Source organism: Balaenoptera ricei, chromosome 1 (genome assembly GCF_028023285.1).
Source record: "Balaenoptera ricei isolate mBalRic1 chromosome 1, mBalRic1.hap2, whole genome shotgun sequence".
Taxonomy (NCBI): Eukaryota; Metazoa; Chordata; class Mammalia; order Artiodactyla; family Balaenopteridae; genus Balaenoptera; species Balaenoptera ricei.
In genome coordinates, this window is record NC_082639.1 from 116,112,477 (window position 1) to 116,183,866 (window position 71,390).

The window sequence follows — 71,390 nt, forward strand, 5'->3', positions numbered from 1 at the left end:
TGCCCTTTTTATTCTATTATAGTGTCACCAATTCACTCCTGAATCTTCAATATCGTCCCTATGCAGTGCGTGTGGGAAAGGGGAGGGAAGACCAACATGCTTAGTATTCCGTCTTAACTGATAAATTAAAAAAATCAAAAGTATTGAATAAACTCTTCCTAGAATCACTGAAGGCTCAAAATAGAAAAAGAGTTTAAAATAATTAAGTCTCAATTTTTAACCTTATGCATCAGTTGAATTTTTACCACATGCTCTTATGACACTAATAAATTTTAAAAAACTGATTTGAAGATTAAATTAATAATGCTAAGTGTGTGCATGCTTGCTCTTTATTTTCTATATTTCTGTAGTCTGTAATTTTTGTCAACCCTCTCCATCTGTAATTACATAGATTAGTAAACTCATGACCATAGAAATTAAATTACTTATCCAAAATTACAAAAATAGACTAACCATAATGGTCCAATTGGAAAACTACAGATTTTAAAGTCAGGATTGACCAAGGTTTGAATCTCAGTTCTGCAACTTACTATGTGATGATGGGCACTGAAGGGCACCTAAATGTACCTCTCTGAGGTTTGAATTACTCATTTGATTTTTTAAATGCACACAAGAAATAATGCCATGTAAGGTCGTTATAAGGAATAAATGAGATAAAGGATGAGAAAATCCTTAGTAGACTAGTGCCAGGTAGTCTCCATTTTTACAGAGAAGAGCTTACCCAGGCTTTTTCCCTCACCCTCGACCCATGCCACGATTGACTTCAACCTAGCTAATGTGAAAATGTTCTCACTAGAGTCACTAATGGCTTCCTAATCGCCAAATTCAATAATCTCACTTCACCTTTCTGCAGCATTTCACACTAGTGACCACACCTCTGTTCTCGAAAATGTTCACTCCTCTGGTTTCTGTGACACACGCTACTCTCTTCTAATTTGCCTCCTACTTCTTGCCCCCACCCCTTTTCAGTCTCCTTCACTAGCCCCTCCTCTTCCTTCTTAAATATCAGTGTTCCACAGAGCAGCGTTTATCAGACTGCCAGTCAGAATGTTAGCAGCGTTTTTATATTATTAAATAGAAGAGAAAAGAAATGATAGGATAGGATGAGACAGGACAAAATAAAAAAGAAAATATCAGAGGGCATCACCTTCTAATAAGACCATGTACTGGTTCATAAAATTTTGTTTTAGTTACATGTACATGGATTTGTGTGGACTTGTATGTTCTGGGGCACAATAAAAATTAACTTTTTCTGTGAGTTGTGGTCAAAAGTACTGTGCCAAAGTGTGCCTTGCTCTCTTCTTATATTTTCACCCTGAATGATCTTAAATAGCACCAAACCACATACTACCAACTACGAGCTAAAAATTCCCATACCCATATCTTAAAGCCAGACATCTCACCTGAAAGCCAGATTGGTGCATTTGGCTGCCTTGAAATAGCCATCCCTATGTAACTCACAGGCATCTCAACTGTAAAATGTACAAATCTGAATTTATAGTTCCCCGTAAATCTCCTGCTCTTCATAATCCACCAATCTAGCTAATGTTAGTGCCATCCACCTACTCATTTATTCATTTATTGATTTTGCAAACCCACAAACATGTACTATATACCAAGAAAGTGCTAAGCATTTGAGACACAGAGATCATGAAGGTACCATATCTGCCCTGGATAGAGTTACAGTCAGAAAGAAAATAAACAGAATCATAAAACAAAAAAGTTGTCCAACTGTAGACATAGGTCCAGCATCCTGCAATATCAAAGAATATGGGCAAACTAATCCAGGCTGGAGAACCTGAGAAAGTTTTCTAGAGCTGCAGAACTAACCTGAGGTTTAAAGTAAGAACAGTTGTGAATCTGAGCAAAAGAGGTTAGAGCGGGGAGAGTGCATGCGTATATGCGTGCGTGCGTGTGAGTGTGTGTGTGTGTGCGTATGTGTGTGTTGGGGAAACAGAGAAAGAAAGGCATTCTAAGGAGAGGGGACAGCACAAGCAATGATATAGCTTTGTGTAAGATACTACAAGAAATGAGGGGTTGCTTAAGTCCAAAGTCTCAGGTAGGGAGTTACAAAGAACGCGGCTAGAAAGACCACATCCTGGAGACATTCATACGTCATGTTAAAGGCCTTCGATTTTCATCCTGCAGCAGATGCAGGGGCAGTGACAGATGAGTTTTAAGTGAGGGAGAACTATGATTTGATTTGCATTTAAGATAGATCATTCGGGATGCGGCATGGTGGATAATTTCAAGAGGTCACAGTGAGGAGGCTTTGGCAGTCATCAAAGTAAGTTATGATGGAGATCTGGACCCCAGTAATAGAAGAGATTCCACAACAGTAAATTGACAGGAGAAGACTGATTTGACATAAAGAGTACTGAGGAGAAAGAGCTGGTCATCCATTCACTTAAGCTGGAAACATGGAGACTGTCAAGGCTCCTTCCCTCACCTTTATCCTCCAAATTTAATCAGCTACTGAGTTCTATCAATTCTGCCTCTTCTCTAGCTCTCAAATCTATCCCTCACTTTCCATTCTCATTGCTTTTAGTTCATCCTTTGTAACCAGGGCAATTTAAAAATTTTAATAACCCATCTCCTGTCTACCTGCAACCATCCCTGTGCCCCTTCTACCCATCTGCCATACCACCAACAAGAGCAATTGTGATTTTTCTGGAAGGCGAAACCCCTCAATGTTTCTCCATGGCCTAGAGAAGAGCCTAAAGGCCATTTATGATCTGATCTCTGCCCCCCTTTTCAATGCATTTACTAATATTCCCCACCCCTACCCCCCATGTTGTGCCATGCCAAAGTACTTACAGTTCCCTAAAATAGAAACAAAATAAACCAGAATGAAAAACCTGTTCCAATCCCATGCTAACATGCTTTAGGATGCAGTGCTTCCTCTTTCTGGAAGGCCCTTCCCTTCTCCCCACCCTCACATCTGCCTGGAGAACTGCTCCTCCTGCTTAAAGATTCAACTCCGTCACCTCATTTTCTATCATATCTTCCCTGACCTCCCCCATAGCCCTAAGCAGACTGGATCATACCCATCTTCACACAACCCTGTGCAGATGGCTATTGGAGCACCAAGCACACTGTACTGCAATCAAATTTGTGCAGGTCTCTCTCTGACCAGATGGTGAGCAACTGAGTTCCTTCTACTTCATCAGTCCAGCAGTGTCTGGCACATGGGAGTTGCTCAACATATGTTTGCTGGGTTAAAAAAAAAAAAATGAATAGACAAACAAACTAACTAGAACTGGTCTCTGTCCCACCCCCCAGCCGCCCAGAAATTGTTCCATAATACTACAATAATTGTTTTTATAATGGAAATATTAGATGGAAACCCTTAAAATGAGTCCTAAGAACTGGAGACTTTTTCTGCTGTTCTACCTCAAAGCGGTAGTTGGAACTTTCTCCAGAGCTCCAGTTTTTATATCCAGTCTACTGAATATTTATTAGATGGGTTTCCAGAAGCTTAAACAACATAGTTTAAACAAAACTAACCTCCCTCCATCCCAAAATACTACACCCCACAGAAAGATTCTCCCGCCTCCACTATTTCTTTCCAGGGTTCAGCATTTTCCAAGTCAATCACTCAAACCCGCAAACTGAGAGCGGCCCCTGCCTTCTCCCTCTCTCGGCCTTTCCATCACCAACACCAAACACAGAGCCTCCTTTCCGTTCCCAGCGCCATCACCCTAGCTCAGGACTGTTTGACTTTGTTCTTGGATTTCTATAATCATCTTTGGACAACCTCTTTAAAATAAGCTTTTAAAATTATCTTAAATCTGAAAATCTCACTCCCACCCCAAAAATAATAATTTTCTAAGTTTAATATGTGTCTGAATAATAGGAGCACTCATCAAGTATGGCCTATGTGCCAGGCACTATTCAAAGCACTTTAAATCGATTAATTTATTTAAGCCTCACATCACACAACCCTAGGACACATGTACTCTTATTATCTCTATTTTCCATTCAAGGAGAATAAAATACTGAGAGGTTAAGCATCTTGCCCAAGGTCACACAGCCAGCAAGTAGCTATTCATTTACTTAAACACATTTTCACATATGTTATATGTGAAATATAACATATGCAAGAATATCGTTTTAGTCCTTTCTCTTATTTTACACAAAAGGGATAACAGTATGTGTATTTTCTTTGTATTTGCTCTTAACAATACATCTTGGTTATCTTCCCATGTTGGTACATATAAATTCACCTCATTCTTTGTTATATGTTATTACAAAGTATGGCTATAGCATAATTTATTTGACCAATTCACTGTTGATGGATATTCAGGTTGTTTTCCATTTTTCACTGCTGTAAACAATGACGTGATTCCTATGTACATAAATCACGGCACTCATGTGAATAGATTTATAGCACAGATTGGTGGAAATAGCACTGCTGGTATTTCCATTTTTAATTTTGATACATTCTGCCAAAATATCTCCAAAAAAACTGCACCGATTTACATTCTCACTAACAATAAATAAATGTGCCCGTTCTTCCAAATGCTTGGCAGCCTGGATATTATCCATCATTTTAATTTTTAACAATCTAGGGTCTCTTTGTTACTTTAACTTGCATTTCTCAAAATTCACAGGCAGTAAATCACCTTTTCAGATGTTTATTTGACAACTATACTTTTTCTGAAAATTCCTACTCATGCCCTTTGTCCAATTTTCTTTTTTTTTTTTTTTTTAATTTTTATTTATTTATTTATTTATGGCTGTGTTGGGTCTTCATTTCTGTGCGAGGGCTTTCTCCAGTTGTGGCAAGTGGGGGCCACTCTTCATCGCAGTGCGCGGGCCTCTCACTATCGCGGCCTCTCTTGTTGCAGAGCACAGGCTCCAGACGCGCAGGCTCAGTACTTGTGGCTCACGGGCCCAGCCGCTCCGCGGCATGTGGGATCCTCCGGGACCAGGGCTCGAACCCGTGTCCCCCGCATCGGCAGGCGGACCCCCAACCACTGCGCCACCAGGGAAGCCCCTGTCCAATTTTCTATTGAATTGTTTGTCTTTTACGTGTATTTATTAAATATTCTACATATTATCAATTTAATACTTTGTTATATATGTTGTAAATAAAATTATCCCAATCTGTAACTTACTTTTAAATTTTGCCTACAGTGTCTACAATTATATCAATCTTTAAAAATCCTGCAGTAACCTACTGTATAGCACAAGGAACTCTCCTCAATATTCTGTAATAACCTAAATGGGAAAAGAATTTGAAAAAGAATATATATATATATATATATATATATATATATATATATATATATATATATACAAAATTTTTCCCACTGACATTGGGCTAAAGATAAAACTTTTCAGTGTCTGGTTTTCACGTCCTACCTTCTCAAATTTGGTTTAAAGCCACCTCACCAAATTTATTTCCCTTTATTCTTATCCACAAAGTTTTTCAAACAAACTAGTGTACTTGACTGTATCCTAAATAATCCTTCATTACCTTTGCTAGACATGCTTTGCAATTAGGAGAGAAAGAAAGCAGATACATTCTTTGTCTACACATCTTTAGTCTGAGGCACTGGCATTGTGGGTCTATCCAAGGTCCACCACTACCCTTTGGCAAGGCAAGAATGGGTGTATTTTCTCTTATTAAAAAGCTCTGACGTTGAGGGCAAAAAGGAGGGGATTTCTATGATTAAATAACCTATGGCAGCATACCGCTCTTTCAGCATTCCTAGGCCAGAGAACTTGGTGTTAAACAAAGCAACAGATAATGGGATCTGAAACTTGAAGAAGCCTTACTGGCATCCAAACTCGCAACATTCAGGATCCATTTCTTACAGAATCTCTGACTGATGAGATGAATATTAGAAAGGAATAAGGAGAGGTTAGAAGAACTGAGATAATACTACCTGAAGAGAGAAGACTGAAGTTAACCTGAAAAATGCTGTATGTATGTGTTCAAAACTCAGAGGAGTTGGGAGCCAGTTCAGCTGAGAAGCTGGGAAGAGGCTGCATTACAGCAAAGCAACCACAGCGAGGGAGCAGAGGACCAGGAATGGTGAGGGGTCAGGGTGGCCACACGAGGGTAGCAGAGAGCAGGCTAAACAGAAACGCTCTGGGTAAGAGTGAACAAGTTATTGGAACCGAACATCTAGACCCAAGAAGTACTTTCTATTCAGACAATGGGCACAGAGCAAAATTGCATGGTACACACAGGCAGAACAGAGAAACATCCCTCACACATCTGCTGTAAGGTGAAGGGGCACAGAGAAAGGTAACTAACATGGATTGAGTTCTTAGCTAGGAGTTTTTCAGAAATGTCTTCAATTAATCTTCACAACAAGATGGAAAATAATAATGTGGAATATTCAACAAGTGAAAAGACTGATCTCAAATAAAAGAAGTGGCACGGTTGGTATTTAAGCCCAGGAAAGTCCAGCTTCAAAAGCCATCCTTTGTCTTGCACTGTTTCTACAAGGAGTCAAGAATAGCTCCTTGCAGCTGGACCCCAGAGCCTGTTTAACTTCCTTAGAGCAGGACACACAGCCTTTCCTGGCCTCCTTCGTCCACACCAGCACTAGCCAGGGCGCCACGTGACTGTAGAAAGAACACCCTAATGTACCTGCCTCGGCGTCTGGCTTCATTCGCGACAAGAAGAGCAGCAGCAATGGTCAGCCTGACAGGTGGTGAGAGGTAGTGGGGACAGTAGTCCACAAGGAAGCCCTGGGACTGGAATCTCTGATGGCGAATCTCATCAAGTGTCACCTGGCAAGGGAATACTACTCTAGTAGTAGCAAGCTCTGGAATTTTAGGGCTTAAAAAGGTCTTAGGACCAACATGGACCACAAGTGATCATGAGTTAGCCAAGAAGACAGATTTAAAATCAAGGATAGCAGAAAAATATACAAGAGAGTCTGGAATAGTATCTCATGTTCAACTCATAACCATCAGCCATGGCCTTACTCATCTACTGGGACCTGTTCTGAACTCAACTATCTAAGAGAAATCAGAGGAAAGTTTCTGAAATGAGAAAGGATATGGCAGAAGGTTAAGAATTAGAACACTTCACCTGATATATAGGAGGTTGAGGGGCAATTTAATAACAGTCTTGAAGCCTCTAGAGGGACATTACACAGATGCTAGGAAAGAGAAAGAGATGTCTTCTTTCACGAACCAGAGGGAAAAGCCTTAAATGACAGTGGGAGGTTCTTGATTGTAAAATCAACGTGTAGAATCAAAGAATGTGGACACTCTTCTCCAAATGTGATGGATAGAGTTCTCTTTCACGCATTCATTCAAACAACATTTAATAAGCACCGATTATGTGCCAAGCATTCTAATGTGCAATATCCTTTCTGTTTCTGACAACACAACTTGACAGAAAAATTGACAGGGCTTCTTTCCTCATGAAGTTTACATCTACTGGGAGAAGGAGTACAGACAACAAATAAACCAAAGATAAATTATTAAGAAAATAGCAGAAAATGCTAACTGATTACAAGGCAATGAGAAGGCTTCTCTGAGGAGGCGACATTTTAAGCTGATATGTGCAAGCAAGGCCAGCTTTGCATAGAGCAGAGAGGGAAGATTCCAGATCAGGAAGGCCAGCCAGTGCAAAGGATCAGGGTGGGCATGAGCTTGGTGCGTTAGAGATACAAAAGGAAGAACAGTGTGGGAGGATTAGTGTGGCCAAAAAGTAACATGAGGTCAGAGGCATAGGCAAGGGCCAGATTGCATAGGGTTTTATAAACAAGGTCAGCAATCGCTGGAGAGGAAGAGTCAAGGAAATTATGTGTTGAAAGACTCAGTTATATTTTTTGGTTTTAAAGCTTAACACAAAAGACTATTTACAGACACAGTTCTCTCAGGAGTCAGTGAGCCCCTTATGAGGAGACACAAGCTGTGGTGTGTTGCTTCTCAGGAATGTCAGAACCTAGGCATCATTTGGAAGCACTTATTAACAGTGAGGTCAGGAATCTTTATTATTACCCTATGGAACAAGAATCTCCTGGGTACCTGTATTACTTTTAACCAGTGCCCCCATGTAATTCCTATGATCGGGCACAGATGGATACACTGGGTTTCTGGATGACCAAGGACTCCACCAGTTAATGTGTGACTTGTAGGAAGTTACCACATTTCCTGAGCCTCATTTTCTTCATCTGTAAACTGGGAATAATAATACCGACAAGACACAGGGCCGTGTGTGAAGACTGAATGATATAGCATGAGCAAAGTGCCAGGCACATAGTAAGCACTCCATGAATGCTGAAGGAATAAATATATGTGTGAATATTTGTCACCCTTCAGTAACCACAAGGAATGGGTTCCAGGCCCCCACCCCTACCCCCAGGATACCAAATCTGCAGATGCTCGAGTCCCTTACAATTGGCGCTCTGTATCGTCAGGTCCCACATCCTCCAACGGAGAGGGCTGACTACATGTATTGAAAAATATCCACGTGTAAGTGGACCAGTGCAGTTCAAATTCGTGTTGTTCAAGGGTCAACTGTATATGAACCCCATGCATGAATGAAAAGCTAAATATATACATTCAATTCATTCTTTGCAACCCTTTCTGTTTCAAGTCTGCAGTGCTCCTTACCACCAGCAGAGAGCCCAGGATCTCAGAGAGAATGGAGGTGAGATCCTGGACCAGAAACCAACTTCCACCCTCTGCCTCCTACTTAGCCTTTCCTCTTCCCTCTTGTTCAACCGGCCTAGCTATTCTGACTCATCGCCACCTCTACCCTTTCCCACTGCTACCCTCTCCTAAAACAGAAAAGAGAACGCTCAGCTTTCCTCCCACTCCAGCCTGCCCTGGCGATGACCCCAGCTTGCCAGGGAGATGGTCTAAGTAACAGGTGCCCCTGAATGCAGGCTGTTTCTGCCAGGAACTGCCTAAGGAGACCAACCTCATCTGAGTTTGTCTGGAACTTTGCCAATTTTAGCACTGAAAGTCCTGGCAAGTGCCTCTGGCAAGCAGGGACAGTTGGTCATGGTACCTAACCCCTTTCTCTATACAACTTTACATTGCTGTGCACCACTGTTTGGGTCTGTACACTCCACAGCATTGTCTACACTATATATTGATGTCTGGGTCCTACAACAGTATCCTGGGGTTATCTTCACCCTACCCATAGGATCAGACAAGACCACACTCAGTGGGTCCTATTCAATGTCATGGAACTGGATTTGTGGTCCCCAGAAGGGTCAGCCTTCTGAATCAAATGATGTGCCTCCTCCAGTACATCCATCCACCACTGCCAGAGTTATCGCTCTAAAATGCAAATGTGGCACTGACATTTCCCTGCTTAAAACCCTTCAATGACTGCTTGTCTGCAGAATAAAGAGCAATCTCTAGCATAAATTCCCTTCACAATCTAGCCACAACAGACTATACTGTTGCCTGCTTTCCTGCTTTTGTATATGCTGTTCCCTTTTGCAATACCTTTCATCCTTTTTATACGTGACCAACTCCTAGTCATTTCTTAAGGTTTTCCATAAATTTAATCCCTGCCCCTTCCCTGATTCTATGATGCCGTATATATAATTGTACTGTAGCATTTATTACATGGGGTAGTAATTATATGTTTGCCTATCTTTCCTACTGGACTATGAGTTCCTTGAAGGTAAATTTCATGACTTATCTTTGTATTCTCTAGAGGCCAACACTAGACATAACATTTTTTAACATTCACTCCTACTTTATGATTCTAAAAAGTAAGCCATTACTGTCAGCTTGGTCTTCATCATCATGAACTTTGCATCCCTGAATATTATCCTGACCCTTGCATTATTCCTTGCAGATAAAGTGAGGCTCAAAAAACAGGGTGGGAATTGGGGATGGGGTAAGAGCATCCACTGATCATTTTGTTTTGTCATTATAAAAATAAAACCTGGGTCTATAGATTTTTTTTATAGATTGCAACAAAACAGCGGTGTCAAAACACCCACTTTCAACTAGCATTGTGCACTGCACATAAAAACTCAATAAACTATAAATGAATGAATGAAAGAATGATCAGGGATCTATTCTGGACAAATGATTTTTTGTGTTCTTATACTCGAGTGTGACTATAAAATGACAAAACTCCTGTTTGACTTTGTTTGTATTAACAAACTGATCAGAATGTCACTGCTCAGAAATTTTCTAGAACTCCTCTTCAGAAACTGCCTTAAGAACCAACATATTAGTCAACCTATAAGCCATTTACTATTACTTTACAGCCAAATCTTGTTTTTGTATTACCCAACATGAACCACCACTTATCTATAAGGCTTGTATCCCAAAGACTTTGGCTATTTTCAAAATTAAAAGCTAACCTCCAAGGATAAAAATTTTCCACAATTGAAGATATGCAAAAGGAAGTGGCAGGCTCTAAGTCAACTCCCAGAATTACAAAATGTATCTTGAATAAGTGGATGAAAATATGTGTACATGTGTATTAGACTCATTCACCTAATTTGGGACACATTGTATCTATATGAACACATACAAACGTACAGGAAGTATACCAATGAAATCAGTGTGCCCATGCTTCTGAAAAAAAAAAAAATCGGTTGATTAAGCCTATGTGTTTGTAAACATATCATTTCAGTTTAATTCAGCAGAATTAACTGAGAATCTACTATTTTTCTGTTTCTATACTAAGCACTGGGAATAACAAGATTCATAAAATATTATTCCTGCCCTCAAGGAGCTCACAGTTAGAAGAGAAAAACATGTAGACAAACTATCATAACACAGTGAAAAAAGTGTAACAGTGGAAGGATATATGCAATATCGTGGTAGCACCTAGCAAGGAGTGATTAACTCTGTGCAGACGGCTTCACAGAGGCAACGACACCAAATCAAAGTTTGGATGAATAAACACAAACACAAGTTTCATCAGGCTTAATAAGATGGGCAATCCAGGTATAGAAAATAGTATGTGCAAAGACACTGAGGCATGAAACAACATACTGTGTTTGGGAAATTACAAGCCATTTGATATCGATGGAGCATGGAATGTAAGGGGAGGGATGCGGAGATATTTTGTTGGAGAGGCTACAGATACCCATGTAACTGAAATGTGTATTTTTGTTTGCAGATGATTATGTGTGCCTACTGTCTTTCCAAAATACATCCATCAGCCTGTAGCTGAAACAACAGTGGCACACATATTTATTACATGATTTTATTTTTGCCTGAATTCATCACAAGAAATTCCCTGGGTCTCTGCTCATATTTGTTCTGTTTCCCTGTTATGCTCTCACCTTTTACTCATTTCCCTCCATTTGCTAGCCATCTTGCTCCTTTTCCCCTTGTATTGTCTCCTCCCATATCGATCTGAGTCTATCTACAGTCTCACAGGTCATCCTCCTTTCTAATATCAAGCAACTTCCCTTCTCTCCTTTAGAACAAAGCTCAAATGACCTCTTTCTCTAACAAGCCTCCTTGGCTAAGTCTAGTGGTTAAAAATTGAGGCTGTGTAGTAAGACAAATCTGTCTTTGAAACCTGTGTCTCTCATTCACTGTCTTTGTGATTTTGTGCCAGTCATCTGGCTTCTCCAGGCCTTGCTGTCCTCATCTGTAAAATAGGGGTAAGGCATACTCTGCACCAGGAGCTAGTGAATATTAAAAGGGATAATAAATGTAAAGAGCTTAGCATAGAACCTGGCACACGCTTAGCCTTTAACAGTTATTGTTAATCATAAATTCAAATTGTCTAGAGGGCTTCAAGCCTAAGTCGTGCATATATACGGTGATTTCATTGGTAGGTATTTATTTTGACTTTTAGTGCTTTCCTGATACACAGTGGGAGGCAGGGCAGCTGTGCTGCAAAACTCCAATGGGAACAATGCCCCCAGGGGCAGCACAAGCCTGGGGAGGAGAAGGAGGCTTTTCCTTTTAGTTTGTTTCTTTCCATAGTTTGATTAGTTTAACTCTATAAATACATTAATGTTTTAAAGTGGCAGTGGGGTTTCTGGGCAGGGAGAATTTGGGCCTTTTTGTTGGTTTGTTTGGTTTCTATTTTGTACCGCTATTTTTTTTTTAAACGTAACTACTAATATACTTTCAAGAAACTCAGTATTTTAGAAGTTATTCTAGTCAGAATTAGGATTTTAGGAAAAGATGGATCAGAAAGTATTTGTTAGCAGAAAGAGAGATGAACATCAACAGTGGATTTGGATCCACTATTTACAAATTACATAATCTCATTAAACCTTTATTTCCTCATATCTGTAAGGCAGCTAATAATTCCAACCACATTAGGGTACTTTCAGGTACCTGAATGACATACTGTGCCTGTAAAGTACCCAGTGCAAAGTCTGGCATACAACGGATTCCCAAAAAATGGTACCTGTGATCATTTTTATTACATGCAAGTTGCTGTCCTAAATTGGTGGCTTATAACAGGTTAGAATTAAGATGTTGCTTAAAATTAACAATTAAATTGGGGTTGGTATTAGGATTAGTAGTTAGAGTCTGTAATAGATTAGGGTTAGGGTTGAAATTAGAATTCAGTTAAGGTTAGAATTAGAACACGTACAAAGGTTATTATTAAGGATAGGGTCAATTAAAACTGTATAATAGAAACAAGAAACAGTATGAGGAATCCTGGTTTAGTTGGATGGAAAATTAAAGGGGAAAGCAAATATGGAAACCTGTGTAGAATTTACTGATAAAGAAAAAGTCATACGGAGGCGAAGGGTTAGAGGGCAAAGCAGAACTGAGCCAGGCTTCTGAGATTTTTCCTTCAGGTGCTGTCATCCCCCTCCTAGATGAATATGTAGTATTCACCCTACTCAGGCCGAGTTCCTGCCCTCCCCCCTCCCTGAGAGGAGGCGCGTGGGGAAAGGAATGCCCAGGGCCCACACAGCTGCATCCAGCCCAGCACCGGTGCCAGCACCACATTCCTCAACCCTAGCCACCCAGGCTGCTGCTGAGTGGATAGGGGCACCCAGGAGCCAGAACTCGCCTTCTCTCCACTCCCCTTCACTGTTCCCCCCAGTTTTCACTGTGATGACCAGTTCTTTAATCCCACAGACAACCTACTCCAGACTTTGTGCAAGTCTCTGGGAAACACAGATTGTATGTCATAGCATTTTAGGGTGAAAAGTAACCATAGAGATCACAATGCAGCATGGATACTTTTATTTTACCTGTTTTCAGGATGAGGATAATCCTTGTAGGTCAGGCTTTCTTTGTAAAATTCTATTCCTAGTGAAAAGGGTGCCTGTAAGATGCTGGGTACACAGGGACAAAGGGCACTAGAGTGATTATAGGTAATGAGTTGTTCCAAATGGAGACATCTGCCTCTGTAGGAGACACTACCCTTTCACTCTGAGATATGCAGAAGAGGAAATTCCTCAGAGGACACTGCTGGAGAGTAATGATTCTCCTTATTCCTCCTGCCCCCAAGAGTATATCTGCCTCCTTTATCCAATACCTTAACCCCTCTACTACATACCGGTGTGAACACAGAAAGTCACCTAACTTCTCTGAGTTTCATTTTCCTCATCTGTTCAACAAGGGGTATTAATTAGGTAATCCTGAAGGTCCCTTACAATTCTAATACTCTTTTATCCTATAATTCTAAAAGCCAATGACTGCTTCCTATTCCCAGGGCCTAAAGTGCTGCCAAACTGATGCTAATGATGCAGAAAAGAGAAGGAGCCAGTAGGAAAAGAGCATTCCAGAGTCTCATTTGCTTGCTCTGATACTCTCTCTCCACAAACGCTCTCCCCCTCTCCTCCCACCCTTGGTTCTCATCCCGTGCAGCTACAGTAGAGGGTGGGGACAGACCAGCAGAGTCATTAGAGAATTAAAGGGCAGGCAGAAGGGGATCACGGCAGAGTAGCAGATGGAAAAGGTGATTAGTTACAGGAGCTTGGGACCTAATCCTACATCCTGCCATCCCAATCCCACGCATCCCCACTCTCATGCCCCCCAACACTAACCTGTCCTCTCTTAATCTCACTTAGATGATCTCTAAAACTTCTTCTAGCTCCAAAGATAATACTCTTTATCCATCAAGACTCTTTAACTAGGATAGACTGATCCTTCTTCTCTGAAGCCGTATTCTCTCTTTGAAAACACACCCACTCGTTCCTTTTCTCTGCCGGACTAAACTCATGCCAACCTAATCCCACCTCTGTCAGAAGGTCCAATTTTCCCCTTATCTCCCCTCCTGCCCCACCCCATAGCCCAGTCTCACCTCTCTCTTACATTCAGGTGTCTGTATCCCTCAACCACACTCCTCCCTCTAGCTTTGCCTCTCACACATTTCAAGGTGTCAGAGAACCCCCAGGGAGGCAGAGAACCCCAGGGCAGCAGAACGGTTTGGAGTCACTAAGATGTGTCAAGGTAGGCAAGTCAGGCAACCCAAGGTGGTCAAAAACTCTTACAAATAATTCTTAATAAACACCCAAACACTCAGGAAGTGTTCAAGAGGTAGGCAGAGCTCTTCTCCCAGAAACCATAGATAAACTCCACGAACAGCGAGAAGAAAAACAGAGGGGCAGCTTTCTGGCTATCCTCAAGGGTCTTCCTGGAGAATATTCTCTCTCATCCTCTCCACCAGTGACTAACATTTATATAGAGCTTTACTGATTACAAAGTACTATCCACATCCTTGTCCTTGAGTTACTAGGTGACAGAGACATTAAGTTCATCACAAACAGCTGCGAAAGCCTATCTGAGAGGAGGAAAGATTACCCAAACGTTGAAGATTATCACAGTGAGGTACAGGCAGTTCAGAGAGGGGACTGGTCCACGGCTTAGAAGACAGGTGCCCACATCCCTCATCTAGGGACAAAATTGGCCTCCCAAGATTGGATGGCACTTTAAAAAATCATATGATTCCATGTCCTAGGCAACACTTGTGTTTTCTACTATTGTCAGTATAACCTTGGGTAGATCAATTCATACCCTTTGGATCTCAGTTGCACCGGTGTAGTAAGGGATTGGACCAAATATTTTCTAAGAATCCTTATATACATAAAATTCTTTGATTCAGAGATTCTAAAATTTAGGAATGTATTCCCAAAAGCTAAGTTTGAGCAAAACTGACTCAGAAGGATCTCTTTCTGAGATGTACCAAGACTCTTCCACAGAACTTCAATCACAAAAATAAAGCAAATCCCAGGGGCTTGGGACTCATGAGCCAAGAGCAAGTACAGACACCCCGCCTCTCTCATTCATCTTATATCTGGCCTCAGGGGCAAGAACTGCATTAGCCACAGATGCACTGGCCCTTAAGAGAGCAGCTTCCTGAGGGTGTGTAGATCGGATCATTCACCCAGGAATCTTACTCACTAAAATTTGAGAAGGAAGGACAAACTCCTTTGAAATATTAAGAAGAAAAATATTGGGGGTAAGGGGTGGGAGTAAAGTGGGGGAATAGGAAGGATTAAGGTGGGAAACCACTGAGTTGCTTTGTAGGTAGCTTGGTTGGGCAGAGTCTGAAGGGAAGTCACTGTTTTTAGATGGGGAGTAGTTTCTTTGAGGCGGGATTGAGGGAAGTGTTGATTCCCATGGCCTGGGGGCTTGCTGGAAGATGCCTTTCAAAGGAAATTGCCTGGGGCCACAAATTGTTACTGGGCGTATAACTAGGTGCTCGTTTGGTCAGAGGAACTAGGGATGTTAGTGCTTTGGCGAATGACCAGGGTAACTGGTTACCCATTGAAGAGATGTCCCTGGGCATACTGTTGATAGGGGAACCCCAAGGCTCCTGGGGATCCCCGGTTGCCAAAGGAGGGAGGGCGGGGCTGGAGGATCTCGGGCTAGTGGGCACGCCCTTGCCCAGGCCTGCAGTGGCCTCTCCCGCCAGTTGGCCCAGGGCCCTGCCCGACCCCCCGCCTCCCTCCACCCCAAGCCTAAGAGGGGTGGGCGCCAGGTCCCACTGCTGAGCCAGCTCTCTCCCTCTGCTCCACGCCCGAGCCGGGCCGGTGGAGCTCCCGAGGGAGAAGGTGGAAGGCACCACGACTGCACGGAGGGGGTGCAGGAGGCGGGGGGCAGTGGGGAATGCGGCAACCTGTCCCCCCCGCGACCAGCCCAGCCCCCGTCACCCCCCCCTCCACCTCCAACCGAATGGTTTGCTCCGAGCGCCCTATTTAATCCCCGCGACTGCAGCAGCGCCGGCTCCCTCCCGGTCCCCGCCTCGGCCCCGGGCTCCGAAGCGGCTCGGGGGCGCCCTTTCGGTCAGTGTCGTCGTCTACCCCCTCCCCAGCCCCAGTCCCTGGGGACCCAGGCTCGCCAGCGCCCAGCCAGGGAGCCGGCCGGGAAGCGCGATGGGGGCCCCTTCCGCCCTGCCCCTGCTCCTGCTTTTCGCCAGCTGCTGGGCGCCCGGCGGGGCCAACCTCTCCCAGGACGGTGAGTGAGGGAGGGGGCGGCGCCAGGGGAGGTGGGGAGGGACCGGGGCGGGGGTTCCGACCGGCTGCGGGGGCGGAGGGAGCCTGTTGGCTTTGTTTGGAAGCGGGGGTTAAAGTCGCCAGCCGCTGCTGATACCCCTGTGTCTGTCTCTGAGCGTCCGTGTCTCTGTGGATCGTGGGGTGTGCCGGGTATGCCCCCTCCTTGTACACCGTCGAGTGTGTCTGCGTGTGCAGTCGGGGTTTGGGTCTGTTATGAGCATCCCGGGGTATGGATGTGTTGATGTACGTGTGTGTGTCTGGGTGTGCGCGTCTGTGTTGGTGTCTGGTTCTGCGTTTCTGTGTCAGTATCTGTGTGTATGTCTGTGTCAGTGTGTGTTGGGGGCGGAGTGAGATTTGTCGCTGTTTCAGTCAGGGCGTGTGTCGGGTGTTTGTGTATGTATGTCTGGAGGGGTTGGGTAGCCAGTGCAATCCCCCAAACTGCTGTATGCAAACATTTCTGCTCCCCAGCCTGTCCCCCCCACCCACGGCGGAGCTCCGAGTGGGCAGGGAAGGGAGCCTGGGTGAGGCTCTTGAGGGGGGCGTGGGCAAGGAAGTGGGGGGCTTCTCCTTTGAGCAAAACAACAACACTGGGCGGAGAGGGCCCCGGGATGGCAACATCCCTAGCGGTGGCAGAAGCTGGTAAAAGAAACCCAGACGAGAGCGGGGGAGGGGGGCGGGGGGGCAGTGGGGAGAGGCTGGGCCAAGGGAAGGATGAAGATATTTGGGGAGGAGAAATGCATAGAAAACCCAAAGCTTTCCTAAGGATTGATTTGCCAAATTTGGGGTGGGGTGTCTTGCCTAGCCCCCTTTGCTTCAGTCAGGAACTCAAACCTTCTTGGGTTTGTCACCGTAGAAAGATGAAGGAGGTGGGGGGGGGGAAGGAGGCGGGGCCAGGGGTGAGGGGACTTGGGGCCCCCTCCTGCCCTGGACCGGGCTATGTAGGTCAGCTCTGTCGGGGCACCTCAGCTTTCTTAAAGGCTGCTGACGATTAATGGAGTGGCAGGGGGCAGTTTGTAGGGAGACCAGGAAGGGAGCCACAGCTTCGAGCCTCAGGTCCCTGGAGGAGGGAGGGCAGGCTGTGAAGGGACTAAAGGAATGCATCCTTCGGTCTCCCCCGCCCCTATCTGAGGCAGGCTGGGCTGGGGGAGGGGAAGAGGGACCGGGACCTCTGCAGAGCCAAGGGATGTGGGGACAGTGAAGGGGAGGGTGGTGGCTATGCCCGGCCAGATGCCAACGAAAAACAGAAAGAACCGCAGGGGAGGAGAAAGGGGAGGCGGCTCCTGGGTGATGGACCCAGTGGCCAGAAGGGATGGGCACAGGGCGGGGCGGGGTTGGAGAGGGGAGGGGTTGAAACTGGGGATGATGATGTAGAGAATTTCATCTGAAGGAAACAGGCGAAGAGCCAGGGTGCTGGAGAAATAATTGCTCCATCTCTCCTGACCTGCTCCCCCAGCCCTGTCTCCATCATGATAAAGGAGTTTCTGCTGGTATGAGGACACTGGGGATCCCCTACCTACAGCTGGCTGGCTGAGTCCTTCTACTCTATACCCATTAACACTCCCCAAGGGAGTTCCTGCCCAAGTCACCATAGAGACAGCGGCCCCTCCTCTCCCCTGTGTGGAATCCCCCTTCCTCAGAGGACTGTACTGATGACCCTACTCACTGAGGAGGTGAAGAGAGTCCTGAGGGAGGGCAGGCTAAGTGCAAGGCAAGGAGAGGCTGCTGGGTGTATGTACCACAATAACGAGTCTCTACTAAGCCTTGACTTTCAGCTGCAGCCCCTGGCCTTCCCATCCTGGTAGCTGGGTTTAAGAGAGACGAGCATGACCCAAACTGCCCCTGTTCGGCAATGGGAACTGATGGGGCCAGGCTGAGACCTAAACAGAATGAAGTCATCCCAGAAAGCTGTGAGCTCAATTCTAGGATGTAAACATTGGAGAAGAGAGTAAATCCATATCCTAGCCAAGTCTTTCTTCACCTACTGCACTATTCTTTCTTGGTCTTCAATTTGGGCTCCAGCCCCTACTCAGGCTTTAAGGTTTAGAGGAAGAGAAATGCTTTATCCATATATATATTTCAGAGCAGTGGCTTGAGGGAAGGGTGGAAGGCAGTAAATTTTGAATGGAGAATGTCTGGAGGAGGGGTTGAGAATTTGGGGATGGGGAGGGAGATCTGTTCCCAAGAAAGAGTCAAATCAAGCATCATTTTCCTTGTAGAGCATCATCTGTCCAGACAGTGGACATATGTCTGGTTGTAATGTCTCAGGATGTACTGATGTACAAGAGGCACAACCACATGTGATCTTCTATCTAAATTAATTATACTTCTTAGCTTCAGGATCAAAAAAGACCCACTCTGATGGGGGAGGTAGGTGCATAGATTTAATGCTCATGGGTGGTGATCCTAAGGCCATTCTGCCCAGGATCATGAAGAAGGTGTGTCTAGTACCCCTGACTTGGCCTGAGGACCCTGGGCAGGGAGCAAGGCAGTATATAGCTTACCTGGTAACATTTGACCAAAACAAGAAGAGATGTGGTGTGAAAGTTTAAGGACAAGATATCCTAATACACAGATGCTGGAGTGGTCAAGGGTGTATGGCAGAGCGGCTATTTCCATTTAGAATGAGGAAAACAAACTTCATATGCTGCTGGGGTATACAGCTCCCTGAAGTACAGCATACATTTTTTTTTTTTAGGTTTCATAAGGCTGAACAGGGATTGAGAGGTTGGAGAAGGGCAAACGACTGTTATCTGAACCCGGCCATGAGTGCTGTGGCTAGAAACTCAGGAATGGCTTAGATATTCAGAGTTTGCCACCTGCCCCTTCCTTCTCACGTTTGTCCACTAGTATTGGCAGAAGTTGGCAGTTCCAGCTTTGGGGGATACAAGTCCTGTGAACTTAATGTATTCTGTGGTTGTCTTTCTGGTGAGCAGCTCAACATTCAACATTGTAACCAGACTTCCTTGGATTCTTCCTTTTCAAGTTATTTCCAGCACTCTGTGCGTTGATCTAGTGCAGAGACAAGACAAGTGGGCAGCGTCACTTTGCTTTATACCAGGATATAGCAGTTTAACTTTGGACTGCACTGCCTCACACATGAATATCTTTCCCTTCCCAATGACCTTCCGTCCACTGCCATCCATTCTGCAGCCCCCTGGCCAGGTGCCCAGTGCAGAGATCATGCCCAGTGTGCCGGAGAAGTCCAGCAGGCATTCACTCTAGAGCTGCCCACAGATCTGCTTGGCAGACCTACTCCATCCAGTTTCTGTTCCTAGTTGCAGCTGTAGCTGTTCTGTTTCTGTTCCTGTTCTCTTCCCAGTTGCAGCTGGGAACCCCTGGGAAAGAGATGCTCTCCCTTCAGACATGTGCATTTTCTGGCACAAAGAAGTTGAAACCATCAGAGAGACACTGGTATCATAGAGTTGAGTTGATACTATGCAGAACCAGTCTGTCTGATGTGGGGTCCAAGCTGTGGCATATCAGCTGCCTATCCAACAGTTACACCAAAGATTCTGTCCTAAGCTCTCCCTAGGGCTAGACAGCACTGTTGGTTTTAGTAGTTTCTTTTAGTACAGTGGTTTTCTCACTTTTATCTTTAAAGATGTGAAATTCCTTTATCAAATAAATAAAACAGATCCAAGGAGAATTACTCTTATTGAAACAGATAAGTAAGACCTGGAGCCCTCTCACTCTTCCTCTTGGCTTCCCCTACACTCCCCCTAATCCTTAAGGCACAGACAGAGGTTCTGCCACATACAGTTTGAAATCCTCTGCCCTAGACTGACAGTAAATGAGACAGCTCACTACCCTTAGGTGTCTTCTCTCTCTCTCTCTCTTCTTCCAACTGAGGAGAAAAGGAGGGCCAAATCTAATTTCAAGAGCGCCTTGTTGGAGACATTCACTATTCACTTGAAGAATGACTCATAGTTCTGCAGCCATAAAATTCCACAGATGGCATCTTTTTGGTGCTCTGGTCACTTTGAAACAGCAGACTAAGTAGTTGTGCCATTGCTCTGAAAATCCTTAGATCTGATTTTGGTACCCCTTGTTATTGCTACTACTTTCTTGCAGTCCAAATAATATATACAATAGAATCAAAAGCTGCTTGTCCTTAGGTCACAAAAAAATAACCTAGGAAAAGATCCTCACGGTTATCATCGGAGAAATAATAAAACCCCTGGGGCCGTGGCTAGTCACATCCTTTGTTGTTTCCTACTCCAATAGAACCAGCTCAACAATCCCTTTTTTGTCATCTATTTCTCAGTAACGGAATTTCACTGAAGGGTGGTAATCTAGGCTCCAGGTTCTCCATGAAAGCAAGCTGTGGACTGGACCAGCTCCTTACTGACTACTGAATGAAAAAGCCAGGGTATTAGATAGTTTTGTTAATTATATCTTCTCCTTTCATTTTTCAGGCTAAAAGTTAGTATTTCCTGTTGAATCATTGGCTATAGGTCCACGTACTGGAACATTTTGTTTCCTGGATAAGGTCATGTCCTAGAGGTCCATCCATAAATTCCGAGAATAGCAATACTCATGGGAATGCTTATAAGAAATAGAGAGAAACAAACCACCAGAAAAGCAAGCCATCAGAAAAAGATTCAGGGTCTCTAAGAACTCAGTCAAATTAAGAACAAACACTCCACGTAATTGTAAAATAGAGAAGAACAAGTCTCTGGGGCCAAAGATCTGCTTCTTCCTCTAGGACCAGCAGCAGAGATGATTCTTTACAAAGTCAGAACGAGCTGATGCTCAGAGGTTTTATAACCCAAGTAAAAACCCAATCCAGTCCTGTTGTAACAAGGAGATCCATCCATTCTAGCACTGAGAAGTCAAGTTGTCAAGAGTCTTGAACACATGAAGCTGCTGAGATTTTTACAAAATATAAGCTCATTAAAGCTACCTGTTCTTCACGGAAGCAACAAGTACTGAAAGAGAGAACTATCTGTCCCTTTACTGAAATTCCCCTAAGTCTAAAGAGAGTGGCCAAATTTCCCAACTAACACAGAGGCCTCTAAGTCCTGAGGACAATACCCTTTTTAAGAGTCATAATCCATTCCATTTTTCTGTGTATGATCAAGACTGGACTGTTCACAGCAATTTGGGGTGCCTTAGAGCACTCGGACTCTGATACATCTCATACCTTATCTGACTGTAATACACATTTTGGTTTCCTCATGCCTAGTGTGTCTCTGAGGGGACACAGGCTTTGTGGTGCTCTTTTTCCCACAATGAAAGATACTATTAATTTCATTCATAATTGGTTGTAGCAAGTCAAAACCTCTTCCACCACCACTGATACTAATGTAATTTTCATAATTACTGAGGCTCATGTTGACCAACTCAGTCTGGTGGCGGTCCTCACTTTTTAGCACAATCTCTTGGTTGTATGTGTGGCAGGTTCAAACAGAGTACTTCAGGAGGCCTTTGAGAGCAAGTGATGTGTGTGGCGTGATCCTAGCAGAAGCCCTGATGTCTGGTTTGTTTGGTTTGTTTGAGAGCTGGCTGCCTTCACCTACAATCCTGGTTGCCCTGTTCTTTGTGGAACAAACCACAGGTGCTTTGAGCTCTCCATGGTGCTAGCCCCTGACAGGGACACTCCAGGCTCTTCTTGCTGCTCTCCGTGGTCCTGCTCCCCATCCAAGCTCCTAATCTCTTTACTTGCTACAGTGCAGCCCTCAGAACGGGGCTGGAATTTCCCTCCCCCTACCACAAACACACACATGATCTTCGTTATGATCCCTGACCTGCTCCACCAGAAAGAGGTAAACAAGACCTGTAGATATAGATCTGGAGATTCTTCATTACCACCTAATCCCCTGTAGGAAGGGGACAGAAAGAGCAAATAATACTGAGGTTGAAAAGAAGTGTTGTTTGCAATGTTCAGGAGACTAGGACATAGAGTGACCTCAGATGGCCTCAAAAGAACTGAATGTTTTGCCATATTTGGACTCATAGATTTAAAACAGAACTACAAATAGTCGTGGTTTAGATTGAGACAACATCGCTCATATACTATAACCACATATACACTATAAATGTGGAATGCAAAATGAGTCCTACTCAGTTTATGAGCATGTACCTCTTAACACCACTCTGAGCCTGACAACCAACTCTAATTGTCCTGTCATGGTACCCATCGTTCCTGTCCCCTCAGCCTTAGCAGTAAACATAAAGACAACATATAGAATAGGTTATCAGAATAGATAATAGAGGAATTCAATATATGAGAGGCATAGAAGATAAATATCAAATCCCTGACTCTTGTCCCTCATCATTATAACCATCTAGTACAGACTACATGGCCTTAAATAGAACCATCCTATCCCAGAGTCCAAGTCCTTGGCCAGATCTCAGGAGATGGATCTTTAAACTGGACTCTGCTACTCTTTTGGGGTACTGCCAATGATCCCAATGAGAATGTTCAGCCCCTGCCAGTCTGAGACTAGATAGCCTGTTCCTCCCATCACATCAAAGCTACACAAGCTTCTCTTCCCCTAAATGCTGATTTCCCCATGTCAGTTTTGCATAATAGTTCATATAAGAGTTAACACTTATGAATGACCTACACCAGAGTGAGGCTGGGGAGACAGGTTTCCAGAATTAATTTCCAGGACCCCTCTTCCATTTCCTTATTTGATACAAGGAGAAACTTCATTCCTCAAGGACAGGTAATGGAAGTGATTTATCTCCATGAGCGAGCCTTCAAGAAGACAGAATTAGGGTTATGGTAACAGCTGGAGTTTCTCCCATCTACTCATCTCCCTGAGACCCCGTTCTCATAAAGAGCAGACATGTTTCTGAAAGGATTCTCATGCAGAGACACCAACATTTTTTTCAATATGTGTATCATTCTTCTATGTGAGCTCTTACCTCTGGGATTCTTTAGCCCTCTCATCTCTCTCCATCTTTCTCCTGGACGTCTCCAGGAGAATAAGAAAGCTAAATAATATAAAGAACTAAAATGTTGCTTTCTCTAAGGATTTATTTTTCCTTACCCCAGCTAGACCTACACTAATTGTGTATTGATTGCTAATTATAAGCACCTTTGGCTCATTTACTTCCAGTTCAGGGTCAGAAAGGTCAGATGCATCACCTCACCCTAGGGAAAAAAGAAAAAGAAATGAAGGCTGATATCTCAGCCATTCATCTCTAAGCTAGCCATTACTTAGTTCTCCATTTCCTGCATATAGTCCCAGCTGTTAGCAAAATAGAATGGAGAACTATACTTCCAATACCAGATTTCATTGGGAATATGCAGATCCTTGTTTCTTGTATTCATTTTTCTTCTGGGACCTGGCTCTTTGCTTCCAATTTGGATTCTAGAATTCCAGCCAAAGCCTCAGACAGAGTAAAAAGCTCCAGAAGGTGAACTGGTTTATTGAGTCTCTGACTTAAATACCCAATGCTCCTTGGAAACCCAGCAAACCTCTAATAAATACATCGATGACAAGTAACTTAAGACTTAGCCTAGCCTAGGTCAGTCTTTGAAGAGCCTGGAGTCAAGTTCTCTCATTATCATAAAATGAGGGGCCCATTTTACCGTCTGCTCCTAATCATTTGTCCCTCAGCAAATGCAAACTTAACAGTGAGACAATTATACTCACTTGTTCTTACTAGTTCTTACTCTAGTTCTTAAGGAAGAAATTTCCAAACACGTATTATATATTCCCTCCTCTAATCTCCATCCTATAATCTCAAACAAATATAAAACCCACCATCACTAAGCCCATGGGCCTCACACATTCTCATTTATCCTCTACTGCTGCTTAATGCCAACTCTCTTCTGGTTTCCAAGCCCTGGAGTCCAGTGTCAGTGACAGATGGACTGAGCCTCAGCCCTGGGGAGAAGAGGATTCTGGCCCTCTCCTGGGGAGTTTGAGCAGGAGAGAGAGCCTGAATTCTGCTTTGGGGAGAATCTGAGTTTAAACCATATGGTTTGCTGGACATTAGGGGTTCTGATTAATAACAGGCTGGTGAAAAGGGCTCTGTATCTGGGTCATAAGAAAAAGCTATGTTTATGACCAAAAAAAAAAAAAAAATGAAAACAGAGATACAAGGAGTGAAAATGGTAGTTGTCATGTGTGTAGTGAGGGACACATACTGAAGGAGAAAAAGAGAGTAACCAGGTTGGAATATATGTGCATCTTGGGGAACAAAATCGAATGTATATCCACATTGAAGAAGAGATTCTCAATGAAGATTTAAGGAGAGGAGGAGATCTCTGGGTCAGAACAGAATTATTGGCCATATCAGGAACTGTGAGGTCTGCAGACTTGGAAGAATGTGTCTATCTCACAGAAGGGTTAAATTCCCAGGAAGGCCCAAAGTAAGGCTAATTGAACAACCACCTGCTGAAAAATACATTTTTAGGTGAGAAAGGTGAAGGGCAGAGACTACATCTCAGCTAGGATTGGCAGAAGAGGGGAACCCGGAGTAGTGTGGGTGTGTAGAGCAGACCACCTTTTTCTCCATGTGATCCTCCTAATCACTGCCCTTCACCCGTCATCCACACCCTGATTCTGATGACCCAGTGAAGAGAAACAGTAAAAACAAGTCACTAAAATGAGAGCCAGCCGAGATGAGTGCTTTCTTGCCTGACTTCTAACAAATTAAACTTTTTCACAGCATTGTTATCCCGCCACACCAAGCCATCAACCTGAAATATCTAAAGTGCGACATTAAAGAGCAAAGAATGAGATAGAGCTTGTTGAGAAGGGAATGCAGCCACGCACTCAAACAGGTATTGAGGCTCTGGAGGGTTAGGAGCAAGGCTTTGGCACCTGGCTGGAGATTCCTCAGGGAATCTGTTCTTTACTTCTCCCCAGGGTCCCTGGGCTTTCCCTCCCATTCCCAGTCCCTATTTTCTCATAGCTAAACATATTTTCCAACAAGTTAAACTGAATTATGCTTTCATTTACTCCACACTGACTCTGTTATGTATCCTTTCCTAAGTACTTTCCTAAGATGGGGTGATTTTTTTCCCCAGTTCTATTACATACGTGTGAAAGCAGCTAGATACATTTAGGGAAAGGGTATAAAAGTGCCTGTACTTGGTTCAAGGGACATCTGAGAGTTCAAAGTCTAGACTCCTGACTCTCTGTTGCATTAGAATACAGACTCCAGGTCATACCTGTTGTGATTTCTGAGCATGTGAGCATGGTGGGAAGGGAATGAGGAGATAGGGGTAAAAGGACACTTCTAAAATGGCTCAAGGCTGTCATCAACTGGAGTGATTTCATGCCCGACCTTAGGGACTTGCTTGAGAAATAACTGATGAAAGTCAAAGCCCTGCACAGAACCCATGCTCCCAGCAGCCCTTACTGAGCCATCCGTTCTGCTCTGTCTCATCACCTCCCCCCGAGCCTCTTAGTACAGAACACTAGACACTTGTCTGGAGCACAGAGCCCAGTCCTAGAAGGTAGGCGCTAAGGCGAGGAAGGGGCTCTTTTGGGATTAGATCCCCTTCCTTTCTGTCTCCCAACTGCAGTTCTTACTACAACAAAGTATTGGCTCCAGAGGGGCTTGTTTTTGTTGGGGGCCAGCCCAGGGCTCCCTCCCAGTGCTAATGCACCAAGAACACTGACTCAATAGCAAATCAAAGCAACAGCTGTCCCCACCTCCTTCTCTGCCACCCACTTCCCAGTCTCTGCTCCTCAGAATCTTAACTAAGTCTCCAAGAGGCCCCCCTCAGCCTACTGCAAGCCCACTTCTGCCTCCAGATTTTTTCTCTCACCAGCTCAAGAATAGGAAAAGCTCCTCTGCGTTTTTCTCTCTTCTAGTCTCTGTCTCCCACATCACAATGAGGTTAGCAGCCTCCAGCTCTCCACCACACAGATGCCAACACGCACACGTACACACGGCCTGTCCTCCTCATCACCCTTCTAACTCCTAAAGGGCATGGAAGTAGCTTCTGCCCCACGGCCTCCTCTTTTGTGAGAACTGGAATCTGCCATGAAGTCCCCGACATTTGTGACGATGCCATTCTTCGCACCTTCAGAGACTCCTTCCTCATCTCACCCCAACTTCTCTAACCTGCCTGGCATTTAGTAGAGTTACTTCCCTTGAGATCTAGGGTCCTGGGGTTCCTCACTACAATGCACAGGGAGATGGGAAGCAGGAAGAGTGGATGTCACTGGAAGTAAAATCACACTAAATGGCAACTTAACTTCCAAATTAGCTAGTTCACAGGACTGCTGTCAAATGGCAATGAGAACAAAAGACTGGGGTTATAACCACAGCTCCCACTAGCTGCCTGTGTGACCATGCTTAAGTTTCTAAGCCTCTCTGAGCCTTGGTTCTTCATCTTTTAAATGGGAAGTTTGCACTAGCTGCTACTTAAGATTCTTATCAACTCTAAAAGTCTATGCTTCTAAGAATCATAGACGGGAAAATATTTTAGGAAGAATGAGGTACAGAAAGAGAAGGCAAGGAATTACTGAACTTTGGTAACAGGGAGTCAGAAAGGACATCAGTTCCATCCTCTGTCTAGAAGACTCAAAAAGATCTTAGGAATAACCACCTCTGGCCATTAGGGGTCAGTAGAAAATGACTAGAACATGCAAATTGACTGCAGGGTTTTAGCAAATGTATCAAATATAGTTACTCACGGCACTTAAACTTGTATACTTTTTTAACATTTGGATATAGGAAAACATTTGGAATAAGTGGGTTTTTTTTTTTTTTTCAGTGAAAAGAGGGTTAACATCAAGATGTGCTTTTTGTTTTAACCCCACCCTCACACCCACCACAGGCAAGCTAGCCAACTAGCCAAGTACCCTAAAGATTCCCTCCTCTTCATTCAGCCTAGAAAAGCTAAGCCCCACACCATTCCAATCCCAGGAAACAAAAGCCTTTCATTTTCAACAACTGCTTAGGATGGAAGCAAAATGTATCTGCCTTCATGCAATAATAAACCTGTTTGAGCCCAGATCCGTCCTTTCCAAACCTAAATCTCTTGGATCATCTAACAGAATAGGATCCCTGGTTCTATAAATCTGTACCTCTTGGCCACACTTTACCAAGCTATGAGGCTAATCAGTATAGTAGGGACTTCTTACAGGGAAGGTTCTCTTCCCCACCCTATTCACCTTCCAGTTTCACTTATATCGTGTACGCCTCCTGGGAGAGTAAAGCTACACCCAGAGAGTAGTGACTTCGGGCCCAAGAGGCTGTTGGGAGCCAGAGAGAAAGTAGATAAACAAGACTCCAGGAGGGAAAACCAGACAGCAACAGAAATAATGGAGGGAGGGAACACAAAGGAGCAAGGTCTCAGCAGCTCAAGCCAGAAAGGGTGGAGAGGCCAGCGAGCTGGAGAGAAGACCTAGATCAGGGAGGCAGGCAGCTGAAGCGTGACTGAGCTGTGGCGCTCTGAAGTGGATGTGAGCCGGAGCATATCTGAGCTGAGCAAGGAGATCCTTTAGGGGATCCTACTGCCTGGGAGGGGACAGGGGCCTGCCCTGAAGAGCAACAGGAAGGGAAGGAAGTACACCTGAAAGGACAGACAAGCCCCCATGACAGAATAACTCTTATCTCTATGGCCCCAGCTTTCTTTCGTCTGACCGCACTATAACATTGGGAATGGAAGCGAATCGGGAGCTTGGAGAGGACAAAGTTAGAAAGGAACGTAGAGCAGGTAGTGAGAGAATATTTTGACACTCCTGCCCTCAGTGTCTTAGACTAGGAAACTACACAGTAACTTCTGCAGAAGTAGCATAATTCCTGGCAACCTAAGAGCAAATGGAGAAAATTAAGTTTTAAGAGAGTCCTTTGTGATCAGGGTGTTGTGCTCTAAAGTTACTCAGGTCAAAGTAACTCCCCTCCCAAATCTTGGAGTTATCGATTAAATCAGGCCTCAGGTGAGATTGGTCCACTTTCCTCCAAATGCGGAAGCAGACATTCACTGCTAAAGAAAAATGTGGCTCCGCGCATAAAGAAAAGATTAAGGCGCTGAGTTCTAGTTCTGATTTCATGGCCATTCTCTTCAGTGTGTGATCGAAATACATATAAGAATTCACTGCGTAGCTAGTGTTAGGGAAGAATCAGAGTGAGATCACCTGGCCAGGGAGCCCAGTGATAGGGGTGGGTAAACCATTCTAAAAGTGGGTCCCTCCGGCATTCTGGGCCACAGCCCCCAATGTGTTTTTCCCTTGGAGATAACGCTCCTCCACCCACCTGTCATGGTAGTCGTGAGGAATAACAAGTAGGCTGGGATGAAGAGTATTTTTAACTCTGGAGTTAGAGAAATGCTGAATCATCATCATCATCATCATCATCATCATCACCATCATCATCAACTCCTACTCGGGGAGTTGGTGTTCTCTATAATCTGGGAAGTGGAGTTCTGGACCCAAGCACTGGCAAGGCCAGAAACAGTTATGCAGGGGAGCTCTGTCCCCTTGTCCCACCATCCCAAATGTGCACCCGTGACCCTGTACATGGCCCTAAGGCCCATGCAATGTAGATTCCCGAAACAGACAGGGCAGGGAAGATACATAAACCAAGCAATAAGGGTTTATACTGACATATAAACTTCCTTACTAGCATCACTTAAATTGGAAACATAATACATTTTTATTCATTTGAGTTATTTATTTATTCAATAAATATTGAGCACTTACTATGTGTGAGGTCCTGTACTATGGATGAAAAATGAAATCAGAGGTGCCAATGTATGCTTTAAAAGGCACATTAGTAAGTCCCTGGTTCCCACCTCTGCTACTCTTAATATGAACAATTAATCAGAAGGAAATCAGTGGGTGATAGGGCTACTTTGTCCTTTAAAATGCTGGGAGTCTTAAAGCTACTGGAACCCATGAGTAAATAGACCAAGAATTAAGAAACCTCCCAGACAACTGAGAGCAAATAAGAAGACAATCTTAGTTCGTAGCCTAGGTGCTAGAGTGCTATGAAAACGTGAGGGCACTCTTAGTTTTAACCAGACACGTCTATTGCTTGGTTAACTGAAGAATCATCCCAAATTATAAGGCCTTTGGGGTGAGCCCCCAAAGATATAGATGAAGACACACCAAGAAATCCAATTAAAAATGTAATTCAGTGGATACAAATCACACCACCACCACAAGCACTCATTTCCAACTTGCTACACTGTTATTTTTATCATATTGCAGGTAAGCGTTGTGAATTTTGTTTAGGTGAGCACCCCCAGGCCAGCAATGCAAGAAGGAATCTTTCCACCTGTAACCTCTGCCCTCCCCCACCACACACACACACACACACACACACACACACACGAAGCACATGCTCCTGCAAAGGGAGGCAGTGTACTGAAGATATGCAGAAAGTCTGGGCTCTGTGGTCAGAGAGATCTAAGTTTATCCCAACACTTATTGGATGCATCATATGGATAAGTTACTTAACTTTTCTGAGTCTTAGTTAGTCTCTGAGTCTTAGTTAACTCATCCTTAGCATGTGCATAATAATACCTATTAAAGGGTTATTCTGGAATAATGCATATAGAGCACCTCGCTTGGATCATGACACACAGAAGGTAATCAATAAATAGAGATTTCCACCCATCTTGTAAACTCACAGAGCTTCAGCTTCTGGGTGATCTACCCTCTTCCTTGGCCCATTTCTTCCTAGCCTTTTTGGTTTGCTATTTCCTCTTCACTGGCAGATTTTGAACCTAGCTCTCATAGTTGAAGATGTTAAGCATCTTGGATTCATTTATTAAAGAAGTACTCATTAAGCACCTTCTAAGTGCAATATGCTGTATTAGGGCCAGTACCAGATACAGAGACGAATCAGATATCAACCCTACCTGCAGAATCGTTAAAATTTAGGAAGAAAGTGAAACTTGCAGTACAAAGTAAAGAGTGATGCATAATTTAAGAAAAGTAGATAAAGTGTTGTGACTCAAAAAAAAAAAAAATCAGAAATTATTTCCATCTGAGGCAATCAGGGAATCAGGGGAGGCTTCTTGAAGGAAGTGCCACAGAAAATAGGCTTTTTAGGGCTTAGATGTGTGAAGATGGGTGAAGAGCATTATCAACAGAGTGACTGTGGGAAAGGGAATGTATGCAGGAAAGGAAAGGGTTTATAGAAAGAATTCCAAATAGCGTCATATGTCTGGGATATGGGGTGAGTGAAGTAAAGAAAAGACAAAGCTGAAAGGCATAATGGCATCAGACCGTGCAGGATCTTATAAGCCAGGCTAACAAATCTGGATATCATCTGCAGACAGTGGGAAGTCAGTGAGGGTTTCTAAGCAGGGAAACAATATGACCCATATGACTGGAGCTCTCTTTATCTGTTTTTCAATGTGATTAACCTGGGCCCTCCCCTTACTAACAGTCTTGTGGACTCAAAGTCTGCATTTCCTTCCAATGACCCTGCCTGAGCAGAACTGTCATTATTTCCACTTCAAAGTGCATGCCACCTTTTCAGAGCACTCTTAAGTTTTCCTTTTGAGTCTGAATCCATTGAAGGAATTTATGCTGATGTCATAAACAGTTGGCAAGCTCTAAATCCAAAGAACAAGGCTTTCACATTCCAGGTTATAATTTCTGCCATTTATCCATGTTTCTGTGAATAACATTATAATCACTCATCTGCACCCAGGGGAGTGGCTATTCGGAATTTATCATTACAGGTGTACAATTTTATAAAAACAGCAAGAAAACTTTCAGGCATGTTAACAGACAGTTCTCAAGAGGAGACATGAGATCATAAGTACTTTGGAGAATTACAAGGTAAAATATTACCTCCAGGAGGGAAAAAAAAAAACCCAGCTACTTCTTAATCAGTTTCTTAAAACACAACAAACCAGAGTGAGTTCCTTGTAAACCTACAGGGACAATACTGTATATCAAGCATATCCCTAATATGCCATTTATTGGAGATTATTTGTTTAGTTATCAGACCCCTCATCTAAACAATTCAGTTTAGTTTGAATGACATCATCATTTCACTTATTCATCCTATTCAGAAAAAAAAAAAAAAAATGCCAGCAAAATGCAGGAGGAGGGGAGGGATGAAGGGAATATAAGCAAGGAGAAAAGCAACTGAGAAGAAGGCAGAAAACAGCACAAACGAAATAAGGAGCAAGAGAATGAAGACTAAACCTATGCTATCTGGACAGAAGACATGCTCTGCCTGAGTAAGAATGGACACAGCAGAGTGCCAATTGTGACTGAATGAATTACCAGAGCCAGTTAAATGTACTGAGAGCCCACTATGGGCTAAGTGCTGAAAATACAAAGATGAATAGGGGAAGGCTCCTTCTCTTCACCAACTCTGAGTTTAGATGAGGAGGCTGATAACGAAACAAGTAAATTGCAATACAATGGACTGAAATGCTATAAGAAACAGAAGCTGTTGAAAAAGCTTTGAGTGCACCACCAGCAGGAGAAAGAGGATCCTTGAGAGGGTGTTACTTGTGTGCCTTTAGGTAAGTCACTGAACCCCTCTAAACCTCATCTCTAAAAAGTGATTCTGGGCTTCCCTGGTGGCGCAGTGGTTGAGAATTTGCCTGCCAATGCACGGGACACGGGTTTGAGCCCTGGTCTGGGAAGATCCCACATGCCGCGGAGCAACTAGGCCCGTGAGCCACAACTACTGAGCCTGTGCGTCTGGAGCCTGTGTTCTGCAACAAGAGAGACGGCGATAGTGAGAGGCCCCGCGCACCGCGATGAAGAGTGGCCCCCGCTTGCCGCAACTGGAGAAAGCCCTCCCACAGAAACGAAGACCCAACACAGCCAAAAAAATAAATTAATTAAAATTTAAAAAAAAAAAAGATTGTATCTGGCTGCCTCTCCCTCAAGGATGTTTTGACATGAATTCATGATTGAAAATCCACTCTGCAAACTGAAAGCCCTATGCCAGCGTAGGAGATGGCTATTTTATCCATTTGAGCAAAGGTCTATTTAGTGCTTACTTGGTGCACTAGGTACCAATACTGTGGTGTGGAGCACTGACCCCTCTCTGGCTTCTCCCTGTCCCTCCACCACTCCAAGCTTTAGCACAACCAGTTTGGCTTCCCACTGTGTGTGGAAGCGCCCACAAACAGACGACCTGGAAAATACCGAGAAACACTCACCAACTTCCGGTTGCCTCCATTCTTGATGTCCACAGAAGGCAGCAGGGCGAGGGCACCCAGGGGGACTCTCTGTTGGATCTGAGCGCCCTGGTCCTCTTCCTGGCCGCCTTTCCTTCTCCCATCCTCATCTTTCTTGCCTCTCTTCACCAACATTTTCCTTGTTCGCTTTCTTGCCTACTTCTACCTGTTACAGATACTCTTTTTTTTTTTTTTTTTTTCCACTGCTTTACTCCCCCTCCGCATTTGGGCATTAGCGCTTCTCCTGTTCGGGAACAGAGTCATTTCTCAAACCTCCTGGAGGATGTCTGAGGAACAGTGGAGAGGCGAGGCGTCTCCTTGAAGGCCAGTGAACCTCTGAAGCTATCTTAGAGCCCTATCCCGAGGCTAGGACTCTTTCTAACACCCTCTCCCTTCCCCCATCCCTCTCCCTTCCCCGGTACTCCCTTCCCTCCCTCCCCCACTCTCTCCTCTCCCTCACCCTTCTTTCCCTTTGATTCTGCAACTCTCTTCCTCGTCCCCTTTCTTCTCGTGGACCCTAAGACCACGTCCCACTTATCTTTTTAGTCTCACACCCCTGCCACCCCGTACCCTCCCCACCTCCCCTACCCATCCTCCTCGGTCCCATCGCCCCCTTCTCGTTCTTTCCTCTCCCACCGCCCTCCCCCGCTGCCTCTGGAGCGGGCGCGCTGGGACAATTGGCGAAGTTCTGCCGGACTCCAGGCCCGGGACAAGGAGCAGTTCCGGACTCTGCTCAGCAGCCGATGACGTTACTGAATTGTGCGCATGTGATTGGCTACTGGCTTTACAACGGGAGATCCTGAAAAGATACTCAAGGCCGGTTTCTTTGTCCCTCCGTCTCTCAGGTTGAGTTGGGGGAAACAGGCCATGGAAACTATACAGTACTTCACAAAAGGGTTTAGGGCCTACCAACTAGGAAGAGAGCCGGTGACTCAAGCCTTGGGCGTGTGCTGTGCCAGATGAGGGAGCAGAGTCAGTGATATAAAATGGTGAGTGGGACTGAGAGTGGAGGAGGAAAGCTTAAGAATCGGAGCACCGGATAGAAGGTAACAATCTAGGAAGGCGTGGGATAACTTTCATCCCCAGCTGTGGTCTGTGTCTTCAGTGCTAAGGGTGTCACCTTGAAACAGAGCTTTGGATTTGGAATCAGGCATTTAATTTCCAGTCTTTGTTCTTCTGTTTGTAGGACCTTGGGCAAGTCACTTCATTCTGTTTCCCCTCTTCAAGGTAGAAGTGATAATACCAACAGTACTTATTTAACTGGTTTATTAAAAGGATTAAATGGGAACGTACTTTTTAATGATTAAACCTGTCATTATTTTAGTAGATAATTTGGTGTAGCAGAAAGAATCCCGGATCAGGAATGAAAAGTCTTTGGTTATCTTTCCTGTTTCTGTATGACCTTCGCCAAGTCACTTTTAACCCTAGTGGGCGTCAGGGTCCTCACCTGTGAACTGGGAGAACTGGACCAGATGACCTCTAAGATCTCTGTTGGCTCTAACATTATGTGATTGACTGCTAAAGCTTAGCATCCTCCTTTAATTCACCCCTTTGGAGGAAGACTTCACTTCCCTTTTCAGGACTTGAGTTAATCTCCCCCTTTTGTGAGAAAGCCACCTTCTCTTAGGTACCCTGGTGAAGCTGCTTTTCACAGGGGCCAGTCCTCTCCCCCATCCCCAACAATGAAAGTACAGATCCCAAACGTTAGCAGCTTAAATGTAGGGCTCATCCTTCATGGAGACTCTCTCCCCAGGCTACTGGCAAGAGCAGAATTTGGAGCTGGGGACTCTGGCTCCACTCGAAGAGGCCATGAGCTCCACAGTCTGGAGCAGCCCTGACATGCTGGCCAGTCAAGGTGAGAATCCAGGCCCCCTCATCTCAATGTCCCTCAGTTCCCTCCGCCATCCTCACATCATCTCCCGCTCATGTTGCCTCCACCCTGTGTTCTCACTCCCCTCATTACCACACAACTCTTCCCCCTCTCCATTTGACATTTTAGTACTTAGTTCTACACCACCAACTCCCCTGGCACCTACTCCTCCTTCCCTCACTCCGGTACAGGGACCTCTGTATCCCTTACACCGTTTTCCAAAAATAAAATGATTCCAGGAGGAGTGTATTACTCAGAATAAAGAGGTTCTGGAAAGACACAATCAAGATAGAATTCTTCAAAAGGAACCAGGGACAATGGGATTACCAGTCAAAAATCGGTTTATGGCTAGCAGTAAATGATAGGTTTCCCAAACCTTTCGTTGAGATATTTAAGGAAGATATCACTTCCACCTTTATTCAGCCAGCTCAGTCTCTGGCTTGCTAACATTAAAGTCATAGTTTTGATTCTCAAGTTAGATGATTACCTGAGGCGCATTCCAGTGAAAAGAGCACTGCCTTGAGACTCAGGATTCTAGTCCTAACTAGAATCACTGATCGGTAGAATGATCTTAAGCAATCACTTCGCCTCCATTGCCTCATTGTCTACATCTGTAAAATGAGGGAATTGGATTCCATGATTCCTAAGATCCCTGTCAGTTCTAATTTTTATGATTCTAAACGCTAAAACTAGCAGCCAGGCTTTGGGCTCCAATTTGGAGACAGCCACTCAGAAGCGTTGGTGTTTGGTGTCAGCTCGGGCAGGTGCCACCTTCACTCTTCAGGGCCCCTTCTCTGCTAGGAACGCTCATTGAATATTCCTTGGAAATGGAGCTCTGGTGACCAGGAAAGACAGGAATAAGCAGATAGGGCAGGGGTAAGGTTGGTGCCATAGGGAGTATGGGGATTGTTTTAAATTGCTCAATTAGGGAATGTAGGAAGTACGTTTCTTGGTTTCTGATTCAGAGGCGACAATGCTGGTTAAGTAATTTAGTACCATAGAAGAAATTGTGTGGATGTTTCAGGAATCAGAGCTAGAAGGTGTTATTTTAGCTCTGCAGAGGTCAGTGCCATTGGGTCACAGGAAGTCAGACCTGAAGATGAGGGAATCAATATTAGGAATCAGAATCCATGCTTTGGGGAACATGGGACAATACTGGGTGGAGGAAGCAAGTGTCACACAGACTGAGGGGCTCACAGCTAGGCCTGATTAGAAGGCACATTTGGGATTCAAATGACTCATCCTCACGATATCTTACTAGTCCTTCTTTTGTTTAACTTGACTAAGTAGAGAGGGATTAGAAACCATATTTCTATCAAGTCGAAGGGAAAACTTTAATCCATTGTTCTTTAAAATAACGTCAGGATAGTGATTTGGGTTTGTGTGTTGATTTGGGAGGCGGGTAGTACTGATACTGAAAGGAATATGTTAAGGGAGCTGATGATTGAAGGGAAGTTATTGTTGGAGGAATTGAAAAGTCTGTGTCAAAACGTTTTAGGTTTTTTTAAAAATCTTTTTTGTTTATTTTGCAGTTTTATTAGCTACCTCTTGTGTAAATGAATGTGCAACCCACATTCTTGGGGGTTGGCCTTTTCTTCGCTTTTATAGTTTGGGCATTATTACAACCATTTCTGTTCTTGCTCTTATATGCAGGTGGTGGCAGGAAGGTAAAACTTGTATGTGTGTTTTCAAAGGTGAATGGTAGAACTCTATCAGAAAAGATACGTGGGGAGTGGTATGTGTAGATCTGGGGTGCCTTTATCCCTCAAAATGTTTGTGGCCCTGTCAGTTCATTCAGCAAATATTCAATAAGTGACTGTTTTTCTGTGCATTCAAAGCAAGAGGAAGAAAGGTCTGTCTTCCCCTGCCTCACCCCCACCTCTATTCCTTCCCGCATGATGCGTTAAGAGAATACAGAGACGTGGGCCTTGGATGGTCTGAATTAGATGAGGCGGACTGTGGCCCAGAAATGGGTGGAGGGGCTAGTGCTGCCTTAGGAAACTAACCCAATTCTACCCCTGCAGACAGTCAGCCCTGGACATCTGATGAGACAGTGGTGGCTGGTGGCACCGTGGTGCTCAAGTGCCAAGTCAAAGATCATGAGGATTCATCCCTGCAATGGTCTAACCCTGCCCAGCAGACTCTCTACTTTGGGGAGAAGAGAGGTAGTGTCCCATGAGTTATCTGCCTCCATGGGAAACATGGGCTGGAGAAGGGGGCTGCAGAGCTGAGAGGAAATGTCCCTGTAGTCCAGAGACTGAGAAACATGAAGGGATGCTGTTTGGGGAAGCAGCAGGCCATGGGCTCCTCAGCTGGTTCCAGAGAAACTTCATAATTATGACTCTGACCTAGGCCATGCATGGTCTTATAGGGTCCTGGAATGACTCACCCCAAAGGAGCCCTAAGAGACAGCTGATGTCAGTGTTTCCCCAATGTGGCCCACAGATCCAACCTACTTTTCTGAGTATCTCTGAGGCTACTGAGCCCAATGGCCCAGGAAAGTAACTGAATAAACTAAAGACTACTCAAACTCAGGAGCAGTTTTCTTTTTTTCCCCTGCCCCAAACCACACTAGACCCTTTCTTGGAAAAAAAAGCTGGCCTGGGATTGGAAGATAAAGATGAAAGTCACCAGTAAAAGCCTTGCTTCCAATTCTCCCAATTTCCCCCAGCCCTTCGAGATAATCGGATTCAGCTGGTTAGATCTACGCCCCATGAGCTCAGCATCAGCATCAGCAACGTGGCCCTGGCAGACGAGGGTGAATACACTTGCTCCATCTTCACTATGCCCGTGAGAACTGCCAAGTCCCTCGTCACCGTGCTCGGTGAGGCTCCCAAACCCCAGTGTCTCCACAGCGTGCTTCCTTGCAAACAAATCTCCCTGGGTGGGCCCCTGAAGCAGCCTAGAGCCAAGCAAGTCTCCAAGCATTTTGGGAAAGTTCAGCGCGTGTTTCCGTTGCAATGGAATGAAATGCAAAGAGTGGTGGGGTCTAAGCTTTTCTCCTTTACTTACTGTTTGCTCTGGGACAAATCTCTTACCCTCTTTGAGCCTGACTTTCCTAACCTGTAACAAAAGGATGATAGTGTCTGTTCCACTTACCTCCCAAGATTGCATAAGGGAAACATGAGAAGTATGTGCAGTGTATGATTATAATTTCCAAGATGAGCACCCCAGTTGTTTGCATGCTCTCATCTTGATCCTACATTTCAATTTCCTTCTTTGCTCCCCTGAGCCTCACACTATGTCTGTGGCCACCCAGTTGTGATTTTGGGTTGTTGGGTCATGTATCATCTCAGGTGTGGTAAATCTCCCACCACCATATCTCCTCCCCCTGGGGTGGTCTTTCTCTTATCAAAGAGAAAGATAATTTCTCTAGCCTTCTACCCATCATAAACCAAAATAGAACTCAGATATCCTAACCCTCAGAGAGTCTATCTCTGCAGGGAGAGATGAGGTGTGACCTCAGGGTGCTTTTCTTTCCTATCCTGGCCATCCCCTATCCATGGCAGGAATCCCACAGAAGCCCATAATCACTGGCTACAAGTCATCGTTACGGGAAAAGGATACAACTACCCTAAACTGTCAGTCTTCTGGGAGCAAACCTGCAGCCCAGCTCACCTGGAGGAAGGGTGACCAAGAGCTTCATGGTAAGTTCCTCCTGCCTTGGGGGTGACAGGAGGAGGTGGTGCTGGGACAGCGGGGAGGAGAGAGGGAGTGAGGGGTATATGTCTATATGCCTGTGTATATGCACATAAGGCATGGTGTAGAAGAAGAAAGGGGAATGACAGATATTCTGTGTACAGTCGTGTGTGTGTGTGTGTGTGTGTGTGCGCGTGTGCGCGTTGGGGACTCCATCCTCCTTGTGTGTACATATCCATTTCACAACTTCCTAAGTCTGCCTAAGTTGAGACGCACCATCTGTATGTCTACAGTGGGGCCCACACAATCTCTGCATGTTAGGGCTCACTCTGTGTCTATGTGTGTGTGCGAGTGTGTGTCTGTTTCTGCTCTCTAGGGGAACCAACCCGAATACAGGAAGATCCCAATGGCAAAACCTTCACCGTGAGCAGCTCAGTCACCTTCCAGGTCACCCGGGAGGATGATGGGGCAGACATTGTATGCTCTGTGAACCATGAATCTCTAAAGGGAGCTGACAGATCCACCGCTCAACGCATTGAAGTTTTATGTATGTCATGGGCTTGTGAGTGAAGAGTATCCGGTATGAGATGGGGAGTGGGGAAAAGAAACGTGCGGGTTACTGTATATGAAGCACCAGGCACAGATAAGTAAATAGGTTAAAAAAAAATAAGACAAGAGTTGCCAGGGTTAGGCCAAGGGTCAGCAAACTTTTTCTATGAATGGCCCAATAGTCAATGCTTTAGGTTTTGAGGGCCATGTGGTCTTTGTCTCAACTACTTAACTCTGCTGTTGCTGCAGGAATGTAGCCATAGATCATATGTAAACAAATGAACGTAGCTATGTTCCAATAAGACTTTATTTACAGAAACATGTAGCTGGCAGGATTTGGCCCGATAGGTAAATTTACCATCTCCTAGGCTAGGCCAGTGTTATGCATCTAGATTGTAAATTGTAGCAGTAACTGTAGCAAATCAAGAATTAGAAGACAGATTCTAGTCTGCCTTCCACCGCTTACTAGCTGAGTGATGTTAAGGAAATTACCCCACTGAGCTTGATTCTTTATTTGCTAAATGAGAAGATGGACATGGAATCACAAAGGCTTCTTCTTGGTCTAACATACTATGGGTTCAAGAAAAGAGGTGGTAGGAAAACATGCTCTCTCTGGTATCATTATTCCCAGATTTTTCCCTATAGTACCCCCACTAGTCTGCCCCAGGTCTATGATTTTTCTTGGGATTCTGACCTGAAGTGGCCACTGTCAAAATCACTACTCCCAACCTTTCCAAGGATCCTCATCCCTCTATGGAATCTGCCTTGAATATGGGTAGGAAATGACCCACTCACCTGAGGAAATTTACAAATTTTCAAAAAGAACTTTTCTGAGTAGAAAAGTCAAGGGGAAAAAAAATGAAGTAGAAAGGCAGAAGATAATGAGTTATAAAAGAATGCACTTCTTGTCCGAACTTATCTAAAGGCTGGGTGTTTTTCTAAAGTAACTCAAACCTTTCATCTCTTCCTTATGGACGATCCAGGCCTGACTTCAGTGCTCTTTAAATCAATTGCTAGACCCATTGCTGAAACTTGACCATGAGGTAGGTTTGGGGTGGTGTCACTGTCCGTTTAGCAGACTCTCAATCTGGAAACAGACAACCTGGATTCTAGCCGCAGAGCCACTGCTTACTAGCTAGGTCACTTTCACCAAAGCATTTAATCTCGTAGTGGCCCCTTCTTACTTCAGTGAATTTTCATGAGGATAAATGAAACGCTATATAATGAAAGAACTTTGTAAACTTCAAAGTTCTCTATTGCTATAAGGTGTTTCTCTGATTACTAGTTCTGAATGTAAAGCCCCTGGCCTTGGGTTCCTTGTCCAGGGCCTGGTCCCTGGCCAGGGCTAAAGAAGGCCATCCCCTGTCTGAGCCCCAGAGACTTCTCTGTTAGGTACTGGACCATCTGGCAGTTACTCTCCAGGGATCATTTTGGCCCAACTGTGATCAGCAGTCAGTCAACAAATGCTATCCTCCAGGTGCTGCACTAGAGGCTTCTCTGGCTGTGGGCTCCTGGAACACCTGTTCTCTCACCTGGCCTGATTCTCTTTGTCCCGTTTGATTGGACTGAAACACGTTCATTAACCGGATGTTAAGGTTGGCTCTATCCTTAGGGGAAGCTCGGCCTCTTTATCTGTTGTTCTAAACCGGCATCTGGTTGTATTGTTCTATGCGGCCATCTGGACCCAGCCTCCTAAGCAGCCCTTCGGCATCGGTGGCAGATGCCATCATTCCTTCCCAGAACCCATCTATATTGTGTCAGGGCCTTTTTGCAGCCAAAATATGACCTCCATCTCTTGCTGTTTCAAAGCTCTCACTTCATTTTTGGACCAGCCACTAAAAATGATGTTCTGCATTAAGGCATTGCTTCCCGTTTAAGCTCCCTTGCAGAGAGGACGGAGAGGTTGTGAACTCAATCAGTGATCAAATTCAAGTTTATTTGTTCCATCAGAAACATGTATTAAGTCCCATTTATGTGCTAGGCACAGATGATCCAGTGATCCCCCTTCTCAGCTGTTAAGACATCCCTTGGGTCCCCAGCAAGGACAGACCTTCCATAATCCTACCTCTGCAAGGTTGCCGTATGACTCCGTCACACATCCAACAGCAATAGTGGTCTTTGCTCACAGAGGTTGGGGGGTGGCCTTTTTGTTCACAGCCTCTTGGGCTCCTGGGCCTTTAGGGGTGGTGGCTGAAACGCATAACTGGATGATTCTGAGATCGAGGTGACCTTGAGTTTCACGTTGACCCCATTTCCTTCTCCACAGACACACCAACAGCGAAGATTAGGCCAGACCCTCCGCATCCCCGCGAGGGCCAGAAGCTGTTGCTCCACTGCGAGGGGCGTGGCAATCCCGCGTAAGGAGATCCATTTCCTGGATTGTAATACACCTCTACAGACTAAGACTTTGCCTAAAGTCTTCCCATCTCCTTCGTCCTGTCTGAGCCTCTCATTTTCCCTGACACTGTCTAACAACGCCCATCCTCTGACTGCTTCTCCTGCAGAGCAGCAGAAGTGGGGAGGGGCCGCCCCCTGGCTGAGCCCCTGAGGTTCCTGTAAGGAACCAAGTCACAGTTAGATACAAGCTAGGCAATCTTCCTCGTCCCCAGACTGAACCCCAAGGAGTCAGTCTCCGCCTGCCTCTGAGCAGCTCAGTGTCTCTGGCCCCTATAACTGCTCGAGCCTTCATCAAACTGTCCTTGACTTCCTTGCTCCCAGTTTTGTGTTGTTTTGTTTTGTCCTTCTTTAGCTCCCTGCCCTACTCTTTTCTGATCACTTCGACTTCTCTGCCTCAACAGCCCCCAGCAGTACCTATGGGAGAAGGAGGGCAGTGTGCCACCGCTAAAGATGACCCAGGAGAGCGCCCTGATCTTCCCCTTCCTCAACAAGAGTGACAGCGGCACCTACGGCTGCACAGCCACCAGCAACATGGGCAGCTACAAGGCTTACTACACTCTCAATGTGAACGGTGAGCCCTGCGTAGCTCCCCTTCAGCAAACCCCTTCTCCTCTCCTCTGCCATCTGGTACCCTGGTCTTTCCATCTCCTGATAGCATCCCCAGACCATAGTTGGGAGTGGGCTAGTAGGGCAACAGCCCACCACCAGAGGGCCTGAGGACTTAGGCTCTAGGTCCATTCTAGAATGTGGAATAAGGAAAAATCAGTGGAATGGTGGACTTTCATCTGCCTTTGTTTAGCAGTGGTGACCCAGGCAGTACCATCCTCCAGCCCCTGCACTCACCTGGCAACAAGAATAAGAATTCTGTGTGTAGAGGCCCCAGAGCCGCTCAAGTGTGAGTGTAGATGCGTCTCCCTTTGCAACAGGCTGTCCTCAGAGTTGCTTCTCCTGTGACTAGTACAGGATGCATGCTGCTGCTGTCATCTCCTTTTTCCGCAGACCTTGGACACACTATATAGAATCCAGGTGGAAGATAGAGATAAGTTCGTACTATGCTGAGAGACAGTCAGAATCTTTTCTCAGATGCCATATTTTCTAGAGAGACTACATGATGCTCCTTCTCTGAAGTTCTTCCCAAAGGTGTGACCACACAATCCAGCTTCAGGAGATGTGATAGGCTAGGACAGAGGCCTCTTTATGCTGCAGAGGTGGCAGGAGGTTTTTTGAAGACCCCAACAGCAGTGGGGTCCTGCCAGAAAGCCTTAATAAGCCTTTCCTCAGAATAGGGGAAATGCATCGGCAGGGGAACATGAGAGACTCCCGTATGTGAAATGCCCATTAAAGCAGTGTAGGGGTAGAAGCCAGGCCTCCCAGGGATAAGAGATCGGAGATCTTGGGACCAAAGTGTCTAGATGGGGTGATTCCAACTCCAGGAACAGACCTCAGCATGTGGGAGCTGCCTCAGCACAACAAACAAAGCTATTGTAGGGTGCCAGGAGCAAGGACAATGCACTGAGGTCCTGTGTCTGCCCCCAGATCTCTGACGATGATTGGCAGTGAGAGAAAATTCCTGTGCCCTTGTGGTTGGTCTCTTGCTGATCTCCCCCGACCCTGTGCTAGAAAGCGCGGTCCTGTTTGACGGCATCTGCTGCCAGTGCTGACGCCTGGTGGTAGCAGGAGTTACTGCATCTCCTTCCAGAAATAATCCTAAACCGTGTTGACTCCCAACTACCTGGAGTGAAATTAAATGGAGCTCTACCTAGAGACAGTGACATGTAATTGATGACCCCAGAGTTCATTTTGGTCGTGCAGACCTATGCTCTTCCAGGGAATTTACATTCCCACAGCCTCTGGGATAATTATCCAGGACTGATTTTTAATGTGGATTGTATCTCACATTCTCCCGGGGGCAGGAGGAGAGGGGAGAGAAGAGGAAGAACAGTGGATAACCTCAGTGTGCTTCCTCCAGATTACACCATCACACCCACCCCTCCTATCATAGAGCCCCGGGGACCTTCTTCTCCCTCCCTCCCAAGCAGAGCATAAAAACCAGAGCATAAGTTTTTTTTTTTCCAAATAAGGCGGAGACAGGCAAGGAACTAAAAAGCTGGTCCAGTCAAGCCTGAGGAGACATAAGGCAGGAGAGACAAAATGTATGAGGAGTCAATGAGGCATCAAGGCTCAAGCTGAGTCTATAAAAAAAAACAGTAGCTCTCCCATGGGTGGGAGAGCCGCAACTACAGCTCATGTAATTTGGGACACATCAGAACTGTGTCCTGGGCCTGTGCACTGTCTCCTCAGATCTGCGGAACTCTGACTAAGGCTGTGGCTCTCCTTCGCATGCCTGGCCAAACCTGTGCTTGGGAATCTGTCCTCTATAGATGCTGCTATGGAGGACAGATTCTCTATATCCAGTGGCCGAGACCTTGCCATCATGGGAGGAAGCAGTTCAGTCTTTGTCCTTCCCACAAACCTTTGGTTGGTGGGGAAGTGAAGATGGAGTCCCAGACCTCTCTAATGAGACCTGCTGGAGGATTGGGTGTTGCTGGAACTCTAAGCTCCCCTACCAAGAAGGAACACTGTTCTTTATGCAGGGAGTCACATTCCATCGTCTTTTGTAAGGTGCTCTCAAAGTGCCTCTTCCTGGCTCCATCAGTTTTTCACTTCTCCTTCCCTATCTGATATCAGGACAATGGGTGGATATGGTGAGAAGCCCCCCTAGAAAGGCCAGCTCAGAATATAAAGCAGACGGGAGGATAAGAGGGCATGGGGGATAGGGAAGAAATACTCTGATAACCAGAAATTGAAAGAAAGAGAGAGACAGACAGACACACCACACACACATACACACACACACACACACACACACACACACACACACACACACACAGAGAGAGAGAACAAGAGATGATTTAGACATGAAAGTGATGATCTTTGACCAAGGTCAAGCTTCAGGTTCACGAACTCAACTTAAAAGGTTCAGTGTGAGCAGATGTATCTATGTATTCATGATTACATTATTTTAAAACAATTACTCTGTTCCAGATACTCTGTAAGAAACTAGGTACAAAATAAGACGTATCCCTTTTTGCTGGATGATGCCACTCCATTCTCCTGATGTTAGTCCATGTTCTGTGCCGTGTAAGATGATCCATGGCCAGGTCAGAAATGCTGTACGATCAAGGGTTCTTCCCAGACCTGACTGTTGTGCATCCCACCTCCCTCCAGATCCCAGTCCGGTGCCCTCATCCTCCAGCACCTACCACGCCATCATTGGCGGGATTGTAGCTTTCATCGTCTTCCTGCTGCTCATCCTGCTCATCTTCCTTGGCCACTACTTGATCCGGCACAAAGGTTAGAGGCGTGAGGGAAGCATCAGGAGGACTTGGGCGTGGGTAGGGAGATCAGTGAGTGAAGGGCAGGCCGGTAGGAGCAGGCTGCAGGAAGGGCCTCTGGAGACTCAGTCGGCCCCTTGGAGAGTTTGAGGAGGAAAGAACACAGCCAACCCTGTGATAAACTGAGCACCTCCAACCCCACAGCAGAGCGTGATCACTTGGTGATCATCCAAGTAAAATCAAACCTTCCCACTTTCCCACTCAGTCAGCAGCTGCTTCCCCCCTGCTGCTCTGCCTCCAGGGTCTCCTGCCTTTAAGACAGAGGACTGCCGAAAACTCTGCATCTTCTTCCCATTCCTTCCTGCACTTTCCTCCTTTCTGTTTAGCCTCGTGTTTTTTGTCCTTTGGTCTCCCTGTGCCTTGTCTTCACACCACCCCTTTACTTTTCTCTCCTCTCCTGTATCCCTGCCATCTCTCCCTCCCCTCTTCTCACACGCCTTCCTCTCAGACCTCCCCCTCTGTTATTCCTTCTAGCCAGCAGCTGGACTTACGTGGACTGGGCAAATGCTAGCCAGATCTCAGGTTCGTTGTCATGGAGCTGACCTAGCAGTTTCCCTATCACCACCTTACATGCACACACGCATATATACACACATACACACACATATACACACACATACACACACCATTTTTTTTTTTTTTGGCCTGTATTATAGATCAGACTCTAATTAAAGGCAGGATTCATTAATTCTTGGAGGTGTGGTCAGGTGATGGATGTTGGCAGCAAGATGCAAATTAGGGCAGGCGGGGAGGAAGAAAGCTCTAGGCAGGAGAAAAATTACAGAAGCAAGGTGTGGGTGGGTGGTGGGAAAGTGGACAGAGGGGCTTCAGAGGTTTGGAAACTGCTCCTAAAAGAAGGAGCCTCTCTCTCTCCCCAGGAACCTACCTGACACACGAGGCGAAAGGCTCTGATGACGCCCCAGATGCGGACACAGCCATCATCAACGCAGAAGGCGGGCAGTCAGGCGGGGACGACAAGAAGGAATATTTCATCTAGGGGCAGCCCCCAGGGACCCCGTGGGGACTGCTGGGGCCATCACCAACCTGGACTTGTACAGAGCAACCCCAGGGCCACCCCTCCCGCTTGCTCCCCAGCACCCCCCCCCCACCCCCCTGTACAGAATGTCTGCTTTGGGTGCGGTTTTGTACTCGGTTTGGAATGGGGAGGGAGGAGGGCGGGGGGAGGGAAGGTTGCCCTCAGCCCTTTCCGTGGCTTCTCTGCGTTTGGGTTATTATTATTTTTGTAACAATCCCAAATCAAATCCGTCTCCAGGCTGGAGGGGCAGGGGTCCTGGGGTGAGGAAAGCAAAAAACAAAAAAGAAAACAAAAACAAAATTAAAAAAACCCAGAGTGTTAGGAGGAGAATGAGGAGAGGGTAAGGGCAGGAAAGAAGCGGGGTCAGTTTGGTGGGGGGCTCTCACCAGCCCTCCATCTTCTACAGCAGGAGCTCTTCCTGGACTTCTCCAGGGACGGGGAGGTTGTGAGCAGGAGCTGGAGGTGGCTTTTCCTCTGTTAGTCGCACACCTTGAGCTCTGGACAGAGGAGCAGGTACCATCTGACACCCCCTTCTCCACCCCAACAGGAAAGGAGTGAATGGGGGTCCCCGAGGGGATGTGACCTGCAGGTGGCATGCAGCCACGCGTGCGGGGGCCCAGGGCTTCCCCCTGGGGGAGGACACCGGTCCTTGCAGGAGGGGCAGACTTGGAGAGGAAGGATGGCAGAGATGGCCCCCCACGATGAATGAAGCCAGGCCCTTTTCCCAGGAACCGCCCTCGGTGGCGATAGCAGAGCAAGGCTGCCCTCCTTGCTCCAGCAGCTGTGGGAGAGGCACTGCTCTGGGCCCTAAACTGCATCCGCTTCCCCGCCGAGGGGCCCTTCACTCTCACCCGAGCCCTGGACTGTGGCAACCACTCATCTTATGGCATTGCTCGGCAACTCCTCCTCCCTGTCTTGTGCTGCCCTGTGCCCCTCCTTGTTCCCGAAGCTGTCCCTTAGTCCTCCCTCCCTCCCTCAGCAGCCAGGCAGACATAACAACAAAAATACTAAAAGGAGCTTCACTGCACTGAGCTGTTTCCTGCCCAAACGAAGGGAATAATGTGAGTGCATGTCTGTGTGTGTCTGTGCACATATGTGTGTGTGAGTGAGAGGCAGAGGGGCTCCTGGGCTTGTGGGCGGGCTGTGGGAGGAGGGCTCCTGTAAAGGAGGGCTTTGGGAGCTGACGGTCCCTAGGCAGGCTGTGTACCTCACCTGGGATGTTGCCCCATCCTGGTATTTTCCATGCCGTCCCCAGCGCCCATCTGTCATGGAGAAAACAGTCCCAGGGTGTGTTTTTGCTCACGTCCGCCTCATCTCTCCCTAAAACAGGGCATTCAACCCCCACCTCCATCTCCCCTCTCAGAGCCACGGAGTCAGTGCCACAGCCTTTGCTATGCATCCCTCGGCCTCTCCCTGGCGCTGACCCCTGGAATGACCACTGTCACTTCTTGTTCCCATAGTCTGTACCCGGCGCGTTGAGGGCTGGGAGTGATGCTGCCTGTCTCCTTCCCATCGCCACCCCTGCTTTTGATTTTCTGTCTTCCTTGTGGCCGAGCCGGTTGCCGTGGAGACGAGACTGCTCGCCCCTCCCCGCCAGCCGGCCGCCCTGCCTCAGACCCAGGGTGCCCCTTGGCACTGCTCTCCCCCTCCTCCAGCATGTCCTCTTGCCCTGACAACCCAGGGGCGTGCAAAGTGGGGGCAGCTGCAGGCAGCAGATCTGCCACCCTTTTCAGTTCAGGTAATACCGTTGTGAATCTTCCAGCCGCTGGTTAGAGCCCGGGGTCCCCTCCTCTTACAGCAGCAAGGCAGCCTAGGGCCCCAGGCCTGTGGGCTCCCTGCCTCCCAGCACCCGCTTTTGGGAAAATGACTTTTCCTCTTTGAGCTGAACCACTCTGTCCATATTACACAGAAGCCATATTTGTACGGGGGCGGGGGGAGGGGGAGAGGGGCCGTTGTGCTGTGTGTGTGTCTGTCTGGGGGGGGCGGGGCAGGGAGCAGCGAGGGCATCGTGTATCTTTATAATCTTTCTAACTCTCCTGTGCTAATCTCAGAGGGGCCACCCTCAATATATCTGGATTATCCGTGTCCTTCGGCTGCCTCCTTCTTGGCGCTCTTGCTCCTGTTGGGATGCGTGTGTGTAAGGGCTGTTCTGCTGGTCCCCCTGCACGTGGCGCCTCCAGGGGTGGTGTGTGCCTTGCCGTGCTGCTCCCCCCAGGGCATCTTGTATGGAATGGATATAACTCTCCAAGGGAGAGAAGTGCGTTCATCCCCTTTGGCCAGGTCCTTTCATTCCACAGCATCTGACTGCTCCCCATGCCCTCTGCCAGGCTGTGCTGGAGAAGGAGGAGACCCCCCCCAACACCATGCCAGGACCACTTCAACAGACCCCCCCCCCACCCAAACTCCCTTCCTAGCCCACCTCATGTTGAACCTGAAACTGAAGCTGCAGTCCTGGGAGAAAGGGGACCATCTTAGCAAGATGGCCATCCCTCTGCACCTTTGCTTCCGCCTCCAGGCGGCGCTGTGTGAGTGGGAAAGACCACTCGTCAGAACTGACGCTACCACATCCCGCGCTTTCCTGGACAAATGAAACAGTGTCGCCTAACCAACTCTGTTTATCTCATCGTTCCAACTGGGACACTCCATGACTCACCCCTCCCAATGTCCAGGCTAAGTGTCCCCACGTGAGGAAATAAAATGCAGGGTAGGGGTGGAGGGAACAAAAGAGCAGAGATCACGTGAAAGCAGTGGGATGGTGGGGAGAGGGGGTACCAAGGAGCAGAGGTGTCGGTTTAGGGGCATCCTTCTTCAGGGTACACGCCTTTTCTCCCTGTGCCAACTGGAGAGAAATAGCTCTCCCCCACCACAAGAAACTTTACATCTTGCTAAGGTGCCAGGCCAGTGTAGCATTTCCAGAGCTTTTATGTCCCCCAACAGAAATATGAATAGAGATTACCCCATAGGCAACAGTCCCATTTTAAAATATGCTGTCCCATTGTCCCCCGGAGCCTGCTTTAACTTGTCACGTCATGTGTTCTGCTTGGTATGGAAGATGCATTCGCTGTGCCCATAGGTGGCTGGGCAAGTGCTCAATCGCTCCCTGAAGTAGCTTCATTATGCAACCTTGACAGCTGCCCCTAAGCCCTCCCTCCTCTCACACTGAAACACCCAGACCTGGAGATAGCAGTACACACACCAAGACACGTGCCTAAAACCTAGCACTAAGATATGATACACAGGATACACAATACACAGCCACACACACAGACAAGTACAGATAAGTAAGTACATTCCTACACCCAGACTGATACACAAAGAGCCCCTGCTCACACACATGTGGCTCAGGCTGTCAACATCACATGGATCCAGCCACAAGCAGCACTAATACCCCCTCCCACAAACACGTCCCTTTTGAACTATCTTTCCTTGGATCAAGTTCAAGGGGACAGAGAAGCAGCGAGAGCCATCAGCTGCCCTTTCCCTCCAACTTCCCAGCACATCTCTTATCTCTGTCTCACACTTCACCTCTGGCCCCCTCTTCCTTCCTTGTGCTTGAAGAATCCCTTTATGCTGGGAACCCCCTGGCTTCTCCACCTTCGGAAAGCCTCCCTTTCCACCTTCGGGAAAATACCCACCTTCTGGTCCCCACCTTTTTCCTTTCCTGAGTGCAGGTCCCCACCAGCGGAATCCACCCTCAAAACAGGAAGCCCCGGGCCAGGGCCTCAAGTGGTCCTGAGGCTCAGGCAGGCAGTGGGCGTGGGGTAAAGACTTCCTGAATGCATCCCCATCCTGCACTGCCCGCCCCATAGCCCTGCCCAGAGCCAATGGCCTTCATTAGTCCCTGGCACTTATCTGGGAACCACAGCCACTGACAGAATTATCCCAGCCCATCTCTCTGCCTGCCCTGAGCCCAGCAGTGTCATGGGGAACTGTCTGCACCCGGTGAGTGTGGGGCTGAGCCCACAGCCCCTCCCTCTCTGCCCCCCACCACTCCTTCTGTCTGCCCCTCGCGTCTGTATACCTCTCTCCTCCTCTCATCTCTTGTCCCTTCCCTCGTTTTCCTTCTCCCCTTGTTACCTCAGTGTCCTAGGTCCCCAATTATTTGCCTCCTCATTCATCTTTGTCAGTTCCATCCAGACCTCCCCCCTCCCCGCTCTCCCAGTCCTGTCCACTCCCCTTCCCTTGCTTTTCTTTTCTTTTCTTTTTCTTTTTTTTAAAGATTTTTTTTGACATGGACCATTTTTTTAAGTCTTTATTGAATTTGTTACAATATTGCTTCTGTTTTATGTTTTGGTTTTTTGGCCGCGAGGCATGTGGGATTTTAGCTCCCTGACCAGGGATCAAACCCGCATCCCCCAGCACTGGACCACCAGGGAAGTCCCTTCCCTTGCTTTCCTACGACTCTTGGCTCCTCCTGAGTCGCCCTGCCTTGTCCTCTCCCACCATCCCCACTCCATCCAGCTCTTCCAGCCCCCACGTCCCCACTGTCTTTCTCTCCCCACCTCTTGCCCTCGGTTCCCAGGATACCCTTCAGTGGGGTAACTAGATGCTCTGATTGCCCCTTCTGAGAATGTCCTCCAGGTGGCTGATGACAACTCTACTAAGATGGCCATTGAAGACAAGAATTGGAGTGAATTTCTTGAGTTGTACGACGCAGACTATAACTTCACCGATGTGGAAGCAGCTGCGCCTTGCCACTCCTGTATCCTGCTCGACGACTCCTCACTGCCCTTCTTCATCCTCGCCAGTGTCCTGGGCATCCTGATGAGTGGAGCCGTCCTCTACGCGTTTCTCAGACCTCTGTTCCCCCGTCGGGTCTACCAGAACCGGTCTATCCTGGTGCAGTTGGCTGTGGGCAGTGCTCTCTTCAGCATTATGGTGCCCATCCTGGCACGGGGGCTAAGTGGGGCCCTCATCACCTCCCTGTGCCACCTAGCTCACTTGGTCTCGTATGGCTCAGCCTTTGCCCAAGCTCTGCTGATAGGGTGCCACGCCTGCCTGGGCCCCAAACTGGGTATAGGTCACGTCCCAGGCCTCAGGCTGGGGATCAGTGTGGGACTTTGGGGAGTGTCTGCCCTATTGTCACTGCCAATCACGCTGGGCAGTGACACTTCCCATGGACTCTGCACAGTGACCTTCAGCGGGGAATGGGAAATTCTGCGGTCCATACATGCTGCAGCCTGTTTTGCCATCTTCATCTTGTTGCCACTGGGTTTGTTGGGAGCCAAGGGGCTGAAGAAAGCATTGGGCAGGGGGCCATGTCCCTGGGTTGATATCCTATGCGTCTGGTTCATTTTCTGGTGGCCTCAGGGCATGGTTCTGGGATTGGACTCCCTGGTGAGGTCCCGGGCCATGGTGGTGTCAACATGTCTGGCCCAGCAGACCCTGGACGTGCTGCTGGACCTGGCAGAAGCCCTGGCAATATTGCACTGTGTGGCTACACCCCTGCTCCTCGCCCAGGTCTGCTACCAGGCCATTCAAACTTCTTTGCCCTCCCTGCCTCTCTCGGCAGCACAGTCTTCTCATCCGGACATCCTTGGATGCAAATCCTAGCTCTCTTCCCACCTGTCAACCTGAATTAAAGTCTATGCTGTTTTTATGAAGCTGGTGGTTTCTTGTTTTGTCTGGGGATGTAGAGGAGAGGGAGGAGAATGGAGAGAGAGAGAGAGAGAGAGATTTCACGCAGCGTCTGCTTCTCTGGCTGACCTGGGGAGAAAATGAATGATGTGCAAACATCCTCGGGGCACACAGATGTTCTCTTGAGGTGTGGGGTTACTGCCATCTCAAGGGGGGAGAGCAGGGGGGACCAGAATATGAGGAGAGCAGCTAAACCTAAACTAGAAGAGATGGCTTAGCTAGTAAAGAAAGAAGAGAAGCTGTTGCAGAAAGCAAATGAAATCGAATAGAAGCCAGAGAGAGAAAAACAGAGAAAACTGAAGATGAGGCCAGAGCATGACTCCTCCTCTCTGCTCAGCCTGTCCAGCCTTCCTCCCTGCCTTCTGTCTCCCTGTTGGCTTTGCTTAGAGATCAGGGTGGTGGTAGGGAAGGTGGAGAGAAGCATCCTGGGGGACCTTACTTAGTCCAGGGAACATATCAAGATAATTCTAAAGCCACTTCCCAGGAGTCATCTCTCCGAGGTTTACTCCTCAGCATAATCCTAATGCCCGTGTGTGTGTGTGTGTGTGTGTGTGCATGTGTGCATCTGTGTGTCTTCAATCTGTTAGAACCCATATCCACGTTCGATGCATGCATGTAATAATAGATGTCTACGTGTATACTTGCCTCTCCATCAGTGTCTGATTTGCATTTGTGTGTGCTCTGATCTCTCTCAGGCCTCTCCCTCCACCTCATTCTGTTCTCCTTCCTTGTTTTCAGGATATGGAATCAGGATTTGTAACTCACTCCTTACCAAATGAGTTTTCCTTACTCCGGTTTCTGTATCTAGTCTTCTCCGTGGAAGGCTGTGTAGAGGGAACTAAAAAAACCAAGAAGTTGTGAAGCCTGAGATACTTAATGGGAAAGGGCCTGATCTGGCTGGGTCATCTTCTTGGAATCCCCCAAATTTCCCTTTCAAACACCTTTCAGCTCTCAAAATAAACCTTTTTTGTTTGCCACACAAATATATCCTTCCGCTTTCCACGCTGTACCCTTTCACCCTGGGCGCCCCCCCCCCACCCCTTTCTCGGGATGCTTAGTCATGATCCTGAGGGCTTTTTCTCAGCCAAGTTCGGGTGATGATGGGAAGGACCATGAATAAACCCCACTTCATAAGGGGAACAACTTCTACTGGCACCAACAAATTCACCGTCTACCCAAGATACCACACACACACAAATGAGTTTCTCCCTCCAACCCAGTTAAAAAGCTGGGGAGACTTGAGAGGTACCTTACATCTGTCTGAATCTAGGTATGGTCTTTCATTTTTCAAAGATGTGCTATAACTGGTTTCTCCCCTAAACCGTTTCTGCTTGACTCTGGACTTTGGAGATAAGTAGGAGAGTGCAGGAGAGGAGCAGAGATGAGTTAGAGCATCCTAGACTCGGGGAATTTTCCTGGGTGGGTGCAGTGACAAATTCTCTCAATCCCCCACCTCCTGTCTCCTAGCAACCACCAGATTAGCTGCCGATTGGTGTATCCTAAATTGAAAGGTGGGATTTAGGGACCTATTGAGAGGCGGGAGACATTCTGAAACAGAAAGGAAGACAGAGAAAATGAAGAAAAAAGACATAATTTACAAACCTAAATTATGCTAAGGTCTCCAACCACAGTTTTTGCATGTGTCCCAGTGTTGTCTTTTTTCTTACTCCCTTTCCCGCCTATTCTCATAGTTTGCCCCCTGCAGCACCTGACCACTCTCAATCCTTCAGACATTGGCCAACTCCCTTACAAGCTACTGGATTCGGAGGCTGACCTAGTTTGGGGGGGAGGAGAGGGCATTTTCGACTTGCTTGTTGAATCTTCCAGTGTCAACCTGATGCAAGGGAGGCTTAATTTAAGACCACTGGGGTTGTCTTATCTACACCCCAAGCCATGCCTCCAGATAGAAATCCCTCTTTGCTCAGTTCTGTTAGAGAGACCCTCAGATAGCTCTGCAGCTCTCACATCTTTCACAAAAGAAAGGCAGAGGCAGAAGCCTGCAGCTGATAAGAGGTCAGGATGGGTTGGAGACGCCTCCCCATGGCTATCTCCTCCCCATTCCACCTCTACAGTTTTGCCCCAGTCCCGTAGGGGGCTGGCCTTTCCCTGTGTTATCTACACTGCATTTGGATAGTTCTTCTGTAAGTCTAACCCTGGCCTCAGTCATTTCTTTAAGGCTTTCCTGGGGTTCTGTCACCCCAGTCCATTTAACCCACTGAATGCCACCAACCACTCCCAAACTAGTCTAACTCTGGCATCTTTTCTGCAACCCTTCAGGAATACAAATCCTATTTCCTTTGAACCCTTAAGAATTTAATCTCAGGGAAGGCAAAGACTTTAGCTGTGTATGAGTTATTGGGCCTAAAGAAAAAATCCTCTCAGAAAGATGACAGCCAGGGAGCAAGCTCTTGGGAACACTCCACGCCCTGGGGAGGGTCAGTCTGCATTGCTTCTTTATGGAGAGAGACTTATTCCCTAAGGGAAGATGGAAGATCACATTGACACCCATAGTTCATTGATTTCAAACTGCAACCCCTCCCAAAGGGTTTAGGAAGCAAATACCTGGTCCTCACACCCTTTTATCTACTCCTATTTGTGTAAACCCCCAGCCCCATCATCACCTTCCTCCAGAAAGCACCCTCAGAGAATTCTGATTGAAAACTTCACTGGGGTTTCAAACCCAATTCATCGCCAACTCTAATTGCCAGGGATTTGCATGAAAACCATTGTATGCTATCCAATTTTTCTCTGGGCACAAGGAGAATCGCAGTTTTAATTAACAATAACGCACCTTGCAGACAAATGTGACTGTTTAGGTTAATAAACAAGTCCAAGCCCTTCCAGATCATCTCTGCACATCTTCTCGTGATTTGGGCAGGAGGGGCGTGGGGCACGCAGGGTGTGGGGGGAGGTTAGAAGTCCATTCAGCCAAAATGCATGTCAGCTTTCATCTTCCCTATAACTATCTGGTGAAGGGAAGGGGGAATCTCCAGGAGAAAGGGGTCCTTGAAAAAACTGATTTAGGGAAATCTAGGGGCATAGTATTAGGGGGATTTTAGGCATCTTTACATCACCCTTAGACTTTTAGAAACCTTTTAGACACAGTTGTAGAAACAAGAGGAAGAGGTCCTTGTAATGCTCAAATATCTCTGATTCATTGTCCAGTTGCTTGCAAATTTGATGTCTTCCATGAGATCCCCAACATTCCCAACCCTGCCATTTCTCCCCATATTTTTGGGTATGTTCCTACCATATTTGGGGGACACTTAGAAGTTGTTTACTCCCTAAGATTTCACAGATAATGTCCCAAGTTCCACGCTTGACCTCCTCAAGGATCATTCTTTGTACTTTTTTTCCTGGGTAATTCTCTGCATCCTGGAAGAATACACTGCATGTGACTCCAAACTGGATGTTTCTGAAGGGCCTGGGCCTTCTCTTCTCCCTCTACATCAGGTATCATTAGCGTATGGGGGAGGGGAGATCACAGGTCTCTTGGAAAATCTGATGAAAGTTGTGAAGTCTCTTTTCAGGAAAATATAATATTACACCCCAAATTTGGTATTTAGTTCTCCCCTGCTGTACCCAGAGCTAAACTCACATGCTTTCCCACTGCCTATTGGGACTTCCATAAGTCTCCTCCCTGCTCAGTAAGCCAGAGGCCCAGTGGCCTAGGGGACTTTTTGTTCTTTGAATGGGCAAGTCCTGTTCCCACTATAAGAGTCTTTGCCCTTGACATCTCTTTTACCCAGAACTCTCTTTCCTGTGCTTTTTCCACGACTGACACCTTCCCATACTTGAGATCTCAATGCAAATCTCGCCTCCTCCAAGAATGACCTTCCCTGACATCCAATGGGCTATAGCCCCCAGCCACCTCACGCACCTACTGATTCCCCACCAATTCACCTGGGACGTTTCCAGGGTACCATGTATCACACATTGAAATCGTGTCTTTCTTCATTTGTTTGCTTACCAACTTATTGCTAATCTACCCTTCCTCCCACCACTAGAAAACAAGCACCAAGAGTGCAAGAACTTTTCCCCTTTTGTGACTGGAGCATAGTCAGAACTCAGTAAACATGTGCTAAATATGGGAATTAATTAATTTTATATGAAGAAAGCATGGTCCCCACCCTGGAGGGTTTACGGTCCCGTGGGGAAGAGGAACAAGTAAGCAAAGAATTAGCACAGAAGAACTGCCAGAAAACAGAGCTCCTCTCCCTAAGTCCTATAGGCCATCTCTCCCACACCATGCAAGCATTTGGGGGCTGAAGAGACTGGAGGGCTGTCAGCACACAATTTCTGAGAACCTGTTTTCTGGATCAACTTTCAGGTGGCTGGAGCTGGGGGACTTCACCACTTCACCACAGTTCCCCAGCCACGTTGGAGGAATAATGCGTGCTTTCCTTTGGGACAAAGCTGCGAGCTTTGGACAGCAGGGGAAAGCTGGGAAGCGCTGTCATTCTTCGTCTTTACTTGTGGAAAAGTGAGTCCCAGGAGACTCACCAGAGTTCTGGGAGACAGTTTTCCATTGGCTCAGAACGAAATTTGGAGTCTAGCCACCTCCTCACATTTCATCACACTCAGCGGGAGAGCCCACACCCTCCTTGGATCTAAAAGTCATTTCCGTCTCCTTGCTGATTTTTTTCTTCTCTGTTCTCCCTCCTCCTCTTCTTTAGTTCCAGGTTAGTGCCCCTGCCCCCTAGCCTTTCCCAACCTCTGAACTCTGGTTTCTTCTTTCCCATTCTTGCCTCTGTAGCCAGAATGTGGCATTTATCTCTCTGCAGTTCTAGGTACTTGGTCGGGTTAACCCTTTAAGGCACTTAGGGGTGTATAATTCATTTCATTTAAAGGATGTATTGAGTGCCTTCTAAGTTCAAGACACTGTGAGAGGTCCCAGAAGATACAGAAGTGAATCAGACACAATTCTGGACATCAGCATCTCTCTGGACTCATCTGGTCCCCTCCTGTCCCCTTCCTTCCTTGGTTCGCAGGCTTTCCCAGCCCTCTCCCTAATAACCCTGAACATATCCGGATCCCAGGACACACTGGAAATCCACAAGGCCCTCCGTCACATAGACCGCTCCGTCCAGGCCTCTGTTTCACAGCTACAGACCCTTAGCAAGCCATAAAGCCCCCGGCCAATGGTTAGTTCTGTCTCACTGTCACATCCAGAATGTTCTTTATGTACAGATACAGAGAAGATACAAGAATAAAGGACATTTTTCCTTTCACACTCTTATAAGTTAGATGTGGTGGATTCTGGAAGCCAGTGCAATGAAGGCCAATTACCCAGAAAAGAGGGGATGGGTGTGGAGCATTGGAAAAGAAAGTTGTTTGCAAATCAGTTGGCCCTTTTCTGTCTGTGACCTGAGAGAGAGGTGAGGAAGAAGTGGACTCTCTTGACTATCAGCCTGGAAGCTTCCAAAAATATGACCATGTTTCTCCTCCTCTACACCCACTCCTTCAGTCCCCAGAAGAGGGCTGCTCACTTCACATTCTTGATTGATTGACAGAGGGAGATCTATGGAAAGCTCTGGAAGTGTGAAAGGAGTAAGTTGGAGGGAAGGTCACTGAGATAGAAAAAAATTTTGTAGAAATTAAATAAAGTTTGAGAGATTAATGCAAAACCTGTGTTTTAAAAAATCAGTTGCACAAAAGCAGGATGGAAGAGGCCTGGCTCAACAAAAGTTCTTATGAAAAAAAGAAAAATTTAGAGGTTTCGCTTGGGCACAGGCTAAAGATGATTCAATAGTGTGTGTAGCAGCCAAAAAAGCTAATGCAGACTCCAGCTGCATTAAGAGATGCGGTGTACAGGACAAGAGAGGACACCATCCCTACACCATCCTCTCCTACCCAGGACAGGCCATTTGGGGAATAAATGGCTCAACTCTGGGTACCAAATGTTGAAAGGGACACTAACAAATCAGAGCTCTTCCAAGGGGGGTTGCCAAAATGATGCCACTCCGGAGACCATGCCTCTTCTATAAGCAGGGGCTGAAAGAGCAGGGTTGAGTGCGGGTGGGGCATTGACACTGGAAAAATAGAAAAATACATAGCTGTCTTTGTATAACTGAAGAGTTGTCCTTGAAAGAAGCATTAAACATATATGTAGCTGGAGCTTTAGAACTAGAAACACGGGATGCGGAGAAATAACAGAGATTGATTTTGACTGAATGTTAGGAAAGGCTTTCCTCAACAGGATTGCAGATTACAGGGATGGGCTGTGGCATTCTTGATAATGTAAAACAATAATACATACACACATGCACATACACATACACACACACACACTATGTGCTGTATACTGCTCTGTGTTCTTGTTTCACAGCAATGAGCATATCGAATGAGGGCCTTGCTTTTGTCAAGTTTAGAGACAATAAGAGAGGCAGAGATTAGAGACTAAACACACAGATAAATTACAAATGCTGTTATAAAGGAAAAGAACTGGTGCCATGGAAAAGAATAAGAGGATAGAACTGATTTGAGTCAGGATTTCACAGTAACAGAAAGGACTCAAGCTGAGGCTGGACAGTTAACAAATCATCAAAATATAGTCGAGGGATATCCCATGCTTTGGGATAGAGCCAGGACCAGTCCAGCAGCTTTTTCCCAAATTGGCAGTGCATCAGAATCTCCAGGGGAGAGATTTTTTCAACAGTCCTTGACTCAACTCAGGATATTCTGAACCCGAATAGTTGGGACTAGAAGACTCTGAAAACCCTAAGGTGATATGTTAAATGAAAGAGCTAGACTAAAATGCATATTCTTTGATTCTGGTGTCTAGGTCTCACTTGTGACGATTTTAATCTCTTTGCTTGGATCCTCGAATTAAAGTCCTCTGGTTCAGAGCTGGGATGCTTTGGTCTCTTCCAGACCTGGTTTGTAGAACAATAAAGGGATTCTTAGCCAGATATGCACCTGACCTGAATTTTTCCAGGCTGGTGGGTACCATTCCAGGCACCAGCTGCTGCAGAAAAATTGTAGCTGGTGCCTGGGGTCCCTCTAGTGGTCAGAAATTATCACTTCAGCTCCACGTCTCCAGACCCCCGTTTAGCCAGAGAATTATTTTCTGACACAGGCTCTATGAAGATGAGGGGCCTTATGAAAATAAAGCAGAGAAGTCTAAATACATATTTTAGAAAGTTATTCACTAGAATTAATGTTAATAAATAGAAATGGTAAAACTAAGAAATTGCTTACCAAATTCCTCCTGCCCCTTTCCATGTCTTAGATGATCTCAATTTAGGTAACTTCTAAAAACCAGAGTTGACAACTCCCCAGGACACCAGGCCATCAATTAGGGACTCCACGGGTCATTTCAATTCCCTGGGAAAATACAAAATATATGAGAAATGGGTATTTGGATAGAGCATTGGGTTGAGTTGGGAGACAGGGATCATGGCATTCTGAAATGTGTCATTTACCAGCTTTTTGAGGTTTAGTTTTCCCACCTGAGAAAAAGCAGGTAATGACATTGGCCTGCCTAGCTTACAGATCTAACATAAAGATTAAATGAACTCGCAGATGTGGAAGCTGTAAAATGAATTACAGCTAGGAGGAAATACAATGCAATTAGTATTAAAATTTGCTGGGCAGGCAATTGGGAAAATTGTCCATTACCTTCTGGGCCATTCCACTGAAACGTTTTTACAAAGGCAATAGTACATAGAATGAGCTGGACTGCTGAGACTCACCTCCACCTCTGTCCTTGTGTCTCCACTTAACCTTGTGACCAAAGGGCTAACAGAATCTGTCTGAGACAGTTTAATAGGAAGCTCCCAGGAAGTGTGCCTTTAAAAGAGAGGCTGACCCAGTGGGGGTGATGGTGGTGGTAATAATAGGGACTGTTGCAGGCATCTTGCTGGCATTTGGGCTGGCTTTTGCTGCATTACAGTACTATTTAGGGCAGAGCACAAAGTGTTCCTGGAATGCCAAAAAGTGATATCACCTAAATGCTGTTTATGATACCTAACCTTTCCCCAGGAACCCTAAAACGACCACATTCCAGCTCTTCTCACATGTTCTCTCCTAGAGTTTCTGTCCCTTGGAATATGGCATCTTTTGGAGGCTCCTTATTGTGGGAGAACTTGCCTGCTCAGCAACCGGTGAGCTTCCCCCAACTCTTTGGGAAAGATTAATGCTACATATTCTACACCCTTGCCACTCAAAGTGGGGGTCATGGATCCCAATATTGGCAAGACCTGGGAGCTTGTAGTAAATACAGACTCTCAGGCTCCATCCCAGACCCACGGCTGAATCAGAATCTGCACTTTAACAAGATCCCAGGTGATTTGTTGGCTCATTGAAGTTTGGGGAGCACTGCACACTTTGCTGGATATTCAACCTGGGCTCTGTTTTCATCCAGCATCCCCCATCTACCACCCCACCCCCAGCAGGTAGGAGACCTGGTTCCCTGAACCTTTCCCTTCTCCAGTCTCCCTGCCTTCCAGACTCCACTTCAAAATTCGGGAATTACCATGAAGTGAAGGAGGCCCTGCACAGTTTCCATGCTTTAGACAAAGTGAGATAAAAACCACACCCAGGTTCCTTCCCAGGCTCCCTCTGCCCCAGAAGGATAGACCTTCCTCAAGTCTTGCCCCAAATGGCACAGGTTTGAGGGCTGTGGAGCAATGGGGAATATAGTCTTTCTACCTTTCTTTTCTCCTCTTACTCTGGGTGAGCGGGATCTCTAGGGAGGGCAACTGTGGGAAATTGTCAGTAAGTCAGATATGAGGTAAGAGAGGATAAGACGTGACCAGGTGTTGAGGGGTTGCCAGCCACAGAATGGAAAAGGATCACTCCCTCTAGGTAGCGAGGGGACTGCACAGGGTCACACCATACCCAGAGGCAGGCAGGCACACTCACGCTTGCCTGTGGGCACGCCACACATCACATTCCCCTTCCAGATGCTGTCTGGGCACCGTGTCCTTTAGGCAAAGACCATGCTGCCCCATCCTCACGGGCCAGGGCTTGTCTGCATTTGGTGGCACAGACGTAACTCCAGCAGGCTGTCTCAGATCTACTGTGTGGTCTGAGAGTGTTGGGGATGGGAAGGGGAGGGGACGGGATGGTGGGGAAGGCCTCATAGTCCAATCCCTGCCACCCATGTCCACTCTGCTGATTCCTGAAATGACTGCTGTTAGAAAGCTCTCTCTCATTGGTAAACATTGCCCTCAACCGGGTTCCTCCTTATAGATATTCCCTTAAGAGGGGCAATGAATTAAGAAACAGACACTAAGTGCAAGTTAATTTATCAGAAATGTTGCTGCAAGGAGGGTCCAGGGCAACAGGAGAAAATCAGGCAGCTGAGGAGGAACAAAGAGCCAAATGGAAGGAGGAGCAGAGGTGGGGGAGCCCAGATAGACTCCCCCAGCCTCACAATTGTGCCAAGGAGTAGCTCTGGTCCACAGTGTAGGATGTGGGCTGGGATTACACAGATCCAGCTTCTTGGGGCAAGTGGAGGAACTAGCATTTCCAGCCTCCTGATGGGCCCATCATCCTAGAGGAAAGCCAAGCTTTAGCATGGCACCTACAGTCCTCCCTAAGCTTCCCCTAACCCACCTCTCCAGCCTCGCCAAACATCCTGAGTTCCAGACATGATGCACAACTCCCCAAAATCAAATCACCTTCTCTCAGGGCCCCATGCCTGTGCATGGGGATGCTCCATTGGACTGAAAAGCACTCTACACCTCCCCTTTGTCTGGTCAATGCCTAAACTTGTCTTTCAAGATTCGACTCAAGTGTCCCCTAACCTGTAACCATCCTCTGTATCCTCATAGGCTGGGTTGGTGAATTAGGTGCACCTGTTCTGTGCTCCCAAAGCATCTTGGGAACAATAGTTACTTTATCCTGTGTTATTTAGTCTCTGTCCCTGTGTGTTGCTCTCACTGGACTAGGTGTCTTAAGAACAGAGTCTATGGCTTCCTTATCTTTCAATTTCTATAACACAGCCCAGTACCAGACACAAAGTATGCATTTTAAATGTTAAATGTCTGTTGTGTGTATTAACGCATGTATGGAGGACAGAGGTTAAGTACCAAAAGGGAATATCTAATCAGAAATTATGCAACTTGTTCAAGCATAAATGGTTAGGAACCAGAAAAATCTAAGATTTGAACCCGGGTCTGTGTTCCAGAACGACTTCAACTTTAAAGCCCTTGTTTCTTCCTCTCTTGCATCCAGCTGGTGATGAGTCATCACAGCACAGCCCTGTTGCTATATTTTCCGTCAGCGATTCCAGACATTCAGATCTGACCTTCTGGGAGGGACCTTAAAGTGAATCGGTTTCTGCCTTCTTGTTTTCTAGCTAATGGTTGAGGCTCAGGGGTATAGAATGTCCCCTTTTTATTGTGGTACTGAGAGCAACATGATAATGTTGTCATATTATCACATCATAGTCTGGGCCAGGTTCTGATGAGAGCGGCTGGGGAATGAGGAAGGGGCCAGAGAACACAAAGCCCATCTTCTCCAGATCAGATCACACTGAAACAAAGCAATATATATTGATTGATCAAGAGCTACGTGCCCAAATCTCAAATCCCAAATCCCAGCTACGGGAAAAAGGTGGCCTAGAGAACAAAGAATATGTTTATCCAGCCACCCCTGACCTCCCAGCCCAAAGGGAGAACTGGGCAGAATCCATCACTTAGAGTCCATTTCCTTCTGGCCTCACCACAAGGGCCACATCCAGATGCAGAAACTAGTTAAGAGGGTCTCTCATTTGGGTTCATTTGCATACATTTGCATACCCACCCAAGAGTGCATAGTTCATTCTTAGACAATTTTCAAGTAAATGTGATTATTGCCACCTTCAGGTTGTCGTGGATAGATTTTGCTCTTCTCACTTTCCTTCTCATCTGCCCACAATCCCAGAGCCTTGACACTGGATGATTGTGCACAGGTGTTGTGGGAAGGGCAGTGCTGACAGGGGGACAGGAACACCCAGCTCCAGCTTGGTGGCAGAGAGGGGGGCAAGGGCAGCTCCAGCAGCCTCGCCTGAGTCCCTGTCCTCAGGACAAGCTGGGAGAGGCTGCTCAGTCACATCTGCTGTGCTCAGACTAAGATAACAACTATGCTGATTGGACGTTCTTGGCAAGTTACATGGTTTCTCACTGTTCTGGTGGCAATGCAATAAAATAAAACCCCTTCTGCACACAGGACAGTGGGCACATCATGAACATTATATGAATATAAACTGTGAAGTCAACCACCAGGCTCTTGGTCCCTTTAGAATCTTTCCTCTTCACCATATTATCCCAAGTCCTCTCCCCTTTTCTCAGAGAACCAGCTTTTCCCGCTATTTGGCTCACAGTGGGTTCTTCCCAACAGCCTTTTAACAGTGCAGAGGCTCAAAAAGACCCAGAGGGAAGTCTATACGGTCTTTCAGGCTGCAAGGCAGGCAGCTGGTGCTGCTTGGAGAACACAGGAAATAAAGGACAGGGTCCTTGCTGTTCTTCTTGGCATGGGAGGAGAGTCTGAGAAGCAATAGAACATCAGGACTTTCCTCCTTTGAGTTAGTAAGTCAGAGAAAAGACTCTCCTTGTTGGTGATTCCTGTGAAATTGAATACTCAGACAGCATATAAGTGAAATAAGAGAACTGTTTTACCAATTTCATAGATTCAACATTCTCCTATACTAATTTGTTGATCAGCTAATCAACAAATATCTTCTGTGTGCCTCAGGAAGCCCTGAGCTGAACTACAGTAGGTATTTAATAAATACCTTCTAATTTTGTTGAATGCAGTAGAGGTACTGTGCTAACATCAGTCGTGGGATTTGGAAGCTAAAATGTACACACCCTGCCATCTAGGAACTCAGAGTCTAGGAAGATATTTGAAATACTTTGTTTGTATTTAATAATAAAACATGTGATACTGTCATTGAGAGCAGAGGCATTGAAGGCAGAGACCAAAGTTGAATTCGCAGCTGTGTGACCTGGGATAAGTCATAGAACTTCTCTGAGTCTGTCTCCATTGAAAGTGGACCAGCAACTACCGATGACATAGGGTTATTTAGAGGATTAAGTTGCCTGACATGTAAAGAACTTAACACATTGCTTGGCACTGAGAATGCTTTCAGGATGTTAGCTGAAATATAAGAAAGGCATAATTAGGTAACAAAATGTATGATTTAGAGGAGTACAATTTTTGGAATTAGAAAGAACCTTAAAAACCCTCTAATCCAATGTTTCCCAAATAATGGGCTGTGGAATGTTGCCAGTTTGTGACAAATTTTTTACCAGTCTACAGCAAAATGTGAAAACAAAAAAAGCAATGTAGCAGTAGACTATTCTCTCGGTGTTCAGTTTCCCTTTTTTAACGAGCTGATAAATGGCAGATGGTAAGAGTGTTAATCCTATGTCGGTCCTCCATTTATTATCATTATTGTTGTTGTTGTCGCTGTTTTGTTCATGAAATTTAAGTCTGAGGACCACTATGGTATCAGACCAAACTCCAATCAGTAGCATAACCTTATAAGCTAATCTCTGGGTTCCACTTGAACACTTCCAGGATCAGGGTGCCACCCTGCTGGGAAATTCCTTTCCCTTTGGATCCCAGATAGAGCTAAGAGAACAAATATAACCCCTGTACTACACAACTGCCCTTCAGATGATTGAAGACAGCAACCACGAGGGAGCCTGGGATAGTGGGCAGAGTTTTTGGTGTAAACGAATTTCCAGTTCTGCAAGAGTGTTGGGTTCCTCCTCTAACCTTCTTATCAAATAGGCCAGGAGCATCTACTGCTGAAGAATATTGTGCGGATCAAGGAAGGTGATGTACCTGAAAGCACTCTCCAAGTGGTGATGTACCATACAAACGTTACATCTGTAGTCACAGGGGGCCCCATTTCCATCAGGAGATCTTTGTACAGCACAGCATCTACTCTATACCATCAGCTTTTCCTCCTCTGGACATGGATGGAATGGTTGATGAATGCTTCCCACAAAATAGTCTGCCCAGAACTGAGCAAAATCTAGTCAACTATATGGAGTGAAATGAGACAAAGAGCTGAATTGGGTGGTCTTTAGGGTCCCGGGTTCCATGCCTATCACCCCTTTACCCCTCCTGACAGGGGAACCCTGTATGCCATCACAGCACAAATGGGTCTTGTTTCCTTTCTGGCCAGCTAAAATCCCCAGAATCCAGGACAGCTATTATTTTGGAGCAACAAGAAACATTTTCCTTTTTATTTTGGCTTCCGTATTACAACCATGTTTAATCTACCTTTTCCAACTTAAAAATCCTCGCTTCAAAGAAAATGGCAACAAAATAAGAGTTTAATAGGACTGCTTTTCCTTTGACATCTGTTCCCATTTTGTCTCCTCCATTAAGTCTATATTTCCTTCTTCTTCCTGTTACAGGAATATCCCCTTTAAAAGCCATATCAAGTTATTATTTTGCCAAAGACCTATGCATTCTGCTCTTTAACCTGCCTACAATGGCCCGAGAAGAGTTGTGAAGTAGATAAAAGTAGAGCATAGTGGTGAAGAGTGCCGACTCTGGAGCCAGCTTGCTTGGATTCAAATCCCAACTTTTTGGTTTTTTGACCCTGGGTCAGTAATTTAATCACTTTGTTTTCTTAGAACCTTCCTCTGTAAAAGCAAGATAAATTTTACACCTACTTCATAATGTTCTTCCAAGGAATCCATGAGTTAATATATGTAAAGTGCTGAGAACAATACCTGGCACAACAGCAAATCCTCAGTAAATATTGGACATTAATATTATTACTGTCTTTATAGGACCATGTGAACTTTTGGATTTGTTATGAGTTACACTTTCCTCCTTATATCTTTTGTGCAGGGCTTTATTCAATCTGAGCTCATCAAAGAACTCTTTATGAAGCCCCATGGGTTTTGTTAGCTGCCTTCTCCTTTTTTTATCAGGATGACTCATGGTTATGTTACTTGAATTTCATTTCTTAGAAGTGCCCATCCCATTAGAGAGTGGAGCTCCATTATTATTTTGCATCATGGGTCACAAGATTATAATCCTTTGCTCTGAACTTTCAGAAATCTGCTCTCCTGGTGTCTGGGGTACACTGATCTGAACATTTTAACTAATGTGTTCATATAATGCTGCCCAAAAGGTATTGAGATGGTTGCCATATTTTATTATAATAAGAGGATACCCTATCATTTATTATTAGTTTTCAGAAATGCCATAGTCACTTTCCCCCAGTTTCCTACAACATATACCTCATGATCCAGGTCTTTCTTACTGGTCATAATTAAGTCCTGAGTAGCAGTTCCCCCTCATTGCTTTTTCTACCTACTGAGAGATTAAGTTGTCAGCAAGGCAAGGCAAGAATTCATCAGCTATTCTGCATGAGACCTCCAGCAGATGTCCTGCTAGCTGAAGTCCCTCATCACCACTAGATCTTGCTTCTCTGCCAATTTTTGCAATTCGGAGAAAAGAGGTTAGAAAGATATCTATATGCCAATTGCACAAGGACCTGCCTCATCTCCTCTGTAAGAATGAAAGTTCCCAGAAGACTTCCTATTCTAAGCACCCTTCATGCATTCCTAAGACTCTGCTAGATTATTTATTTTTTTTCATCAGCTCTTCTCCAGGCTTTAGGATTTTTCCTCGACATGGAGCTGCTTTGAAAGAAGTATCTGCTAAATACCCCTTTGGTATCTGACTCTGTGCTCTGTGGGTCAGAGCCCTCGCCACCCCTCCACAAAGTTTATATCTCATCCAGAACCCTGCAGAGAATGTAAGATACCTGGGCTCCTGGTGGACTTCTTATCACAGGCCTCTGACTGATGCTGAATCATCACAGCTAGCCATTCAGCTGATCTGATGGTTGTTGGTTAGCTAAATGTATTTCTATGTGTCTCCCATCTTCATAGTAATTCTTGGTGTCTCAGCTACCCCTCCTATCAGGAAAAGTTCATCATTCATAGTAGTAATAATCAATGTTAAATGGGAGGTAAGTTCCTTGAGGGCAGGGACCAGCTTTCTGATTTACTCCAATTAGCAAAGGAAGTCAGTGAAACAACATCAATCATTTATTGAGCATCTACTATGTGTCAGACACTTGTTGGGATAAAGAATACAAATAAGACATGTTCGTCTTATCTCAGAAACTCATAGACATTGTGAAGATAGGCATATAAACAGATAATTGCAACACAGTGCAATAAGTGCAACGAGAGAGATATTGTTCTGCCTATTAAGGGACACAGAGGAGAGGCACCCAGACCAGCGGGAGGGGAGTGGAGAAAATACTGCTTGTTAGAGTGACTTCTGGTCAGTGGTGATGTTGAGCTAAGTCTCAAAGCTTAGCAAAATGCCCTGTTGTAAATAAATGTCACCAGTCTCTTTCTAACTAGAGAGATAATGTTGTGGCACAAAATAAACACCTTCTTGCCCTCATTGGGAAAATGATCAACCTTTGGGTTTAAAGACTGGACAAGAGAAATTGCCAGATGGCCCAGATCATAACCTGCTAAATAGGCTTTTAAGAAAATGTATGGGCCCTGATGGGCCAACACCCCTATTATATAAAGAGGGTGGAATCACCCCTTGTTGGAGAAGATCTGAGAGAAGAGGTGAGAGGACCTGGGAGAGACCAGGAAAGAAAAGTGTCAGGGTCCTAAGTCCCTGAGAGAGCAGTTTATAGAGGCGGGATACTGGGCCAGGAAAGGCCAGAGCTGGTGGACAAGAGAACTGGCTACCTGGATGTAACACCTACATAGAGGACCACTCCAGCAGTGGCTGCTGGGGACAATCCTCCTGCCAGGGTAGCTGGCCATCTACATCTGGAACCCTGACCACTCTTGCTCTCTGGGTACTCAGAGTCACTGCATGCAATCTGTCTCTGCCTCAGAGAGGCCATCCACAGCTCTTCAGTCAATGCAGTGCATCCAGCAATACTGAGGATTCTTACCCAAGCAAAGCTCTTGGACGCTTTAAATCTTTAGAAACTCTCTGGTCATTTAATAAGGGGGTGAAAGAATTGCTTTGAATTTTCCTCTATCACAGTCCGTTGGGTAAGGAGTTCAAGAACCTGTACCCAGTAGATGGTTGGAAGCAACCTGGAGAGAGTGAAATGGATACCTCTGGTACCTAAGGGCAGATAAAGACTAGCTAGGTGAGAGGAGTGGGGAGGTGCGGATTCAGGCAGAAGGGAGGACTGAGCTGACACAGAGAGGAACGACATCATGGTCTGAGCAGAGAATGGCAAGCAGGTGTGTGTTACTGTAGCACCCAGTGGGAGGCAGGGAGTGACAGGGAGGTAGGGAGGGCTAGACTATGGGGAACTTCGCAGAACAAGTTAGGGAGCGTACATTTTATCCTATTGACAGTGTGGACTCATGAAAAGATTTTGAGCAGAGAAATGAGATGATATGGTTTGTTTTTAAGATATCAGAGACAAATCACTTTGGAGATTGTATAGAAAGCTGCTGTAATTGGCCAGATAAGAGTTAAGATGGCCTGAACTAAGAAAGTGATGGTAGGGATGGGGAGAAGGGGATGGATCTGAGGAATATCTAGGCAGTAAAATCAGCAGGACAAGGTAGGAGAGAAGGTAGAGGAAGGAGATGGAGCAGTCAAGGATGATGCCTGAGTCTGCAGTAGTTTGGGTGAAAAAATATTTGCAGTGTCTGTCACATAATGGGTGTTTGATAAATATTTATATAAATACAGTACACTGTCATGATGATGGTTTTTTCTGTCATTAGTACTGAGTGTTACTAAAATGAACACAATAGGAAGTCAAGAGATTCAGATTCTAGTCTCAGTTCACTCACTGTGTGATCCTGAGAAAGTCACACTGTATTTTCTATAAAATGAAAGGTTTTCACCAGATAAATTCTGAAGTCCTTTCCGTCTTTGACTTTTCTGGCAAAATATTGTGGACCAATATTGAAAACAGACCACAATTTATGACAATGTTTTCATACATAAATGTACTCCAAATTTCCAACAACTAACAAAAAATGAAATTTTGGAGAAGGCTTCTAATTTAAGCACTGCCAGGACTCTCTTATATCATTTCCTTTTTTCTCCCTCAGGTGTAATTTCTCCATGAAGACAAGTCTTTGCCCATCCAAAAAATTTTAAGAGACTATGACATATGTTTTGGATCCCCTATAACATCTGGTAAAGTGCCAGGGATATTTTCACCACTCAAAATTGACTAGAGCTGAATTAAATTGTGTCTTTCTGCAGGGGTTTGATTCTGATCCCAAATACTTCAATCCCTCAAGGATACCTTCATTCATTCATTCATTCATCCATCCATTCAATCAACAGATACTGATAAAGTACACAATCAGGTATAAAAAGAATAAGGCAGCAACAGTTTACTCAACGAGTGAGCAGTGTAGCAGAGCAGATAAGACATGTGTGCAGGATGCCATAACGTGTGCTGGGAAGTGAATGATGCCAAATGGAAGAGGTGCAGATAAAGTGATGTGGCTATTAAAAGAAGAGATGAATTACTTCCAGTGAAAAGGAAGTAAAGGCAGCAGTCTTTGGGAGGTTCTATATGTACAGGTTTGTGCCTCACACAGAAAGCTTTATAGTTATTAGCCTTGTTTGAAGGTTCTCAAGCTGAGAACTTTGAGATGGCTGGTGGAGCACTGTGGGGTAATGTCTGACCTACCAGGCAGAGTCTGCTGGAGTGAAGCTCATCAGACCAGTGAATGGCCAAACTCCAGCCCTTAGTTTCACAGTGAAGCAGTGTATAGAGAGATCACTGGATTGGAAACTAGAGTGCTTCAGGTCCGCTCTCATCACTAGACACTTCTGCATTTGGTGACCTTTGGCAATCAGTCCAGCTTGTCTTAACCTACAGCTGCTTCTTCTGAAGTGTCCCTGGAAACGCCTCTTCAGCCTTGTGAAGAACAAGGGACATGATAATAATAATTAACATTGTAGCTAATGGTCACTGAGTGTTTGCTATGGGCTGTGCAACTGTCTGAAGCACTTTAAAGTATTAATTTATTTAATCTTCACAGTAACCCTACAATGTAAGTATTTTTGTATTCCTTTTGTATAGCTGACATCACTGAGGCACCAGGAACTGTTCCAAGGTCATGCAACTAGGAAGTAGTAGAGAAGGTATCAAGACCAGGCAACGTGGCTCCTGAGCCACCACTATTTTATGATTATGCCCTATTGCCTGTCTTGTAGCCTGACAGCACTTTGTAAACTATAATATGATATTCAGTGTGAACAATAATATTGTTCACAAGAAGTAGGCTAATCAGTCCATCCTAAAGATAAATAGAGGTAGCAACATAAACAGAAAAAGATGCACATTACATACATGCATATCTCAGAGATATTGTAGGTTCCAGACCACCGCAATAAAGCAAATACCGCAATAAAGAGGGTCACAATTTTTTGGTTTCCCAGTGCATATAAAAGTTATTTTTATCCCATATTGTAGTCTATTAAATGTGCAATAACATTATGTCTTTTAAAAATGTATATACCTTAATTTAAAAATACTTTATTGCTAAAAAATGTTAACCATCATCTGAGCCTTCAGAGTCATAATCTTTTTGCAATAGTAATATCAGAGTTCACTGATTACAGATCACCATAACAAATAAAAGAATAATGGAATGGACATATATACACTACCAAATATAAAATAGATAGCTAGTGAGAAACAGCCGCATAGCACAGGGAAATCAGCTTGGTGTTTTGTGACCACCTAGAGGGGTGGGATAGGGAGGGTGGAAGGGAGACACAAGAGGGAGGAGATATGGGGATATATGTATATATATAGCTGATTCACTTTGTTATAAAGCAGAAACCAACACACCATTGTAAAGCAATTATACTCCAATAAAGATGTTAAAAAAAATAATGAAAAAGTTTGAAATATTGCAAGAATTACCAAAATGTGATACAGAGACACAGAGTAAGCAAATACTGTTGGAAAAATGGGGCCAATAGACTTGCTCGACGCAGGGTTGCCACAAAGCTTTGGTTTGTAAAAAATGCACTATTTGAGAAGCACAATAAAGCAAAACACCATAAAATGAGGTTTGCATATAAATATTAAGAAGTGGAACTAGGACTTCTCTGGTGGCACAGTGGTTAAGAATCCACCTGCCAATGCAGGGGACACGGGTTCGATCCCTGGTCCGGGAAGATCCCACATGCTGCAGAGCAACTAAGCCTGTGCGCCACAACTACTGAGCCTGCGCTCTAGAACCCACGAGCCACAACTACTGAAGCTCACGCACCTAGAGCCCGTGCTCCACAACTAGAGAAGCCATCGCAATGAGAAGCCCGCACACCCCAATGAAGAGTAGCCCCCACTCGCTGCAACTAGAGAAAAGCCCACACACAGCAATGAAGACCCAACGGAGCCAAAAATAAATAAATAAATAAACTTATTTAGAAAAAAGTAGTGGGACTAGCGCTCTTATACTAGATTTGCGGTAGGTTGCTCTACTCAGCAGATAAAATTATAAATGATTATAATTTACACAATCTCTTAGCCCTTGAAAGTCACACAGTGATTATGTAGCCCAGCCTTTTCATTGAATGTTTAAAGATATGCCCAGAAATTTAAGTGCCTTGACTAAGGTCACACAGTTGGCAAAGCAGAGAACATAAAGCTATTTAGCAATTGTAGAATTCAGAATTTAAGCAGTGGAATGTTCTTAAAAGCTAACTTAAAAAAAAAAAATTTTTTAAACAACCACTTTATTAAAATAGAATTCACATACCATACAGTTCACCCATTTAAAGTCTATAATTCAGTGGGTTTTGGTATACTCACAGAGTTGTGAAACAATCACCACAATCAATTTTAAAACACTTTCACCACTTCAGAAAGAAGCTCCATACCCTTCAGCTTTCATCTCCCAGCACCGCCTGTGCCCCTAGTCTTAAACAATCATGAATCTACTTTTTGTCCCTATATATTTGTCCATTCCATGCATTACATATAAATAGAATCTTACAATAGGTAGCATTTTTGACTGGTTTCTTTCACCAGCATGCTTTTAAGATTCCTCCCCATTGTAGCATGAATTATTACTTCCTTCTTCTTTATGGCCAAGTAATATTCCATTGTATGGATATACCCAAGATTTGTTTGTTTGTTTGTTTGTTTGTTTTGTTGTTGTTGTTTTTTGTGACCACTTAGAGGGGTAGGGTAGGGAGGGTGGGAGGGAGACACAAGAGGGAGGGGATATGGGGATATATGTATACATATACATATGTATATGTTGTATATACATACACATGTATATACATGTGTATATAACAAACATACTTTGTTATACAGCATAAACTAACATGACATTGTAAAGCAATTATACTCCAATAAAGATGTTTAAAAAAAAAAGCTAACACTTTAAAAGTTTCTGTTGATTGGTAAATTGACCTTCTCTTGTTAAGGTATATTTTTCAATAATTGAATAATCGA

General features: G+C 45.6%; 2 protein-coding genes across 4 annotated transcripts; both read left to right on the top strand.

The window, feature by feature from the left end:
- The first annotated feature begins 16,144 nt into the window (after nt 1–16,144).
- CADM3 (cell adhesion molecule 3) lies at nt 16,145–45,495 on the top strand. 2 transcript variants are annotated; one of them, XM_059934372.1, is made up of 9 exons: nt 16,145–16,344; nt 36,355–36,495; nt 37,002–37,154; nt 37,840–37,977; nt 38,346–38,516; nt 40,785–40,875; nt 41,317–41,486; nt 44,144–44,269; nt 45,189–45,495. In XM_059934372.1, the coding sequence occupies exons 1-9, from the start codon at nt 16,263–16,265 to the stop codon at nt 45,305–45,307; spliced, it is 1,191 nt and encodes a 396-aa protein (XP_059790355.1). In that variant the 5' UTR covers nt 16,145–16,262; the 3' UTR covers nt 45,308–45,495. The 2 variants fall into 2 exon arrangements, with proteins under 2 accessions (XP_059790355.1, XP_059790359.1); XM_059934376.1 differs by lacking the exon at nt 44,144–44,269.
- Nucleotides 45,496–49,125: 3,630 nt separating this feature from the next.
- Nucleotides 49,126–50,949, top strand: ACKR1 (atypical chemokine receptor 1 (Duffy blood group)). 2 transcript variants are annotated; one of them, XM_059934382.1, is made up of 2 exons: nt 49,126–49,288; nt 49,916–50,949. In XM_059934382.1, exons 1-2 carry the CDS (start codon nt 49,268–49,270, stop codon nt 50,897–50,899), a joined length of 1,005 nt encoding a protein of 334 aa, XP_059790365.1. In that variant the 5' UTR covers nt 49,126–49,267; the 3' UTR covers nt 50,900–50,949. The 2 variants fall into 2 exon arrangements, with proteins under 2 accessions (XP_059790365.1, XP_059790370.1); XM_059934387.1 differs by having other exon boundaries at nt 49,928–50,949.
- Nucleotides 50,950–71,390: the final 20,441 nt, after the last annotated feature.

What these genes read in the sequence shown, in the direction of transcription:
- CADM3 (XM_059934372.1), top strand. Translation starts at nt 16,263, where the DNA reads ATGGGGGCCCCTTCCGCCCTGCCCCTGCTCCTGCTTTTCGCCAGCTGC. An exon ending in GGGTGACCAAGAGCTTCATG is followed by an intron (nt 37,978 to 38,345) that starts GTAAGTTCCTCC and finishes TCTGCTCTCTAG; the next exon opens with GGGAACCAACCCGAATACAG. An exon ending in CTACACTCTCAATGTGAACG is followed by an intron (nt 41,487 to 44,143) that starts GTGAGCCCTGCG and finishes ACCTCCCTCCAG; the next exon opens with ATCCCAGTCCGGTGCCCTCA.
- ACKR1 (XM_059934382.1), top strand. Translation starts at nt 49,268, where the DNA reads ATGGGGAACTGTCTGCACCCG. An exon ending in TGGGGAACTGTCTGCACCCG is followed by an intron (nt 49,289 to 49,915) that starts GTGAGTGTGGGG and finishes GCCCCTTCTGAG; the next exon opens with AATGTCCTCCAGGTGGCTGA.